Genomic DNA, 71,353 nt, shown 5'->3' with positions numbered 1-71,353 from the left:
TTCCAATTAACCACAAAAAAAAAAAAAGAAAGAAAAGAAAAAAGTGTAGCTGTGGCTCAATTGGTAGAGCACTAGCCTTGTGTACAAAAGCTTAGGGACAGCACCCAGGCCCTGAGTTCAAGCCCCAGGAACCAAAACAAAAACAAAAACAAAAAACACCATACCAGGATACTTACCCAACAGAAGCTTCTAGAAATTTTTACTGAGTCCTCAGATATAAGACAGATGATGTTGCATTCTTAGTGTACCTGAAGGAGAATGTTATGTTTGATCTTTTGTTCTGTTTGTTTGTATGTGCCAGTCCTAGAGATTAAACTCAGAGCCTAGCTGTTCTCCCAGAGCTTTTTTGCTCAAGGCTAGTACTCTACCACTTGGGCCCTAGCTCTACTTCTGACTTTTGGTGGTTGAAGACAAGAGTCTCACAGACTTCCTTGCCTAGGCTGGGTTTCAAACCCCCTAACCTCAGATCTTCCTGAGTAGCTAGGATAACAGGCGTGAGCCATCATCACCAACTTATCTGTTATTTTTTGAAAGTGAGAAGGTAAGAGCTAAGAGTAGAAGAGCAAGAGAGGAGACTCTGGGAAGGTGTAAAGAAAAACAAATAAAAGCAATACAAGTAAATTGAGAACAGGAAGCATGAGCTAGGCACTTAGGAAAGCAGACAAAGAGGAATCAATCACAGAAGTGAATAACATAAATCCTCCCCACCACGCCCCAACCCGGTTCCATCTGATTATGCCCTGTTCCTTTCTCTGCCTACATACTTCTGTCATTTAGAAAAAAATACACTGGACAGAAAAGCACAAGATGGCAAAGTAAAGTACTCCACGCCAGGCCATGGATTGCATGGCGATCTGGCAGTGAACCGAGGAAGTTCACGTCAAGTTTCCAAGTATGTTACAAAACTAACATACCCAATCTCAAGGCTGGGAAGGTGGCTCAGTGGTAGAGCGCTTGCCTTGCATGCCTGAGGCCCTGGGTTCAATTCCTCAGTACCACATAAGCAAACAGAAAAAAGCCAGAAGTGACACTGTGGCTCAAGTGGTAGAGCGCTAGCCTTGAGCTGAAGAGCTGAGGGACAGCGCCCAGGCCCAGAGTTCAGGCCCCACGATTGGACCCAAAAAACAAAACAAAACAAAAAAAAAAGCTAACATACCCAATCTCAAAGAATGTTCTTTTTTCTGAGATTATGAGTCTCCCTTATTTCATAGCAAAATGTCCTGTCTCTTATGAGCCAGCATTGATGTCAGATAACATTTTGTTTCTGTATTTTAATATTCTTGCTTGGCAGTCGAAAGTATTCTAAGCCTGTATCTGTTCCCCAATTTTTTCCCATTCTTTCCATTTTTCTACGAAGACACAAATCCTGGAAGTCCTATTTTATGCAATGTGCTATACTCACTCATTTCCTTTTGCATATCAATTTCAACTCCAGTGTGTTAGTTTAGAAGCGTGAGCTTCCAAGTCTGGTTTAAGATCTGGATTTGTACCAGGCTCTGTTGCTTTCCACCTGCATGACCTTGGATAAGGTACCTAAGCCCAGTTCTCCTCCAAACAGGAACATTTTACCTATTGAGGCAGGTGAAGGACTATATGAAAGAGTGCATAAAAGTCATTTTACATATCACTAAAGCCATTAGTATTGTTGTTATCACCATTGTTACCACCATGTTTCCAAATGTAATTCAATACTACATAGGCAGTGACAAATCTTGGCCTAGTCTTTGGCTTCCTCATTGGGCTGGCTCCTGTGATCTTCAAACTAGGACTGCATGGATATATATTTCCTACTTAACTCAAGAAAACATTAACAGCTGATCTTAATATTCCTGACAAAATTACATAATCTGACTCTAATCATGAGGGAACATCGGACAAAACCCAATTTGAGTGACATAAAAAATAACTGGCCTGAATTCTTTTAAAATGTCAAGGTCATGACAGTCAGACAGAAGCCAGAAAATAAGTATTCTAGGTGTATAATTCAAGACTGGACTCTGAATGGAAACCATCATTGCTATTTTTTTTCAATGGGGAAAGTCAGGCACCAGTGGCTCATGCCTATAATCCTAGCTACTCAGGAGGCTGAGATCTGAGGATCACGATTCAAAGCCAGCCAAGGCAGGAAAGTCTGTGAGACTCTTATCTCCAATAAACCACTAGAAAACCACAAGTGGCACTGTGGCTCAAGCAGTAGAGCGCTCGCCTTGAGCTGCAGAGCTGAGGGATAGCGCCCAAGCTCAGAGTTCAAGATCCATGACCGACCAAAAAAAAAAAGGGAGGGTGGGTTTGACAAGATATGAAGTCTGTAGGTTAGATAATAGCATCCTGAGAAAGTATTCTTAGAAACTATACACTAGGGCAGGGAAGGTGGCTCAGTGGTAGAGTGCTTGCCTTGCATGCCTGAGGCCCTAGGTTTGATTCCTCAGCAGAAAAGAGCTGGAAGTGGCACTGTGGCTCAAGTGGTAGAACACTAGCCTTGTACTGAAGAGCTGAGGGACAGCACCCAGGCCCAGAGTTCAGGTCCCACAACTGACAAAAAAAAAAAGGAAAGAAAGAAAAGAAAACTACACACTAAAGTATCTAGAGACAAAGGAGCATAATGCATGAATCTTGTCAAATGGTTCAGAAAAACAAAAAGTACAATCATTCCATGGTGTCCATAAGAATTGGTTCCAGGACACATCCCCCTACCCTGCCCTCCATACCGAATTCTAAATAAACTCCAGTTTTATGGCACAGTATTCATGTATAACCTACACACATCATCCTGTTTCCTTTAAATCATCTCTAGAGTGCTTAGAATACCTGATACTATGAAAATAGGATTCAAATAGTTGTTATACTGAGTGTTTAGGGGCTAGTGATAAGAAAATAATGGAAAATAGATTTTTTTAATCAGAAGTCAGTTAAATTCAAGGAATACAAAGAGCTGACAACAATCATTCTCTCCCCCTCCTTCTCTTCTCTCCTCTCTTCTCTCTCCTTTCTCTCTCTTCTCTTCTCTTCTCTCCCTCCCTTATCCCATCTTGTTTTGCTGAACATTTAGCTGAATTAGAGACCATGCAGTCTGGGATGCTGGGGCTCAGGTAGGACAGTGTACAGAATTTGACTGGGTAACTTTATGGGCTGTGTCACAGTAGTCCCTCTCCTCTATTTCTATGTACCTTGTAATGCCACGGAACCTGGCAACAACAAATATTTCCAGGCTCCAGTTAAGAGACTGGATATAGCTTAGGTCCTGACAATGAGATGCCCTCACTAGAGATTTGGACGGTGGACATGGGGTAAGAGCCTTCTTCCTTGCTAGGTTCTGCTAACAGGAAAGATGTTAGGGCTATCAGCATCCAATGTGTCTTCACAGGGGTTGGGAACTAGGTGTGTGCAGAGGTGGCCGGACTCCACAGTCCACAGCTTCCTATTGCTGACTCTCTGATCTCTAGGTCAGAGCCATGCCCCATGTCCTTGAAGTCATGGTACCAGTGAAAACCTTCACTACCCTTCCCCAGTGGGGCACTATCCTTCCCCTTGTGGGCCCGTACTGGGAAGCTCTAGAGATTACTCTTGAACTTCCAGCCTATAACTCATTGCTCTCAAATCTTCCAACAATTTCTTAAACACCTAGCCTCCAACACTAACCTACTTTCTTTTTTTCTTTTTCTTTTTTTTTTCCTGGTTCTGGGGCTTGAACTCAGGGTCTGGGCACTATCCCTGAGCTTTTGTGCTCAAGGCTGGTGCTCTCCCACTTTGAACTACAGCTCCATTTCCAGCTTTTTGTGATTAACTGAAAATAAGAGTCTTATAGAGTTCCCTGCCCAGGCTGGCTTCAAACCCCTATCCTTGGATCTCAGCCTCCTGAGAAGCTAGGATTACAGGTATGAACCACTAGGTGCCCAGCCATTAACCTACTTTCCATACCTGGAGTAGTTTCTGTTTCCAGAACTAAGCAAACATTGGCTGATTTTTCTGTGTTTTCCAGATTTGGAGAGCAGCTAGGCTACAGGAAGTTAAAGTGACAGGGTGCTTGAACAAAGCTCTCACTTAGCCAAATACAGCAGCTAGGATATTACTGAGCCTGATCTGTGAACACAAAGCCAACTGTATGCTTCCTCCATTAAATTGCACAGTCCTGAGGCAGAGACATACAACCTACCACAGGAAAGGGTACCTGACATTGGCCAGGCAGTTTCTTTCCAGGAAATCAAAGCAAATTTGCCTCATTTTCAGTTCATTTTAACTTCCTAGGCAAGCAGAGATTATTTCAGACAAAATGAATGAAGATGATGCTAACTTCACAAATTCGATAATAAGTAAGAGTTCAGAAAACACTCAGCAGGCAATTTAACCAATAACAGGGACTCAAATCCAAAGTACTCACAAAGTTCTGAAAAGAAGCAGAGAGTGGAGAGAATTAGTATTTATCCAACATGTACCACACACAAAGCTATTGGTCAGTTTTCATAACATCTGGTCTCCTGGCTGCAACTCAGGAGGCTGAGATCTGAAGAATCATGATTTGAGGCCAGCCTAGACAGAAAAGTTCAAGAGATTCCATCTCCTACAAAAAGCTGGTCTGGAGGCTTGGCTCATGTGGCAGAGAGCCAGCTATGAGCATCTAAGCCACTCAAAAGCGAGAGCCTGAGTTCAAGCCCCAACCAACCCTCAAAAAGGTAAATATTATTATCACCATTTCCTGGATGAGGAGGCCAAAGTACATGTGGGGTGAAATAACCAGTTAAGATTACATAAAGGCTAAATCTGCTTCTCCAGGTGGAGGAACTCCAATCGTAGCACTGGCTTTTTTAACACCAAAGTCAGTTCTTTTAACCACTTGCAAAATAACACAGGTCTCCCCAAGGTGAACGATTGCCAATATTTTTTCCACTCCCCAAAATAGTGTTTTCTAAGCTGAAGTAGACAACCATTGATTAAACTCAGCAGCCCTCATTAATCAGTTTCTTGAGTGAAAAAGAAAACAGCAGGTTCCAGCCTTTCTATTCTTAGCTCACTTAGCTAGAAAAAAAGAATTGGGAAGGGGAAAGGAAAGAAACTGCACTCAAGACTCAAAGATGACAGATTCAAATCTGTCTTGCTGTCTCTCTGGACAACTGCCCCAGAGTTCCCACCCACAGAGCCCTTTACCAGTTCCCCTGCCGCCAGAACTCCCATACCGCACGCCCGAGCCCAAGTAGGCCTCTCCTTCCCTGCAACCATTCATTCCTCTACAGTGTGTGAAGGCCCCTTAATTGCATGTTCCCATTTTTTTTTTCATCCTGAGGCTTGAACTCTGGGCCTGGGCTCGGTCCCTGAGCTTTTTGCTCAAGGCTAGTGTTCTACCATTTGAGCCACAGAGCCACTTCCAACTTTTACTGAGTAGTTTACTGGAGAGAAGTCTCACAGACTTTCTTGCTTAGGCTAGCTTCGAACCACAGTCCTCAGATCTCACCCTCCTCAGTAGCTAGGATTACTTACATAAGCCACCTGTGCCCGGTTTCATGTCACTATTATTAATGATGTGTTTTCCACCAGATGCTGGTGGCTCATGCCTATAATCCTAACTATTCAGGAGGCTGAGAGCTGAGGATTGAGGTTCAAAGCCATCCTGGGCAGGAAAGTCCATGAGACTCTTACCACCAATTAATAAAATAGATCTTATCTCAATTTTTTTTTAAATCTGGGAGAAAAGTTGCAGCTCAAGTAGTAGAACATTAGCCTTGAGCACAAAAGCTCAGGGATAGCACCCAAGCCCTGAGTTCAAGCCCCAGGACACACACACACACACACACACACACACACACACACATCACATATACACAAAATGTGTTTTCCCTCAATAGCTACAGGCTAAACTTCTCAAGTTAGTATGACGAATGGATCTGCTGTGCCAGTCCTCTTAACATCTCTCTTGACCCTTGTGTTCATATGTATTACACAGCCAAGGATCTGACACTTCCCCTGGAACCACACAGATGCCCAGTGATTCATGCATGACAGACACCCCAGTGTTTCCTTACAAAGCCAATTTTGGAACCTCTGGGAGTTATGGCCTTTCCCATTTTTCTGTGCTGCTGATAAATCCAGGAGAGTGATCAGGATAACAGTCAAACATCCATCATCTTGTGGGGTTTACAAGCAGCTGGCCTGACAGACACAGCCAATATAACTGCAAGCTGAGTTTAATCACGGTCTGTTGGTCTCAGCTTTCAAGAATATCGCTTTGATCCATCACTTTATTCCTTCTCTAAGCCAAATGGAAGGAAGCTTTCTGAATCTCACCTTCTAAATGCAGGGAGAAGAGAAAGAGGCATGCAGGGAACTTTCACTTAATTAGCAAAGGTAGCTAGAAGACACTTGAGTCTTACAAACACATAATCCTTGAAAGAAAACAATTTAAGCTAAAGTTGCACTAAGGCAGTTGTAAATGTGAGCAGATTCCGAAGCAAACAAATTCCATCTTGTTGAATCTCACTCATGTTTCCCAATAATGTTTTTCAAATATTTCCACATTTTCTGAGATGCTCCTTAGATGACCAGTAAAATTGGAGGGATGGAAGTGGTTGTTTTGTTTTTTAAGCTGGGCACTGGTGACTCATACTTGTAATCCTAGCTACTCAGGATGTTGAGATCTAAAGATCAAAGCTTGATGACAGCCTAGACAGAAATGTCTGTATGACTTCTTCCCAACTAACCACCAAAAACCTGGAAGTGGAGTTATGGCTCAAAAATTAGAGCACTAGCCTTCAGCAAAAAGAGCCAAGCAAGAATACAAAGTGTGAATTCTAGCCTCAATACTTGCATAAACATACAAACAAACAAAATCCAGTTTTTTTAATGATAATTAATGGCGATGTAAATTTGTGCTTTTTCTTAAAATGTTCATAATTTTCACTTCTGCAAAAATAAATGTCAGCTTCAGCATGCTCCCATGACAATTACACCTTTTGATTACGTGGCTTAGAAATGGCGAGCTACTGTCCCCTGGGTCTGATAAGACAAGACAGCCCTGACTATTTCATTTGTGTGTGGCAAGTGTTAGATCAGAAGTATCTAAATAGTTTGTACATGCACTCAGCTAGCAGAGAATGTTAAGTATGCTCCTTGTAAACTAGGTAACAGACACAAACATGTCTGTATGCATAAGGGTTCAACTATACAGAAGTTTATTTCTTACTCAAGTTCGTGCTCCTGCTAAGTGGGCAGCTTCTGTCCCACAGTGATGAAGACTCCTGCCAGCTCTGCCTCCAAGATCCCCAGGGGCCCATGTTTCCAGCATCAGAGCCAACAAAGGGTGATGAATGCAAAGGAGCTGATACTTCCCTTCATCTTCCTCCCCCGTGGGGAGGACTGGTCATACCACTTCCTGGAAAAGTTCTTTCTAGCTGGCCAGCAATTTACCAGCTAAGGATTGTATGTCCTGAGAATAAGGACAGCTTTTAGTAAGCAGCTACCTAAATGCTATATCTGCCATCCTTTCGAAGGAAGAAAAGAAAAACAAGTTTAAACAAAAGTTTTCTATGTTCTTCTTGTGGCCTGTTGAATCATCTAGGTTTTATCTAAATAGAATTCACCTGCTACACTTGCTCTTCTGGTCTGGAACCCAGTGTGGTGGTACCTACCTGTAATCACAGCATTTAAGAGGTGGAAGTATCAATGACCTTTCTGCATGCCAACAATGGGAAAAGCGTGGCTGAAATCTGGAAAGCAACTCCATTTGTAATAGCCCCACAAAAAATAAAATACCTAGGAACTAACTGAACCAAAGAAGTGAAGGACCCCTATAATGAAAACTTTAAAACCTGAAAAAGGAAATCAAAACAGAACTTAGAACATGGCAAAACTTCCCTTGCTCCTGGATTGGAAGATCAACATTGTATTTGAAGTTGGTATAATTTGTGGAGGGGAAGGGCAAAAACAAACCATTTAAATAGAGATACAGGTGGACCCATTGCAACAATTAGATGCATAATATACAAGACATTATGTCAAAAAACAAACTTCACAACTTTGGTGGGGGGGTGGAGGGGAAGGTAGAGGGAGGGGGGATGGGAAGGATGATGGGAAGGGGAAACAAAGGAGGAGGCAACAATGCTTGATAAGAAATGTACTCATCATCTTGCCCATGTAATTGTAACCTCTCTGTATGGTATTTTCACAATAAAAAAAAAAAAAGAAAGAAAAAAAAGAGGTAGAAGTAGGAGGCTCTGGTGTTCAAGGCCAGTCTAGACTATGAAGTAATAACCTATCTCAAAAAAAAAAAAAGTTTAAGCCAAGTACCGGTGGCTCACACCTATAATCCAATTGTGATTCAAAGTAAGCCAGGACAGGAAAGTCCTCCAGACTCTTATCTCCAATTAACCACCAAAAAGCTGAAGTAGAGCTGTGACTCAAGTGGTAGACACCAGCCTTGAGCTAAGAAGTTCAGGGATATAGCACCTAGGCCCTGAGCTCAAGCCTCAGAACCAGCACCCAGGAAAATCCAAGAGAAAAAAATGTCTAGAAACTCCTAGAAGTTAGGAAGTATTCTCCTAGAGGAGAAATTTGAGAAATCACGAAGGGAAGGTGACTCCGTGGTAGAGTGCTTGCATGAGGGCTCCATTCCTCAGAGCACATAAGCAGAAAAAGCCAGAAGTGGCGCTGTGGCTCAAGTGATAGAGCGCTAGCCTTGAGCTGAAGAGCTGAGGGACAGCGCCCAAGCCCAGAGTTCAGGCCCCAAGACTGACAAAAAAAAAAAAAAGAATATCATCCTAACTGGGAGAGAGCTCAAAAAGGGGTGATGTTGTCCAAAAAGAGAGCTGACATGTAATATAACCCCTCTGTACATCACCTTTACAAAAACAGTTAATGTTCTTAGATTATTAATAATAATAAAACAGTTTTTTTATCAATGCCTGTAAAGCCCAGTGGCTATTTCTTGAACAGCGCATAATATATGCCTAATTTTAAATGAGCTGAAAAATATATACTAAGCTATCTTTAGTTCCCTTTACTAGTTATCTCTACCATTTGCTCACTCAATGGTATCTTTTGTCATTAAAAACAAGGCTGGGAAGTTGGCTCAGTGGTAGAGTGCATGCCTGAGTCCCTGGGTTCGATTCCTCAGCACCACATAAGCAAAAAGAAAAAAGCCGGAAGTGGCGCTGTGGCTCAAGTGGTAGAGCGCTAGCCTTGAGCTGAAGAGCTGAGGGACAGTGCCCAGACCCAGAGTTCAGGCCCCATGACCGGACCCAAAAAAAATAAATAAAAACAAGGTACTTTGTTTTTCCCCTAAAGAGGAGGTAACAATGCTTGATAGGAAATGTACTCATTACCCTACTCATATAACTGTAACCCATCTGTACAGTATTTCTACAATAAAAGATATATATGAAAAAACAAAGTACTTACATTTTGTGAAGAAGAAAAGGGAGGGGCTGGGAAGGTGGCTCAGTGGTAGAGCGCTTGCCTTGCATGCATGAGGCCCTGGGTTCCATTCCTCAGCACCACATAAGCAGAAAAAGCCAGAAGTGGCGCTGTGGCTCAAGGGGTAGAGCGCTAGCCTTGAGCTGAAGAGCTGAGGGACAGCGCCCAGGCCCAGAGCTCAGGCCCCATGACTGGCAAAAAAAAAAAAGAAGAAGAAGAAGAAAAGGGAGGAAGAGGAAGAGGAGGAGAATAACAGGAGAAAAATACATTTTTTTCTGGTAAACGTTGCTCTAATGACCACCTACCACTATTATTGTTATTGTTATTGTTATTACTGTTACTATTTTCCTCTCTCAATTCAGGCAAATTCTTACTTTTTCATTTTGTAGCAAGAAAAAAAGAGAAAAAATACATATATATATATATATATACATATGTGTACATGTATGTATATAGACATATATGTCTATATATAAATAAGCATGTCTAGGCATAAATGTGTGTTTATGTATACATGTACATGTGTCTATAGATATATGCATAGGTGAATTTTATATATGTATATAAATACATATGTATGAATATACACTTTAGGTATCTTCATTTGTGCCCTAAGATTTATATCCACTATTCTCTCATGCAAGAATGTGCACAAGGATTTGCACTTTCCCATTCCTAAAATGCAATCGGTCTCTGCATTCCAACATGCTTCCTGGGGCAGGGAACAGAATGAAATGAGCAGCATGAAGGTAAGGCTGGTATTGCCTCAGAGAATGCACCTCTATGGACATATTAGCTGGCTTAGGCATTGTGCCACAAGACTGAGCGTTGTTCTGATTTTATTGTGACTATCCCAAACCATGTTCACCACACGCCCTTAAACAAGAGAGAGCCAGGTACAGGAGTTAAGCACACAGGTCCTACACCGTCTGGAATAAACACCAACCTCTGCCAGCATTGCCAGCTCTGTAATCCGGAGCACATTTCCTAATGTCTCTGCTTTCTCACTTGGGGATTATGTTATTCTTACTCTGTAGGGTTATTGTGAGGATTAAATATGATCACTTTAAAGTGCTTAGCACAGTGCCTGCCACATAGCAAATTCTCTATTAAATGCTGGCTGTTATTTCCAGCTTTTCTTAGAGTGGCACTTGGAAGATACTGAGTGAGTACACGGATGAATGCATAAACATCTGGTACCTAAAGAACAGAAAAATATGCACAAAAGGTGGAATTGGCCAGATTAGACTCCTGTGAGAGGTGCCATTCTGGGCTGAATTTTGCCACACTTGGTTTGTGTTACATGTTTATATTCGCACATACATGTGAATTCTTCTCCCTAAGGGAGGAGTGAGATACTATGAGTCATGGTCCCCTTGAGACCAGTAGCTGACATTGGCAAGGACTTCAGCCATGATCAGGAATCTGCTTTGGGGCTGTGCCAAATAATTGTCTTCTGGAAAAAGTTACCTTCTGTGGAAATCAGTCTTGTAAGGTTGGCCTCAAATAACATTCACAAAAATGAATTCCAGGAATCCTGGGGGAATCAACAAATTTGCAGCCCTTTCTTCTGGGATGTATTTAAAATAACCCTCAGCCAACAACTCAGCAGGAAAACCAGTTGGACAGCAGCCATTTGAAAACACTACAGTTACAAGAAATAGTATTGATAAGTCATTTTTCAAATGTTCTCAAGGAAAACTTCTCCAATAAATCATCATCATCATCATCATCATCTATGTTTACATTGTCTTCCTGCTGCAATTCTAAACCAGAATCGCACACATGTCATGTTTTCTCACATCTTTAGGCCTTTGTCTGCAATGCTCTCTCAGCCCAGCGTGCTCCACCCCTCCCATACCAACCTTTCATTACACAACCCCAGCAAGTCATGTGGTAGAACGCAAAGGTTAGTGGCTAGGTCAAAATCCTGGCTCTGCTTCTCAGGCTGAATGGCACTGGCTGAGTTATTCAATTTCTTTATGTACATTAGTACATTCCTATAATAATAATTATCAAACCAACCTTGTGGAGGGAGGATTTGGGATAACTAATAGGTAAATATGTGGAAAATATGCAGAATGAGTCTATTCTTGATATATAGTAGTCATTACACAATATGCATCATTATTCTTCTTCAAGCCCAGATACCAGCTTAAATCCTTGAAGTTTTTTCTCCCTCCCTTAGGTAGAACTACAGACCCTTCCCTCCAAGCTAGGCCATCAACTGGGCACTGTGCAAAAGTATGAGGATGACAAAGACAGTCATGCATGCTCCCCCTTGCAGATTTTACAACTGAGCCATAAACATGGTGAATGCATGGTGTGTGTGTGTGTGTGTGTGTGTGTGAGAGAGAGAGAGAGAGAGAGAGAGAGAGAGTGAGGTTCCTCTATGAATGTATTAGTTATGTGCTACTCAAGCTTTTCCAGTTTCCCCGGTAGCCAATGTTTCTCTTCCTCTTGGAAGCTATTGGGTGATGATTGATGCTGTGGAAATAAGACGCTGAGATATCACAGAGCCTGTACAATAACCACTGAAATCAAAACCCTTCTTTATCAGCCCTGATCACAGAGTGGATACACGCTACCCCTGACACAAAAGTGTGTTGGCCCAGGCCTTATCATCTATAGAGATGAACCTTAAAGTTTTCTTGAGCAGCTGTTAAGCTGCATCTCTTGGGACTTGGGACACATCAGAGCCCCCAGAGAGGAACTGTGATTGGTCCATCTGAGTCAATCAGCAAGTGGAGAAAGGCCTTTGGCAGGAATGTTATTCAAGGAGGTGCTGAAAATAGCAAGCCCAACAAAGGCCAAGGACCGCCCCCTTATGAAAGTGAGAAATGGCTGATGAAATCCAAAGTTTCCTGGCAGTGAAGCAAACATCCTGAGTGAGTTCTACTGAGACAGAAACCAGAGGAAGTTCCGAGAGCCATGGGAAGGAAGACATTGTCAAGCAGCAAGAAAGCACTAGATTTGGGATCCAAGAATCAAATGTAGCCATGCACCAGTGCCTCACACCTCTAATTCTAGCTACTCAAGAGGGTGAAGTCAGAGGATCATGAAGCCAGCCGCCCAGGCAGGAAAGTCTGTGAGACTCTAATCTACAAGTAACCACCAGATGACAGGAAGAAGAGCTGTGGCTCAAGTGAATAGAGTGCTTAGTCTTGAATGAAAAAGTTCATGGACCAAGTTTAGGCTCCATGATTTGACAGAAGGAGGAGGAGGAGGGGGGGGGGGAGGGGGAGGAGGGGGAGGGGGAGGAGGGGAGGAGGAGGAGAAGGAGAAGGAGGAGGAGGAGGAGGAGGAGGAGGAGGAGGAGGAGGAGGAGGAGGAGGAGGAAGAGGAAGAGGAAGAGGAAGAAGGAGAAGAAGGAGAAGGAGAAGAAGGAGAAGAAGGAGAAGAAGGAGAAGAAGGAGAAGAAGAAGAAGAAGAAGAAGAAGAAGAAGAAGAAGAAGAAGAAGAAGAAGAAGAAGAAGAAGAAGAAGAAGAAGAAGAAGAAGAAGAAGAAGAAGAAGAAGAAGCTGGCACTGAAGCATCTTGAGTTGTGATTGTTGTTGTTTTGTGTCTTTTCTGGTGAGGAAGGGGCAGAGATGTCTGGTTCTCTCTGGTGGCTCTTTCTCAGGGAACACAATGAAGTATTTCTGACATAGAAGATTCATTCAAGGGGCTGAAAATGTGGCTTAGTGGTAGAGTGCTAGTCTTGAGCAAAAGAAGCTCAAGGACAGTGCTCAGGCCCTGAGTCCAAGGCCCAGGACTGGCAAAAAATAAAAGATTCATTCAATCTATAACTTGGTTTTGTTTTAGACATTGCTCTTCATGGCCTATCTTCAGGCTTCTAGGATCCCCAACAGGCCCATGATCCACCTAGTGTTTTGTTTTGTTTTGCTAATGAAATTCCTTTTTATTTATGCAAAAAAAAATCAGTTTCTGTTGGAGCCAAAAACTGTAACTAATACATTTGATATTTCCTATTTCCCAGATGTGGAAAATGATGTTTTGAGAGATTAAATTGCTTAAGATCACAGACAGAACAAGGATTTGAAGCTGGACTGTCCCAGTCCAAAACCCACATTCCAAACTGGAAAGAGATAAGTGTATCATAAAACTGAGTCAAAGTTAATACTTTGTTTTTAAGTTAGAATAAGTTATAGAAGTATCCAGTATAATCTGTAGCTCTGAGAAATAAAGAACTGAAGCAGAGGCCATTACCCAATCTTCAAATTTGTAATTTGATGTGCCTTCTTAATACTTCTTGTCCTCATAATGCTGTCATAACTTGCCTTATGTATTATGAGACATTTTTAGTGTCTGAGTTTAAGAATATAATACACAGAAGAGATTACCATCGTTTCTTGCATCCCATGCCTTTCTTTAGTCACTTTCCATCCTACTGAAATGTATTCTCTAATTATTTATCAAGGATCTATTTTTTTAATTCAGCATAGTGGCAAACAGTCCAGAGGCTGAGACCGGCCGGGGCTACATAATGAGTTCCAACCAGAGCTATATAACAAGATCCCATCTCAAAAACAAAAACAGACTGTGGTATTTTTTTTCTTCATTTTCAGATGATAGTTTAATAACACATATATTTTTAGGTTAAAAATTATTTTGGGGGCTGGGAAGGTGGCTCAGTGGTAGAGCACTTGCCTTGCATGCCTGAGGCTCTGAGTTCGATTCCCCAGCACCATATAAGCAAAAAGAAAAAAAGCCGGAAGTGGCGCTGTGGCTCAAGTGGTAGAGCGCTAGCCTTGAGCTGAAGAGCTGAGGGACAGCACCCAGGCCCAGAGTTCAGGCCCCACAACCGGACCCAAAAAAATTTTTTTTTTGTCAACTCTTTTAAAATATTACTTTGTTGTTTTCTAGACACCACTGTGACTATAAGTTTAATATTAAACTACCTTCCCTAAATATGAAGTTAATCTGTTCATTCGCTGGTTGTTTTAGATATTTTTACTTTGAAAAACTGTAGTGTCTGCTTAATGCGATGTTTGTTCTTTTCTTTCTTTTTTTTTTTTTTTTTTTGGTCCGGTCGTGGGGCCTGAACTTTGGGCCTGGGCACTGTCCCTCAGCTCTTTAGCTCAAGGCTAGCAGTCTACTACTTGAGCCACAGCGCCACTTCCAGCTTTTTTCTTTTTGCTTATGTGGTGCTGAGGAATGGAACCCAGGGCCTCAGGCATGCAAGGCAAGCTGTCTACCACTGAGCCACCTTCCCAGCCCCTGTTCTTTTCTTTTCTTTACTTTTCTTTTTTAGGCCTGAGAGCTGAACTCAAACTCAGTGCCTAACGCTTTCACTCATTGGCTTGTGCTCTACCAGCTGAGCCATGCTTCTAACCCCAAGTTGGTTCTTTTCTTAAAATTCTTATTTTTCTCAGTTCTGGAAACTTTCAATCACATTCTCTTATGATACTGCCTCAATCTCTATGTAATAAACTAATAGCTACACTCCTGTGTCCATTTTTCTGTTTTGTTTTTTTTGGTTTGGGCTTTGGTTGTTGTCAGTCATGGGACCTGAACTCTGGGACTAGGCATTGTCCCTCAGCTCTTCTGCTCAAGGCAAGTGCTCTACCACTTGAGCCACAGCTCCTCTACCACTTGAGCCACAGCTCTACTTCCATTTTTCTGATAGTTTATTGGAAATAAGAGTCTCATGGACTTTTCTGCCCAGGCTGGCTTTGAACCATGATCTTGAGATCTCAGCCTCCTGAGTAGCTAGGATTACAGGCATAAGCCACCAGCACCCGGCTTCTGTTTTCTTTAAGAATGGAAATATCTGGGCTGAGAAGGTGGCTCAGTGATAGAGTGTTTGCCTTGCATGCATGAGGCCCTGGGTTCAATTCCTCATCACCATATAAGCAGAAAAAGCCAGAAGCAGCACTGTGGCTCAAGTGATAGATTGCTAGCCTTGAGCTGAAGAGTTGAGGGACAGAGCCCAGACCTAGAGTTCAGGCCCCAGGACCGACAAAAAAAAAATGGAAATATCTTTTTTTTTTCTGGAGAACATAGATGAAATCTCTTTTTGGCTTTGGATATAAGAAATTTTATGTGCCAAGCATCCTTGGCTCACACTTGTAATCCTACCCACTCAAGAGGCTGAGAGCTGAGGATCACAATTTAAAACTTGCCCAGGTAGGAAAGTTCCTGAGACTCTTATCTCCAATTAATAAAAAAAAAATTAAAAAGCCAGAAATGAAGTTGTGGCTCAAGTGGTAGAGCACTAGCTTTGAAGAAAAAAGAAGAAAGCTCAAAGAAAATGCCGAGGTCCTGAGTTCAAGCCCTGGTACTGGGGAAGGGAGGAGGAAGGAAGGAAGGAAGGAAGGAAGGAAGGAAGGAAGGAAGGAAGGAAGGAAGGAAGGAAGGAAAGAGGGAGAGAGGGAGGGAGGGAGGGAGGGAGGGAGGGAGGGAGGGAAGGAGGGAAGGAGAAAAGAAAAGAAAAGAAAAGAAGGGGAGGGAGGGAAGAAGAAAGAAAGGAAAGGAAGGAAGAAAGGTAGGAAGGGAAAGGAAAGGCTGGCCTCTGGTGGCTCACATCTATAATCCCAGCTACTCAGGAGGCTGAGATCTGAGGATTGCAGTTCAAAGCCTGGGGCAGGAATGTCTGTGAGACTCCTATCTCCAATTAACCACCAGAAGACTGGAAGTAGTGCTGTGGCTCAAGTGGTAGAGTACTAGTGTTGAGCAAAAGAACTTGGGGACAATACCCAGGCTTTGACCTCAAGTCCCACAACTGATAAAAATAAAAAAAAAAAATGGAAAGGAAAGGAATAAAGAAATATATGTGTATTCTGGGTAGTGTCTTTAAAATTCGTAACCTTTTCCTTCCTTGTAAACTTCCTCCTCCCTCACAGACAAGAGAGCTGGAGCTAACACAGCCTCCTGAGATCCTGATACAGAAACCACAAACTGAGTATAAGAGAACTACCCCATCAGACATTTGCACCGTTATATAGCAGAGAAATCCATTTCTACCTTGTTCAAATCTCTATATTTTGAGATACTCGTTCTTCTTAGCAACTTCTATTACTTCTAAACAGTTCTTTTCTCTCTACTCTCCCTGTTTTTCCTGTGTCATCCTTAATCTCCATGTGTGTGCCTGTATGTATGAGTCACAGGTAACCTTCCATTGTCTCCACTTCCAATTCATGTTAGTATTTTACTATAGCTTTATTTTATTTTTTTATTGTGAAAATACTGTACAGAGGGGTTACACTTAGATGGGCAAGATAATGAGTACATTTCTTATCAAGCATTGTAGACTCCTCCTTTGTTTCCCCTTCCCATCCCAATCTCCCCCTGCCCCCCACCCAACCCTCCTCCCCCCCCCACCAAAGTTGTAAAGTTCATTTTCGACATAAAGACTTGTACGTCTCATTGTTGCAACAGATCCACCTGTATCCCTATTGAAACGATTTGTTTTTTCCCTTCCCCTCCACAAATTATAACAACATCAAATACAGTGAAAGCAGGGGTTATATTGTTCTTTCTTATAATTTAATTGTTTCCTTCCTATGTCTAATATGCAGTTTTAAATGAGTTTCCCCCAGGGTGGAGAGAAGGCCTGACATAGAAAGGGGGATAGGAAGGGAGTCCAGGAGAAGGAATGAGAAAGGAATAAGAGCTGGTAATCAGGCAGTGAATGTGATCATAACATATGATATTTGTATATAAAATATCATAATAAAACATTATGTCGTACAATTAGTATATGTGCCAATTAAAATTACCATTACTTTTCATAGCTTTGTTCATTTTTTCCATGGGTATTATTTTGTGTAGTTATATTTTTGATATCTTAGGTGAACAATTGTAATGATAAAACTTGGACTACGTGAAAAAAATAAAATGAGGGCTGGGAAGGTGGCTCAGTGGTAGAGCGCTTGCCTTGCATGCCTGAGGCCCTGGGTTCGATTCCTCAGCACCACATAAGCAAACAGAAAAAAGCCGGAAGTGGCGCTATGGCTCAAGTGGTAGAGCACTAGCCATGAGCTGAAGAGCTGAGGGACAGCGCCCAGGCCCAGAGTTCAGGTCCCACGACCGGACCCCAAAAAATAAATTAATTAATTTAATAAAATAAAATGAAAGCTGGGCACAGTGACTCATGCCTGTAATCCTAGCTACTCAAGAGGCTGAGATCTGAGGATCATAGTTCAAAGCCAGCTCAGGCAAGAAAGTCCATGAGACTCTTATCTCTGGCTAACCAACCAAAAACTGAAAGTGTCTGTGGCTCAAGTGGTAGAGCACCTAGCCTTGAGCTGAAGAGCTGTGGGACAGCACCCAGACCCAGAGTTCAAGCCCCATGACGGACAAAAAAATTAATTATTCAATTAATTAAAATGAGCATTAGTGGCTCATTCCTGTAATCCTAGCTACTGAGGAGGATGAGATTTGAGGATTGCTGTTCAAAGCCAGCCTGAGAAGAAAACTCCATGAGACTCTTATATCCAATTAACTACCAAAAAGTCAGAAGTAGAAGTGTGGTTCAAGTGGTAGAGTACTAGCCTTGAACAAAAAAAACTCAGGGACAGAGCCCATGCCTGGAGCCCAAACCCCAGGACAGTACAAAAAAGTAAATAATTTTAAAATGTCAACTAAAAGAGGTTGAAATGTGTGTGTGTATATGTACCAGTCCTGGGTCTTGAACCTTGAACTCAGGACCTAGGTGGGATCCTTTAGCTTTTGTAGTACTCTACCACTTGAGCCACAGCTCCACTTCTGTTGTTTTTTGTTTTTTTGTTTTCTGGTGCTTACTTGGAGATAAGAAACTCATGAACTTTCCTGCACAGGCTGGCTTTGAACTTCATGCCTCAGATCTCAAGTCCTAAGTAGCTAGGATTACAGGCATTAGCCTCTGGCGCCTGGCTGAAATGTATATTTTAATACTTTAAATTAGTCAAAATCCAGGAAATAGAACACGGAGAAAGAAAACAATGTGGTTTTTGCGGGAATGCTTCAAAGAAAGGCCTCTTCTAGGACAGTTCCGTGGAGAGTTCTCACAACCAACGAAGTCTGTTTTGTTTTCACTTTAGACTTTAGATAAGGAAAATCCCCAGGACCAAAATTTCCAAAGTCCTCTCCACATAGTTTTAGGGTGACTCACACCCCACCCCCACCCCAATCCACCCCACCACCAAGAATCCCGCATCCTCCACATGGCTTCCAGGCCTGGCCTAACAAACTGAACATCTCAAACTCTGATCTTTGACCTCATCTCGCCATCAAGTGTTGCTTTCTCTTCTTCTGTTCTCTGCACTGAAGATAACAACTTGTTTGAGATAAACATGTAAAATACACCACAACTTTTGAAACTCTGCTTGGCACGTCTAGCTTCTTTATTGGTATTCAAACCATCTTAAAAATTGATCTATGCCCTAGACTCTCCGCTCCCTTGACACACTGTGCTGCTAAAAAGTCATTCCTTATCAGCCTGTGAGTTTGCGTCCCTCCCAAATAGCTCCTACAGGGATGTGAGTGCAGGAAAAGAAGGCAGGCGTTCTGCTAATGGGAATTATTTATAATTCATAAGAGAACTGAATAATGCCTCTGCTGACTGTCTTGGACTCTGAACTTCTTTGATGCATGTGGTCCTTGTTCTGGAGTTCTCTCTAAATCTACCCCCAGTTTAAGAGAACTCGCTGGCTTGACAGTTCACATCACTACCATCAAGTTCTCCAAACAAACTACATCAAAGCAACATTAGACCTTGTGCCAGATTACAAAGTAAACCATGCATCTGGGAAAATATATGGAGACTGCAGAGATCATTTTAAAAAGTCGGAGTCAGACATAACTTTACCACTTATACATGTCACCTATGAAGAAAACATATTTTTAACAAAAGTGGAATCAATATGCAGCAAATTTTAGAATCTGGTTTCTTGAGGTGTGTGTGTGTGTGTGTGTGTGTGTGTGTGTGTGTGTGTGTGTGTGTGTGTGTGTGTGTGTGTGTGTGTGTGTGTGTTGGTACCTGAGCTTGAACTCAGAGTTTCTTTGTTTGCTGGGTTTTTTTGCTCACAGCTGGCACTCTATCATCTAACCATGCCCCAATTCTGACATTTTGCTAGTTCATTGGAAATGGAACCCAGTGGACATTTCTGCCATAGCATCCTTGAGCCACAATCCTTCAAGTCTCAGCCTCACAAGAAGTGCGAATTAGAGCTGTGAGCCACCAGCACCTGGCTTTCTTTATTTATTTTGTCGGTTCTGGGGCTTAAACTCTGGGCCTGGACACTGTCCCTCAGCTGTTCAGATCAAGGCTAGCACTCTACCACTTGAGCCAAAGCACCACTTCCAGTTTTCTGAGTGCTTTATTGGAGATAAGAGTCTCATGAATTTTCCTGCCCGGGCTGGTTTTGAACTGTAATCCTCAGATCTAGCCTCTGAGTAGCTAGGATTACAGGCATGAGCCACTGGCACCCAGCTAAAATATTTTTTTTACTGATGCAAATATGCATCAATTTATCAGTTTGTGTTTAGAGCATTTGTATTGTCCCTCATTTTCTCATATTCTGTAACAATTATCATAATAAGAGAGTTATTCCTATAGTATCTATTAACTCGCTGCTTTGAAGAATGCAGAACACTTATTTCTATTTGCTTTCAGGAAGTATTACAAAAATAAACTAGTGATTAGAAGTAAAATATCATTTTCATTAATCTGTTGAGATTATTTTAGGATGAAGAGTGAGGTAAGGGAGGGTGTTTGATTGGGTACATTGAGTTATGGAAATGTCTCAAGGAAATCTCCCTCATACAATGCTAATAAAAAATACTTTTTAAAGTCTTTGTTATTTGAAAAGATTTACAGCATGGTTCCTTTAAAAGTGAGCTCTCCCAGTACATTTAAGAGTGCACTGAATTTAAAATATGATTTTAAGTTTCTGTGGAAATTTTCCATGGCCTAAGAAATATAGAATATAAAGTAGTTTTGTGTTTGATTTTCTTAGAGGAGAATGCCTCCTCTCAAAGGAGTCTTTCTGCATCTGAGGCTCTTTCTCCAGTCTGAGAAGAGCTACACAGAGCCCTTCCTCGGCTCTTAATCCTTCTTCTAGTTCTTATTCCATTTCCCATCATGCCCTGGGCAAACACGGCAGCACTGACATGATGAGAAGCCTTCCCTGGAGACTGCAGCCCACACCCATCCATCCCTTCACTGAACTCTATTATACTTATTGTCTGCACCACACAATTAGCACTTTATTATATACTGTCTTCTCTAATTGTCTGTACCACACAATTTAGCACTTTATTACATTCTGTCATATTCTGTAACTATGTCATGTATTTTTGTCCCATCTCTCACTTAGATTATAAGCACAGCGAGGTAAGGTCCCTGTCTGGTCCTGCTTTGCCATTTCCCATTGGACTAAACCGGGCTCAAGCTAGTAGACTGTTGATACACGCTGCCATTTTCTTGGTTGGTGGTGGGTGGAAGTGTTGAGAGATTGCTTGGTTAGCTTCCTGATGTGTTTGTGTGTGTGTGTGTGTGTGTGTGTATGTGTGTGTGTATGTTGGTCGTGGGGTTTGAACTCAGGGCCTGGACTGTCCCTGAGCTTTTTGCCTCAAGATTAGCTCTCTACCACGTGAGCCAGAGCTTCACTTCTGGCTTTTTGGTGGATAATTGGAAATAAGTCTCAGGGCTGGCTTCAAATGGTGATCCTCAGATCTCATCCTCCTGAGTAGCTAGGATTTCAGATATGAGCCACAGCATTTGGCCCTGATGAGTTTTCTGTTGTTATTTTGTTTTGTTTTGTCTTTGACAGCCCTGAGATTTGAACTCTGGGCCTGGGTGCTACCTCTGAGCTCCTTTTGCTCAAAGCTGGTACTCTACCACTTGAGCCACAGCATCACTTCCTATTTTTTCTGATTTAATTGGAAATAAGAGTGTCACAGACTTTCCTGCCTAGGCTGGCTTCAAACTGCGATCTTCAAATCTCAGACTCCAGAGTAGCCAGGATTACAGGCTTGAGCCACCTGCGCCCAGCTTCTGATGGGTTTTTAATAGGCTGAATTATCTAAACTTTGAGTGAGAAACAGATACAAGTACCGGGTCACCGAAAGAGGACCACAGTCTGTCATGTCACATCTGCTTTGATGCTCGCATATCATCCAGATGCTATCTGCTTATTCTGTAGCTATTTTTCTACTTAGGTACAGTGAGGAAAACAAAACTTGTTACCAGACCAGATTCCATTTCTTTTTTGTGTGTGTGTGTGTGCCAGTATTGGGCTTGAGCCACAGCCAGTGTGCTTTTTGCTGGTTAACTGGAAGTAAGAGAGTCACTGACTTTCCTGCCCAGACTGACTTCCTTGCAGCCTCAGATATCAGCTTTCTGAGTAGCTAGGATTAGAGATGTCAGTCATTGACACATGCCTAGACCAGATCTTTTTTTGCTATTGTTGTTGTGTGCAAGTCCTGAAACTTACACTCAGCATCCGGGTACTATCCTTCATCTTCTTTTGCTCAAGGCTAGCACTTTACCACCTGAGCCAGAGCTCCACTTCCAGCCTTTTTTGGTAGTTTAGAGGAGATAAGGTTGTCACAGACTTTCCTGCCTAGTCTGGCTTGAGATGATGACCCTCAGATCTCAACCTTCCTGAGTAGCTAGGATTATAGGCATGAGCCACCAACACCTGGCTCAGACCAGATCTTTTTTTTTTTTTTTTTGGTTGGTCGTGTGGCTTGAACTCTGGGCTTGGGCGCTGTCCCTGTGCTCTTCAGCTCAAGGTGAGCATTCTAGCACTTGAGCCACAGAGCCACTTCCGGTTTTCGAGTGGTTTATTGGAGATAAGAGTCTCACAGACTTTCCTGCCCAGGCTGGCTTTGCATTGTGATCCTCAGATCTCAGCCTCCTAAGTAGCTAGCATTACAGGTGTGAGCCACCAGCACCGGGCTGACCAGATCATTTTTCAAATCACCTGTTTCTCATCTGAAGATTCCCCATGATATCTTTCTCTAATTGTGGAGGCTCTGCCAAGAAGAGGAAAGAGATTCTGCTCTGGAATTAGAGAAACTTCACACCGCCTCTGTGGGCTGCAACTAATTTTTCAATCTCTACCCAGTCATTCCTGAAACTAACCTCTGATTCCTCCTGTCTGGAATTATTTCAGCAATTATGATTTTTGGAGAGATTGCCACTGAATGAATGTAATCCTGCTGTCATATTCTTACTTTTCCCAATTTCTGCTACTATCATTCTTTGAAGTAAGAGGTAAGTATTGTTATTCACAGAATAAATGTAATGAACACCTCTATTTGTCTCGTACATTCCTTGAACGGTGTCTGCCTGGATTATGATGCCTGCACTTGCTTCTCAGATGTGTGGAAAGCAATAAAGTCAGAGAGAGTTACCCCATTTCTCTTTCTAAGCTGAAGTCATTGACACTGAGAGATCTATCACAAGGGATCAGGTTCACTTCGAGGAAATAATAAGAGAGGAAACACCCAACATCCAATACTAACAAATCTCTGTCACCATCTGTCAGTTTTACCTCTGCTACAAACATGGAGTGAATAGAGCATTGAGTGAACAACATTTCTCTGAATTAGGGATGAGGCAACAATAACAAAAAAAAAAATGTTCTGTCCCTGTGTGTCACCTGCTTTCCCCTTCTGATCAATATGTTTCACCATACTGAATCCTCTCCTGCTTTTGTCCTTCCGTTTTCAATTGGTGGGAACACAATGGAAAGTAGGCAAGTAGTTATTTAACATGTGATTCTCTCAGAACAAGAAATGAAGTCTCCAAGCCGTGCTGCTGTTATTATCCTGTGTCTTTCTCACTCCTAGATAGCTTTGAATGGCTTCTTTAGACAGTAGATGACACCCTCTAGAAATCGCTTCTCAGCTGGGTCCTCGTATCTCAGGCTTATTAATCCTAGCTACTCAAGAGGCTGAGATCTGATTGTCTCAGTTTGAAGCCAGACTGGTCAGAAAAATCCAAGAGCTCTCTCTCTCTCTCTCTCTCTCTCTAACTCAGCAGCAAAAAAAAAGCTGAACTGAGAAGATAATATAATCATAATATTCAATGTATATCCTATGAAACTAAGACAACTGAGAAGAGGAGTTAGGTTGGGAGGAATGGGGAGGATGATGAATGGAGTGATATCAGTCAAGATGTATTGAATTCATAAACTGATGTGTTGAATGGTAACTTTTTAAACAAATACTTAGAGAAAATTGAAAAAATGAATGTTTTTAAAAGCTGAACTGAAGGTGTTGCTCAAGTAGAATAGCTTATTCAAGGCCCTAAGTTCAAGTCCTGGTACCACACATACATTGTGCACACATGCACACACGCACACATGCACACACACACACACACATACACGTTCTTTCCTGTATATATATTGCCTGAATTTCCCTTTGGTAAGGATGTAATGTTTTCTTTTGCTGTTTACTCTAATTAGTTATTATTTATAGAACCCAGTGACAATGGCTTATGCCTGTAATCCTAGCTACTCAGGAGGCTGAGATCCAAAGATTGTTGTTCAAGGCCAACCCAAGCAGGAAAATTCATGAGACTCATATCCAATTAACTGCCAAAAAAGCTGAAAATGGAGCTGTGGCTCAAGTGGTAAAGTACTAGTCTTGAGCAATAAAGCTCAGGGAAACCATTCAGACTCTGACCAAGCCCCAAGATCAGTACAAAAAAAATTTTTTTTTGTACTGAGGTTGTCTGTGTCACAGATATAAAAATGAACACCACCCAGATAAGAATTCACTCTCAAAAACCCACAAACCACCAGCAGCAAACCTACTGATTGACATTTCCCATATAGATGTATAAGAATGAGGAGAGGGCTGGGAAGGTGGCTCAGTGGTAGAGCGCTTGCCTTGCATGCTCAAGGCCGTGGGTTCGATTCCTCAGCACCACATAAGCAAAAAGAAAAAAAAAGCCAGAAGTGGTGCTGTGGCTCAAGTGATAGAGCACTAGCCTTGAGCTGAAGAGCTGAGGGACAGCGACCAAGCCCAGAGTTCAGGCCCCACGACTGGACCCAAAAACAAAACAAAAAAAAAGAATGAGGAGAATACGTGGGGCCAGGCTAGCAGCTTGGAGCTCAGTTGCAACCACCAAGATTCACTCTGCCTGATAAAAACTATGGAATGCAGGATGTGGTGGCTCATGTCTGTAACCCTAGCTACTCAGGAAGCTGAGAAGCTGTGGTTTGAAGCCAACCCAAACAGGAAAATCAGTGATTAATCATCAAAAAGCCAGAAGTGGAGCCGCATCTCAAGTGGTTGAGTGCCTGCTTTGAGCAAAAAAATTAATGATCAATACCCAGATGCTGAGTTCAAACCCCAGTGCCAGCACAACACATATACATTCTCTCTCTCCATCTCTCTCTCTCCCTCTCTCTTCCTCTCTCTCCCTCCCTCTCTCTCCCTCTCTCCCTCTCTCTCTCGTTCACTCGCGCTCTCTCTCCCTCTCTCCCTCTCTCTCTCCCTCTCTCTTCTTCCTCTCTCCCTCTCTCTCTCTCCCTCTCTCTCTCCCCCTCTCTCTCTCTTTCTCCCTCCCTCTCTCTCAGCAGTTGGCCTGGTAGCAGGTGCTAATTAATGTGAAGTAAAGGAAAGAGAGTTGCTGGAAAATGTATGGTGTTCTTGGGGTAGAAAAGGACCAATGGAAAGGGGGAAAGATGTTATGGGTAGAAAACTACCAATGGAAAGAGGAAAAGAAGTAATGTCTTCAACATTAGCTCTGTCCTTGCTGCACCGGAGCTGATGCTTGGGCCCTACAGAGACAATCTATAGGGCGAGAGGGAAGTTCTCAGAGAAACAGTGGACACAAATCAGCTACTCTGGAGTTCCAATGGGAAAATGTGGCACAAAAGAAAGGACCTTCTCTTGGTATATATACACAATGGAATTTTATACAGTCATTAGAATGAATGTTATGTCCTTTGTGGGGTAATGGATGCGCCTAGAACAAACATGTTAAATGAGGTAAGCCAAGCTCAGAACCTAACAACACGTATTTTCTCTCATATGCAGAAGATAGATCTAAAATACCCCGGGACCTGATAAATTATATAGGATTCAGGCCCTCACACTCAGTGAGACCAAAGGAGGATACTCTTAGGGGAGGAACACAAAGGTGCAATACCTATGTGCTCTGATCATATAAAATAATATATATTGAAAGGAACTCCAAGAAATGGAATGAAGAGGGTTTTTTTTTCCCCTTTGCTGTTTTGTTTTCTTTTTGTCTTATTTGCTTATCTGTCTTTACAAGGGTAATGAGGGAGACTCAGAAACGGAGGAATAGAGGGTGAACAAATGCAGCAGTAGTATTCACTAGACACCATGTTGAAAATGAACTATACAACTTGTGGGTGGGGATGGTTGGGAAAAACTGAGAGTGTCCAAATAGAAATGTACTCACTACCTGACTTATGTAATTGTAATTCCTCTGTATATTACCGTTATGATAATAATAATTATTATAAAGTTAAATTAATTCTAATACTGTAAAGCCCCCATCCCCCCAAAATGGAATTTCTCCCCTACAAGTTTAGGGACAGGGAACTATAGATGGCCTTGACCTAGGGAGAGGACCTGTGGCTAAAATGAGACACTGCCCCCTAGTGGCTTTGGAGCAGATGATGTAGCAAAGAATCCAAAGTGGAAGTGGAAGAACAGAACAGTGGCTAAGAGACACCTTGGAGAGACCGCCAAATCGTGTCCTACCCGCTAAAAGCAAGGAGGAGACTTGGGGCAGGGTTTGAACAGGCCAATGTGGAGTAGTACCACTGAGGTAGCAATTATTCCCACTGGTGCAGATGCTATGAGTAAACCTGAGATCACACAGGCTCTACCTCCGTAGCACTGGGAACACACACACACACACACACACACACACATAAAGTTGCTTATTTTCTGATCCCAAGATAAAGCCAAGCAAAGCCTGAATGGAATGGAGGTCTGGTAGAGGACAAGAGGCCCGAAATAAGTGACAAAAATAAAGAGTAACAAAAGGAAAACAAGAGCGCTTGCCTTGCATGCCTGAGGCCCTGGGTTCGATTCCTCAGCACCACATAAGCAAAAAGAAAAAAGCCAGAAGTGGTGCTGTGGCTCAAGTGGTAGAGCGCTAGCCTTGAGCTGAAGAGCTGAGGGACAGAGCCCAGGTCCAGAGTTCAGACCCACGACCGGATCCCCCCCCCCCCCAAAAAAAAGGAAAACAGCTCTGAGATTGAAGGCAGACTGATGGCAGGTAACTAGACATATCTCAAACCAGATTCTAAATAAAAAAGCATAATACATAAATATATAAATAAATAACACTTATCCTCTAAGCTGAACAAAATGCATTTCTACCCACATGAGCAAACCAACAAGAGGAAACATTTCAAACAGAACTAACAGGTGCACACTGCCTATTGACAACAGTGCTCCCACCCCTGTTATTATAACAGGTTAATACAGGTTGGTAAGCTGCCCCCACTTCAAGCCCTTAAAGTCCTCCCCCAACCTAGAGTTTCCATCTATAATGGCCAATGCATGGATATCAGGGATCAGAGAACCTGCAGGATCCTTCCATCCCTCAGATCAACACCCATCCCTATCTGTTAATGCTGATCCAGATGTTGGATATTTTGAACATCAGTGTTACCTTTCTAAAAATATCAATGCACATATAAGTATATTGCTACACATGTCCTGTTTCCTTTTAATATAAATGAGAGAACTAAATACTATCCTGCATTTTGCATTTTTACATATTTTAAATATATAACTTAAATATATGAATGTAATTATATATGTGTATATATGTATGTATGTATATACATATATATATATATGCAGTATTTATGTTTTTCCTTCCAAGATCACATAACTTTGGCTTTAGGTAAGACATTAGCCTGAGAAGTGAGCATAGTAATAAGAATTGAGCCTTTGCCAAGCACCAGTGGCTCATACCTGTAATCTTAGCTACACAAGAAGCTGAGATCTGGGCTGGGAAGGTGGCTCAGTGGTAGAGCGCTTGCCTTGCATGCATGAGGCCCTGGGTTCGATTCCTCAGCACCACATAAGCAAAAAGAAAAAAGCCGGAAGTGGCGCTGTGGCTCAAATGGTAGAGCGCTAGCCTTGAGCTGAAGAGCTGAGGGACAGCGGCCAGGCCCAGAGTTCAGGCCCCACAACTGGACCAAAAAAAAAACCAAAAAACAAAGAAGCTGAGATCTGAGGATGGAGATCAAAGCCAGCCTGGGCAGACAAATCTGAGAAACTCTTACCTCAAATTAAGATAACCAAAAGCTGGAAGTGAAGTTATGGTTGAAGTGGTAGAACACCAGCCATGAGTAAAAAAGCAAGAGCATGACACCCTAAGTTTAAGCCCAGTACAGATGCATGCATGTGTGTACACATGCACAAGCACACACACATATCAAATTTCATCCACCTCATGGAATTCTTAACGGGAATTTTTTTCTTTCATCAGAAGGTACATAAAATGAGGTTCTTCATGGGCTGTGGATGTGGCTTAGTGCTTGCCAAGCATGCATAAAGCCCTGGGTTCAATTCCTCAGTACCACATAAACAGAAAAGGCTGGAAGTAGCACTATGGCTCAAGTGGTAAAGTGCCAGCCTTGAGGAAAAGAAGCTCAGGGGCAGTGCCCAGGCCCTGAGTTCAAGCCCCAGGACTGACAAAAAAAAAAAAACAAAGCGGTTCTTCATAAAAGACCTAAAAATATATTTCTCACAGTTCTCTTTTCTCTACCTTAAATGCTAAAGCACAGAGGGTTTAGGGTTGTTTTGTTGTTGTTGTTTTTGTCTGTCTGTTTTTTGTTTGTTTGAAAAGTGTGCTAGGTCCCCTGGGCATGCTGCAGCAGGGTGAAAGGGTATGGAGAGCCGAGAGAGAGAGAGAGAGAGAGAGAGAGAGAGAGAGAGAGAGAGAGAGAGAGAGAGAGAGAGACCGACAGACAGACAGACTGAGACAGACAGAGATAGACACAGAGACTTAGGAACACAGAGAAGGGGGGGTCTCCCTGTGTGAGTCCAGCAGAGACCACTGTTTGCCCTCATGATCCCTCCTTTCCTCTGCCCTGCAGGAAGTCAAATGATAGGAGACTTCCTCACTACAAGAATTAAGACTCACCCTTGGTTGCTTTGGTTGCATGGGGTGTTTGATTTGTGAGAGAGAAAATGCTCATAAACTAAATTTGAACAGAACATTTAAGTGTGTGCTATTAGTTAAAAAGAGGAAATATGACATAATATCTCATCTTTATCTTCAAAACCCAAACGTCATACAGCAGTTAAAGTTTGGAGTTGTTTTGGTTTATGTTGTTTTTTTAAAAGTCCAAGATAGGGAAGAACGTTTTTAATTTTCCCCTCTTAATTTCTGTGTTTCTACACCTTTTTATGATTTGAATATTGAGGTAGTAATTGAAGATGAATGTTCACAATTGAAGGTGTACACTAATCTTTGGAAGAGGACAAGGAATAGCAGGAGGAAATATCATCTCATCTTTTCATTAATTCCTCATTCTTCCCAAAAACTTGCAGCCTGGAAGAGAAAAACCAATTTCTTCTGATAGACTTCCACCTAGCGGTGGGTTTCTGCCACACAGGATGGATAATATGAGCAGCTAATAAGCTTGAGGATGTTTTTCAAAGACAGGCTGATTACTCTTTGGGATCTCTGGAGATTCTCTGCCAGTACTGTCACAAGTAAGCTATAACTTACTGTGTGTGCCCCAGAGCCCTAATGTCCCTGCACACGTCAGATTACACTCACTGAAATCCTTCAGAAGCAAGCTTTGCCTCTGTAATTATCTGAATATTGTCAACGAAGCCCTGCTGAGAAGTTTAATATTATTTTTTAAAGTGGAGCAATTATTTAATTGTACAGAAAAGGAAAACATGTTATAAAACAAGCTACCTATAATTAGTGGGTTAGGAATAACCTTGCTTTTTAATAAATGGTGAAATTTTATTTTACTGGATACTTTAAATGATACAGTAGCATTGGGGGAAAAAAAGGCAGACAGGGAGAGAGAGCGAGGGAAGGGGTGGCATTGTTTTAAAAGCAATGTATTTACTACCTGACTTATGTAACTGTAACTCCTCTGTACATCACCTTAATAATAACAGTAAAAAAAAAAATTAAGGCCAGGCGCTGGTGGCTCACACCTGTAATCCTACCTACTCAGGAGGCTGAAATCTGAGGATCACCATTCAAAGCCAGCCTGGTCAGGAAAGCCTGTGAGACTCATCTCCAATAAACCATTAGAAAAATGGGAAGTGGTGCTGTGGTTCAAGCGGTAGAGTGCTCGCCTTGAGTTGAAGAGCGCAGGGACAGCGCCCAGGCCCAGAGTTCAGGCCCCAAAACCGACCCAAAAAAAAAATTTAACAGAAAAAAGAAAAAGGATATCTTCCTAAGCAAAGAGAAGGATGCTGCTGATGTGGTGACCTAGGAGGTGACTCTGATGACCTAAATGCACCTGCTGCATTCAATAAACTGCAAAATTTTTGTTAACTGGCAATATTGCTACTATAATGTTTTTCTTCTTAAGTTGTGACACCATCTCTTATGCATTATTTATTTTCAAAAATGACTATGCACCATCATTTAATTTGCAGGTGGTCTAAAAATAAATCATTCATAGCCCAGCACCTGTGGCCCATGCCTATAATCCTAAATATTCAGGATCTGAGACTTATGGTTCAAAGTTAGCCTAGGCAGAAAAGTGAGATTCTTATACCCAATTAACCATTAAAAAAGCCAGAAGTGGGGTTGTGGTTCAAATGATCAAGCACTAGGCTTAAGCAAAAAAGCTCAGGGACAGAATCCATGCAGTGTGTTCAAGCCTGAGGACCAACACAAACACACACAGAGAAAAAAATCCAGTCATATCCAATGTCAAAAACATAATAGTTAAGCCAGACATGGTGAAGCATGGTCATCTTACCACTCCATACACTCAAGTAAGAGGATCATGAGTGAGGCTAGCTTGGGCTACATAGTGAGAATTTCATCTCAAATAAAGGACCATAGGCTGGGAATGTGGCTTAGTGGTAGAGTGCTTCCCTAGCATGCATGAAGCCCTGGGTTCAAATCCTCAGCACCATATACACAGATAAAGCTAGAAGTGGTTCTGTGGCTCAAGTGGTAGAGTATTAACCTTGAGCAAAAGAAGCTCAGGAACAGTGCCCAGGCCCTGAGTTCAAGCCCCAGGACTGGCAAAAATAAATAAATAAATGACAACAGCAGCATTGGCCATGGAGTTTTGAAGCACAAAATAAATATGGAATAACATGTAGCCCAAATATGTGATAGATTTCTGCATGAAAACCTTAACAAAGAAACAGTGACAGGGGCTGGGAAGATGGCTCAGTGGTAGAGCTCTTGCCTTGCATGCATGAGGCCCTGGGTTCGATTCCTCAGCACCACATAAGCAAAAAGAAAAAAGCCAGAAGTGGCACTGTGGCTCAAGTGGTAGAGCGGTAGCCTTGAGCTGAAGAGCTGAGGGACAGCACCCAGGCACAGAGTTCAGGCCCCACAACCAGACCCAAAAAAAAGAAAAAAAAAAGAAACAGTGACAAGGATTTTCTGCAGTATAAGTCCTTCCATTTTCATGGGAGGAAAAAAGAAACGTTTCATTTATTTATTTATTTATTTTTACTGGTACTTGGGTTTGAACTCAGGCCTCAAACATGCTCACCTGGTGCTCTACTATGAACCATGCCTCCAGCTCTGATTTTTGCTGACTATTTTAAAGATGGAGTCAAAGACTCCATCTGTCCTAGAACTATTATCCTTCTGATCTCAGTCCCCTGGGTAATTAGTATTACAGGTGTGAACCACTGGCTCTAAATGTTTACCAGTGTGTGTGTGTGTGTGTGTGTGTGTGTGTGTGTGTGTGTGTGTGTGTGTGTGTGTGTGTGTGTGTGTTTGTGAATGCATGCATTCACTGGGGCTTGAACCCAGGGCCTGAGCATTGTCCCTGACCTTTTTTGCTCAAGGCTAACACTCTACCACTTGAGGCACAGCTCAAGTAAACAATGAACTGAAGTCTTTGGAGGTTGAAATTCCATTGGAAGATATGAAAGAATATATACTAGACAAAAATCAAATAAATGCAAACAATGTGGCTTAGTGGTAGAGTACTTGCCTAGTACTGGGTTCAGTTCCTCAGTAACACATGCAGGAAAAAAAATACCAGAGGTGGCGCTGTGGTAAAGCACTGGCCTTGAGCAAAAGGAGCTCAGGGACAGTGCCCAGGCCCTGGGTGAACAGCCCCAGGACTGACCCAAAAAAAAAAAAAATCTTCAGAGATCATAGTTGCCTTTAAACCCACGGAAGAACCATTATAGGAGAAAACCCTATGTATATAAACAACGTAGCAAAGCATTCCAATTTTCCTTTTCCTCTTCAAATACACAAAACACATTGGATGAAAGAACCCATTGGAAGAAAACACTATGAATTAAACAATGGTGAAAATCAGCTGAGTATCAGCCATCTCTTAAGAATTTTCACGTTTCCATAACATAAAATGATTCTTTCTTATTGATAACATGAGGGGTTTTTTTATGGTCGGCTCTATTTTTTATTTAAAACTTTTTTTTTTTTAAAAATACTGTACAGAGAGGTTCCAGTTACATGAGCAAGGTAATGAGTACATTTCCTATCAAGCATTGTTGCCTCCTCCTTTTGTTTTTCCCCTACCATCCCTTCCATCCCACCTCTACAACTATACTCCACACCCGCCCCTGACAAATTGTAAAGTTCATTTTTCAATAGTGTCTTGTACATCTCATTGTTACAATGGGTCAACCTGTACCCCTATTTAAGCATTTTGTTTTTTCCTGTCCTCTCCCCAAATTAGAGAAGTGTATATACAAGATGCAGGGCACTGATATCAAATACAGTGAAAACAGGTGTTATACTGAGGAACATAGAAAGAAACAAAAAAAATCACATGGTACATTATAAATACATTAGAAACAATAGTAAGAAAGAAAAAACCACTTGTGTCCCTATATTGGGGTTCATTTCGCTTAACATCATCTTATCTGCTCATATGTACATAGCTTTTGACCTTTTCTGCTTGTCCCAGACATATACTAGTTATTGCAAATAAGGGAAACCATGAGACCTATGTTTCTTTGGGCCTGGCTTACTTCACTTAATATAATTTTTTCCAAGTCTTTCCATTTCCTAACAAATGGGGTAATGTATGCTTTCTGATGGAGGCATAGAATTCCATTATATATAGAGAGATCTATAGGTATATAGATATCTATATATCTATAGAGAGGGGCATCTGGGTTGGTTCCATATCATAGCTATGGTAAATAATGCTCCAATAAAAATAGTTGTGCTGGTAGCTTTAGTATGGTCTTGTTTGTGATCATTTGGGTAAATGCCCAAAAGTGGGATTGCTGGGTCATAGGGGAGCTCTATGTGGAGTCTTCTGAGAAACCTCCATACTACTTTCCAAAGTGTTGAACAAGTTTACACTCCCACCAACAATGCAGTAGGGTTCCCTCCTGGCCACATCCCCTCCAGTATCTGTTGTTATTAGAGCTCTTGATTATAGCCATTCTAACTGGGGTGAGGCGGTATCTCAATGCTGTTTTTATTTACATTTTTTTATGGCTAGAGAGGTTGAGCATTTCTTCATACGTCTATTGGCCATTCTTCTTTCCTCTTCAGCAAAGTTTCTCTTTAAGTCTTTAGCTCACTTATTTATCAGGCAGTTGTTTCTTTGAAGATTTGTTGTTTGGGGATTTAATTTTTTGAGTTTCAGGTATATTTTAGATATGAGACCCTTGTCCATTGTATGGCTAGTGAAGATCTTCTCCCAATATGTGAGCTTTCTATTGATCTTGCTAGCTATGTCCTTTGCCATGCAGAAGCTCTGCAGCTTCATGCAATCCCATTTGTCCAAACTTATTTTGATTTGTTGTGTTTCTGGGTCTCTAATAAGAAAATGTGGGCCTGTGCCAAGGAGACCTAGGGTTTCTCCTATTCCATCCTGTAATGTTTTCAATGTGGCTGCTTTGACTCCAAGGTCTTTGATCCATTTGGGGTTGATTCTGGTGCAGGGTGATATATAAGGATCTAGCTTTAGTTTTCATGATGTTTTTTTTTTTTGTTTTTTGTTTTTTTGTTTTTTTTTTTTCCAATCATGGGGCCTGAACTCTGGGCCTGGGCACTGTCCCTCAGCTCTTCAGCTCAAGGCTAGCACTCTACCACTTGAGCCACAGCGCCACTTCTGGCTTTTTCTGCTTATGTGGTGCTTAGGAATCGAACCCAGGGCCTCATGCATGCAAGGTAAGCACTCTACCACTGAGCCACCTTCCCAGCCCTAGCTTTAGTTTTCTACAAGTAGCTAACCAATTTTGCCAGCACCATTTACTGAAGAAGCTGTCTTTCTTCCATTCTATTTTTTTTTAGCTCCTTTATAGAAGATTAGGTAGCTATAGGTCTGTGGGTTCATTTCTGGGTTTTCAGTTCCATTCCATTGGTCCTGAGGTCTGTTCTTGTACCAGTACCAAGCTGTTTTGATTATTATGGCTGTGTAGTAGAGTTTGAAATTTGATATTGATATGCCTCCAGCACTGTTCTTTCTGTTAAGGATCGTTTTTGCTATTCGGGGTCTTTTATTGTTCCATATGAATTTTTGGAGTGCTTCTTCTATTTCATTGAAGAATGAGGTTGGAATATTGATAGGTATCAGATTGAATTTGTAGATAGTCTTGGGAAGTATTATCATTTTCACTATGTTGATCCTTCCAATCCAGGAACATGAGAGGTTTTCCACTTACTAAATTCTGCTTTAATTTCCTTTTTCAGGTAATGTTTCCGTCATAGAGGTCCTTCACTTCTTTAGTTAATTCTTAGGTATTTTTTTCTTGTGGGGCTATTACAAATGAAGTTGCTTTCCTCATTTCAGCCGCTTTCTTCTCATTGTTGGCATACAGAAAAGCCATTGATTTTTGAGGGTTAATTTTATACCCTGCTACTTTGCCAAAGTTTCCAATCAGCTCAAGTAATTTGGGAGTGGAGTCCGTGGGATTCTTTAAATACAAGATCATGTCATCTGCAAAGAGGGAGAGTTTTACTTCAGCTTTCCCTATTTGGATCCCCTTTATGTTTCCTTCTTGTCTTATTGTTGTAGCTAGGCATTCTACTACTAAAGTGGAGAGAGTGGACATCCTTGTCTCGTTCCTGAGTTTAGAGGAAATGGCTTTAGTTCACCATTAAGTATAATGCTGGCTGTAGGTTTGTCATATTCAGGCTTTATTATATTAAGGAATGTTCCCTGGATTCCTAGTTTTTCCAGAACCTTCATCATAAAGGGATGTTGGATCTTGTCAAATGCTTTTTCTGCATCTATTGAGATAACCATGTGGTTCTTATTCTTGCTCTTGTTGATGTGATGAATTACATTAATTGATTTGCATATATTGAACCAGCCTTGTATCCCTGAAATGAATCGTGTTGGATCGTGGTGTATGATTTTTTTTGATGAATTGTTGAAGTCAATTGGCCAAAATTTTGTTGAGAAGTTTTGCATGGATGTTCATCAAAGAAATGGGCCTATAGTTCTCTTTCTTTGATGAGTTCCCGCCTAGTTTTGGAATGAGGGTTATGATGGCTTCATAGAAAGAATAACATGAGGGGGCTGGGAAGGTGGCTCTGTGGTAGAGCACTTGCCTTGCATGCATGAGGCCCTGGGTTCGATTCCTCAGCACCACATAAGCAGAAAAAAAGCCGGAAGTGGCACTGTGTCTCAAGTGGTAGAATGCTAATCTTGAGCTGAAGAGCTCAGGGATGGCCCCCAGACCCAGAATTCAGGCCCCACGGCCAACAAAAAAAAAAAAGAAAGAAAGAAAAAAAGAATAACATGAGTTATTTTTTAAAGCATGAACTATATAGGACTGTTTTATGAACTAAATGTTAAATAGCCCAGGTGATGTGAGCAAAGTAAGCGCTAAATACAATAATTATCATTACTAGCTAATATCTCTAGTGCAAAGTGCATGGAAGAAACTATTATGATGCATTTAAAAGCACTTAGCTTCAGGAGGCTGAGATCTGAGGATCACGGTTCAAAGCCAGCCCAGGCAAGAAAGTCCGTGAGACACTTAACCACCAATTAACCACCAGAAAACCAGAAGTAGTCCTGAGGCTCAAGTGGTAGAGCACTAGCCTTGAGCTAAAGAGTTGAGGGCCCAGAGTTCAAGCCCCATGACCAAAAAAAAAAAAGCAGTTAGCAAAGTAGAAAGACTTAGAAAAACTATTTTCTCTAATACCATAATAAAATCAGCCATCACCAGGCGCCGGTGGCTCATGCCTGTAATCCTAGCTATTCAGGAGGCTGAGATCTGAGGATCACAGTTCAAAGCCAGTCCAGGCAGGAAAGTCTGTAAGACTCTTATTTCCAATTAACCACCAGAAAACTGGAAGTGGCTCTGTGGCTCAACTGGTAGAGTGCTCACCTTGAGCTGAAGAGCTGAGGGACAATGCACAGGCCCAGAGGTACCACAACCGACAACAACAACAAAAAAAAAAAAGGTCAGGCTCCTGTGGTTCACGCCTGTAATCCTAACTACTCAGGAGGCTGAGATCTGAGGATCGCAGTTCAAAGCCAGCCCAGCCAGGAGAGACTGTGAGACTCCTATCTCCAATAAACCACCAGAAAACCGGAAGTGGTGCTGTAGCTCAAGTGGTAGAGCACTCGCCTTGAGCTGAAGAGCTGAGGGACAGCGCCCAGCCCCAGAGTTACAATGGGTCATCCTGTGTTATTATAAAGGTGCTATACAGAGGGGTTACAGTTAACATAAGTCAGGTAGAGTATGTTTCTTTTTGGACAATATCACTGTTAGATTATTTAGACTTCGCCAGAAAAACACGCAGACATCCAGGTACAGAGAACAAAGAAAGGTTTACTGCCCGGGAAGGGGCCCGACAAGACCTCTTCTCACAAGGGAGAAGTGAGAAGAAGCACCAGTTATTGTCTGATGACCTATATAACATAGTTGGTTTATGAGGGGCTAGAAGGGCTAAGAGGTGGAGACCCTGGTGTGGACATGCGGGCCAGGGGCTTCATCATGGCAGACTAGGATTTATGGCTGCTATCCAAATAGAAGATAAGGGGCCCTGCAGCTGCCCAGACCTGAAGGTCACTCTAAGGGACTCTTGCTACCTTTTATGGTGGTAGCTGCCCCCGAGGACTGCCATCCCATGGTAGAGGGGGCTGGAGGCTGATTATTTACTACATGGGCCTAGTGTTGCCTAGGAAGGGAACCTGCTAAGCTGTGGAGAGGGAAAGGAGCATGCTAAGGTATGGGAAAGGAGCTTATTATGCTAACAATCACCCCTTCCCTTGCTCTCTCCCAGTTTCAAAACTCTTGATTGTTCTCCAGAATATTCCAGGAAAGCTTCTGTGCCAGTAGCTTTATTAAATTGGCTCATCTGTGTGTCACAGGAAAGCCAGCCTGTGAAGCACCTGAGTAAGATAGTTAAGACCAGCGCAAAATTGTAACCTCTTTGTACAACTACTTAATAGGAATTTAAACAAACAAGAGACCAGAGGAAGCCAGGGTGAAGATAAGGCTGGACACGTCAGGGGCAGGGTGTTTGTCAGAACCCAGCCATCTGGAAGTTGTTCATCCTGAGCACTGTCTCTCAGCCTGAGCACTGTGTCTCAGCTCTTCAGCTCAAGGCAAGCGCTCTACCACTTGAGCCACAGTGCCACTTCCAGCTTTCTGTTAGTTAATTGGAGATAAGAGTCTCAGACTTTGCTGCCCCAGGCTAGCTTTGAACTGCGATCCTCAGATCTCAGCCATCTGGATAGTTAGTATGGGCCTGAGCCACTGGCACCTGGCTGTTCTTGACAGATTCATAAGGATAATGTTTTCTGGAGATCTCCCAGAGGCCTCTGTGTACTGTGGTTAGTTGGTTTGTGGGGAAGGAGGAGTGATACTGGGGGTTGAACTCAGGCCCCCACACTCTTCCTTAGCTGCCCCCACCCTAAACTAGTACTCTACCACTTGAGCCTCAGCTTCACTTCCGGCTTCTGTTTGGGGGGTGGTGTTTGGGGGGGGGTCAGGGTTGGGGGGAGGTTAATTTATGTTAAAAGTCTTATGGACTTTCCTACCGATGCTGGCTTCCATCCTTCATCCTTGAATCTCAGGACTGCTGGTACAGAGTTTGGGATACTGTCCAAAAACAGAATTTAAGGACACATTGAGGTAGAAACCAAGAAATTTTATTAGTAAAGAAGAGGGAAGGAAGGAAGGAAGAAAAGAAGGGAGGAAGGAAGGGAGGGAAAAGAAAAGAAAAAAGACAAAGGAAGGAAGGAAGGAAGGGAGGGAGGGAGGGAGGGAGGGAGAAGAAAAAAGACAAAGGAAGGAAGGAAGGAAGGAAGGAAAGAAGGAAGGAAGGAAGGACACAACCCATATGTGTGGCCGGTCTGACATTAAGTGTTCCAACATCACAGGGAGTGATGCAGTAAAAGTAGATTGAGAGTTGCTCAAATTCACCTTACAACACTTTTCTCCTTTGACACCCAGCACATTTGATTATTTGTGTGTGTGTGTGTGTGTGTGTGTGTGTGTGTGTCCTGGTCCTGGGGCTCGAACTCAGGGCCTGGGCAGTTAGCACCATCCCAGAGGACCACGCAGAGGCAGTCAGGCACAAGAGAAAGATTATTATAAGGTTTATTAGAGAGACCATATCTCCCCACCCCCCACCCCCAGAGGGAGCAATATGGCATCTGCCCCTATCCAGGTGGGTAGCTCTGGAGCTAATCGCAGGTAGGTCTGCATAGGAGAGAGGGGGTGGCCAGCTATAAAACAACTCTAGGGCAGGGAGAAGCTAAGGTCTGGGTGGAGCCAAAGACAGGAGGTGGGGATAAAGCTAACAGGCACAGCGATCTCCTTTTATCTTCCTTTTCTAGAATATTCTGGAAAACAATCAAGAGTTTTGAAACTGGGAGAGAGCAAGGGAAGGGGTGATTGTTAGCATAATAAGCTCCTTTCCCATAGCTTAGAATGCTCCTTCCCCTCTCCACAGCTTAGCAGGCTCCCTTCCTAGGCAACACCAGGCCCATGTAGTAAAGGCAGTAAATAATCAACCTCCAGCCCCCTTTACCATGGGATGGCAGTCCTCTGGGGCAGCTACCACCATAAAAAGTAGCAAGAGTCCCTTAGAGTGACCTTCAGGTCTGGGCAGCTGCAGGGCCCCTTATCTATTATATGGGCAGCACCATAATCCTAGTCTGCCATGATGACGCCCCTGGCCCGCATGTCCACACCAGGGTCTCCGCCTCCTAGCCCCTTCTAGCCCCTCCTAAACCTCAAGGATAGTGCTCTACCACTGGAGCCACAGCTCCACTTCCGGCTTTTTCTGTGGTTTAATTGGAGATGAGTTGGGCTGGTTAAGAACCACGGTCCTCAGATCTCAGCCTCCGGAGTAGCTCAGATTACGGGGCGTGAGCCACCGGCCGGCTCACTCAATTATTCTAGCAGTTACACTTTCATCAGTGGGGCCCGGAGGTCAATGTGGAGTCACGGATGTCTGGGTGTTCCTGCGGCACAGCAGTTTGTCCGTCCCCAGAAAAGTATTTAAAACGCATTTTGTGCGGAGAGGAGTCGTTTCCCCAAGTGTTTTTGTCTCCAGGTTGTCTTTTTTTAAGATCCTTTCTTACGTATTTACTAACTCCAGCCTGGGAGGGAGGCGGGAGGTGGGGTTTAAAGCAAAGACCTCACCGCTCCCGCCCATCCTGAGTCGGGATTGAATGGCTAGCGGCGGTTTCCCCTGTCCCACTTTCTCCGCTCCCGGGCGGGAGAAGCCAGCCGCGCCCTGCGCCCCGCCTGGGAAGAGGCCGGACGCGAGAGCCGCCCCGCGCGGGAGGCTCCGGGAACTACAGCCCCCAGGCGCCCCGCGCGGTGGCACCGGGCCCGCCCCGCGCCCCGAGGCCCCCAGCGATAAAGCGCCCTGGCCGGCGGCCGGGCGGGCGGACAGACAGCGGTGCGGCGCGGCGCGCAGTGCGGAGCGCAACGCGGCGTCGCCCCGGCCACCGAGCGGACCCCGGCGAGCGCAGCCCGCCGCGCGCGGGGCGGACCCACGGACGCGGACCCACAGCTGCCTGGCCTCCGGGCAGGTGGGGCTGGGGGGCGGACGCGGGGGTGGGCGAGGCGGAGGGAGGAGAGCGGTGGCCTCCCCGGCAGGTTCTCGGAGGAGTTGGTTGCATTTCTGCATTTTCCGTTGTGTTCTGTGTTTTCCGGTGCCTCGGCTTCTAGTTCTGCAAATCTCGGGCGTTGTCCCTGTGCGGACCCGCTCTGCCTTGTTCAGTAATCGCCTGCTACATTCAAGCTTTAGTGAACACTTCGCTCCTTTGCTTTTTTGTGCCTGCACTGAGCCCTAGGCTCTGGGCTTAGGGGCGCTGTGGGTTAACATTTCCCACTCCAAAGCTGGCACCCTACCACTTGACCACACCTCACTGGAGGCTTTTTGCTGTTTAATTGGAGATAAGAGGCTCTTGGACTTCTTGCCTCCAACTGACTTTCAAACCAGGATCCTCAGATCTCGGCCACAAGTTTCTGTTAAAACCGAGATTTTAAGGATCATTCTTTGATACAACTGTGATGTTTTTATCCCAATACTAAGGAATTTTATTTAGCGTATTGCTCTATGTAGTGCAAAAAATTTGAAGCTGGCCAGTCGCTACTGGCTCACACCTGTAATCCTAGCTAATCTGGAGGCTGAGATCTTAGGATCAGAGTTCAGAGCTAGCCCGGGCAAGCCTAGGCAGGAAAGTCAATCAGACTCCTTATCTCCAATTAACCACCAGAAAACCAGAAGTGGCACTGTGGCTCAAATGGTAGAGTGCTCACCTTGAGCTGAAGAGCTCAGAAACATTACCCAGGCCCTGAGTTCAAGCCCCATGACCGCCAAAAAAAAAAAAAAAAGAAGAAGCTGTACCTGTTCTTTTCCTTGAAGTCAAGGAAAGGAGCCAAAACTACTGTGCCTAAACTCTGACATGGAGCTATTTAAAGAATTTGATTTTATTGATATTAAGTTGTTACACTTTTGTAAGTTTGGTAATGAGCACATTCTTTTTGGACAAAGTCACCCCTTCTAACTGTTAAAGTCAGTTTTAGGCTGGGTGCCGTTGGCTCAAGCCTGTAATCTTAGCTATTCAGAAGGTTGACTGATAACTGTTCAAACTCAGCCAGGGTAGGAAAGTCAGACTGATCTCCAATTAACCACCAGAAAACTGGAAGTGGCACTGTGGCTCAAAGTAGCAGAGCACTAAGCTTGGGCTGAAAAGCTCAAGAACAACCCCCAGCCCCTGAGGTCAAGTCCCAAGACTGACAAAAAAAAAATCAGTTTAGAAGTTGTCTTGCCTGTAAGGATTGAAGTGAGAGGAGGCGGGGCACACGGACTAGCTGGCCAGATGTTGAAAGGTAACCAGGATTGTTATTGGACTGGAACACTGCAGGCATGGCATTGGGTAGACAAACTAGAGAGTTGGCAAAGACCAGATGAGAAATACTGATGTTCTGGATGATTCCTCTGGCTGCCTGTGGGGACAGAAGAGAGTAGAGACTATGATTCCCAGCCTCATCCTATTCTTCCACAGACCCCTTGTTTTGAAATTTTTTTAACTCCAACTGCATTTACTCATCATTCATTTCTCTCAACTAAAGATATATAGAACTGCCCGTCTAAAGCTTCTGCCCATCCTAAGAATGTCGTTGTTACAAGGTATGAAATAAATACAGCTAAAAGCACAAGAAAATAGAAGGCTGTGTGGCTAGAACAAACTGGCGGAGTTTGATTTAGGCAACAATGCCGACTCAAGCTGTGGGCTATCTTATCACTTGACCCTTCTTCCATACCCCGGCCACATGGACCTATGGTTGTGACCACTGGTCCAGATAAGAAGGGGCTAAGTCCAGAGAAGGGCAGCAAGAAAGAAGGAAGAATTTCTGAGAAAGAAGGTAGCAGAATTTGAAGCTGGGAAGGTGGCTCAGTGGTAGAGCGCTTGCCTTGCATGCCTGAGGCCCTGGGTTCGATTCCTCAGCACCACATAAGCAAAAAGAAAAAAGCCAGAAGTGATGCTGTGGCTCAAGTGGTAGAGTGCTAGCCTTGAGCTGAAGAGCTGAGGGACAGCGCCCAGGCCCAGAGTTCAGGCCCCACGATCGGACCCAAAAAGAAAAAGAAGGTAGCAGAATTTAAGCAACTAGTCCCTGGAGAGGAAAAAAGCGTTGAGGTTTGGGGTGAAGGTATCTGCACAGCGGAAGTGAGGGAAGATGATGCTGGTCAGGGACTTGTACCCATTGATAAGATCTTATGGAGAACACTGAATGTAGACTCACTTATGTGCCTGCCCCTGGTTTTAATCATGTTATAGGAATTCATACTTTTAATTATCTCAACAACCCTGTGAAATGTGATTGTCATTATGCTCATTTAAAGTACCTGAAGCCTGGTACCAGTGACTCATGACTGTAATCCTAGCTATTCAGAAGGTTGAATCTGAAGATTGAGGTTTGAAGCCAGCCTAGGCAGAAAAGTCTATGAGACACATTCTCTCTCTCTCTCTCTCTCTCTCTCTGAGTAAAATGTTAGACTGGAGATATGGCTCTACCTATAAGTAACAAAGAAACTGCTTACAGGACAAGATGATAGAATGACAGGAATCTTGAGTTAAAGTGCTATAGACATACCAGGTCAAGCTAGACAGCAGACATCATCATCAGTCTTGTGATGCTGAGACATTTTTTGGACTAGATGGGGCCTCCTAGGCTCAGAGGATAAGTAGCCTGTCCTGTAGTAAAGGTGTCACATGAAGCCTAAAGGTTAGCACTGTGTCTTAGGATTTCTTGTCATATTTCCCTGTGGGCCAGGTGATTGTTTATCTTCTAAACTTCCAACATGGTTGTTGCCTTCTACTTGATTAGGAAATGTTTGAAAAACCCTGATGTCCTATGGATTGTGACAGGCCTCCCTTCACAGCCCTTTATGCTGTAGCACTGCTACATGCAGGATTTGAATTTCATTTCAGGAGTAAGTCTTGCAGGGAACTCATTTCCAAGGAGCAGTATCAGGCTGGCTTACCACAAAAGCTGTAAATGTTTCTCAAGGGCTCTTCTGTATCTCTTGGGAGATACAGAAAAAAATAGAAGATAAGGAATTGTGAATTCCAAAAGTTTATTTATTAACAGTTGTAAGACAAGAGTAGATAAAACAAAATGGTTCAAGCCCGGCACTGGTGGCTCCTACCTGTAATTCTAGCTACTCAGGAGGCTGAGATCTGAGTTCAAAGTTCAAAGGCAAGCCAGGTAGGAATGTCCTTGAGACTCTTACCTCCAATTAACCAGCAAAATGTCTTACTGGCTATAATGGTAGAGCACTACCCAGGAGCAAAAAATCTAAGGTAAGCTGGGTGCAGGTGGCTCACTCCTGTTGTACTTACTAGCTACTAAGGAGGCTGAGATCTGAAGATTTTGGTTCAAAGCAAGAAACTCTCTGTGAGACTATTCTCCCCAATTAACCACCCCAAAACTGGAAGTGGCGCTGTGGCTCAAGAGTGTTAGCCTTGAGCACAGAAAACCTCAGGGACAGCATGCAGGCCCTGTGTTCAAACCACACACACACACACACAAAGCACAGGGAAAGTGGGCAGGTCCTGAGTTCAAGCCCAGTACTAGAGCACAAAAATAAAATAAGAAAGAAGACTGGCTCATAATTACGTATTTCAAAGCCAGGTAGGTATATGGTGTATGCCTGTATCCCAGCCCCTGGATGCTGAAGCAGAAGGATCATGAGTTTGAGGCCAGCCTGAGCTATATAATATGGGTCAGATTTCGCTCTAGTGGGCACTTTTAAATGTGTCTGTGGTGTCAGAAATATATGTGCCCTCTTGCCAATCTCCTATAGTCATCCTGTATTTCCTATAAACCCACTGTCTTGGATAATTGTCACAAAACTATCTGGTGACCATCTATTTTTCTTCCTTGATCGTTAGACATTTGTTGCATGGCTTAAAATTGTATTTGGCTTTTTGTGTCTCAAAATAAAATAAACGTATACGTACCAAAGACCGAGAATTAAACCAGGCAATCTGCCTTCACAAGGAGGTCAGCCAGGATGCTCTGAGGCATGCGTTCACTGCTTATGCCAGGTCTTCTACACCACTGTGGACAGATGGAGGGAGGCTGTGGCCACAAATGAGTGGGGGCAGGGTTGACCATGAATATCTGACTAGGAAATCATCATCCAGCCACAGTCTGGGTGACCTCATTCAGTCAGCCACAGAGTCATCACTTGTGAACTGAAAACCAGAAATCAGGCAGGTCTCTGTGCTCCAGACAGGGAAAAACAATGCCAAATAATACACTCCCCCATGTCCCTCTGTAGCCTGTGCTAGTGGGGAAGAGAGATAATATATAGTTAGCATGGTTTGCCTAGAAAAACTGGACCTATGTTTGCTAAGTGAATCTGAGAATAGTTACATAAAGTACAGTGGAACCTTAAGACCTTTAAGTTTGGGGTTGGAGGTATGGCTCAGTTGGTAGCATGCTAGCCAATGAGTGAAAGGTGCAGGTACTGATTTTGAGTGCTAGTCTTTTATTTTTTTTTTTGGGTGCGGTCGTGGAGCCTGAACTCTGGGCCTGGGCGCTGTCCCTCAGCTCTTCAGCTCAAGGCTAGCGTTCTACCACTTGAACCACAGCACCACGTCCAGCTTTTTTCTTTTTGCTTATGTGGTGCTGAGGAATCGAACCCAGGGCCTCAGGTATGCAAGGCAAGCATTGAGTGCTAGTTTTGGACTTCAAAAAAAAAAAATTAAGGAAAGACTAAGTGCTACTTTTAGGTGGGATTCTAGATTAAAAGAATGAAGACGGAGAAATAATGTCCTTTTATGACTGCATTTTAATTTAAATTATGGAAATTCCTCATATATTTCACTTCTCTGAGTAAGGTTAGAGTTGTGCTGTTATTGACCCCTATTCTTTGAGGTTTGGGATGGCCTCCCTCATGTAGATAACTAAAATAGAATGTCTTCCAAATGGGGCTGGGAAGGTGGCTCAGTGGTAGAGCGCTTGCCTTGCATGCATGATGCCCTGGGTTCAATTCCTCAGCACCACATAAGCAAAAAGAAAAAAGCCGGAAGTGGTGCTGTGGCTCAAGTGGTAGAGCGCTAGCCTTGAGCTGAAGAGCTGAGGGACAGCGCCCAGGCCCAGAGTTCAGGCCCCACAACCAGACCAAAAAAAAAAAAAAAAAGAATGTCTTCCAAATAGCATTTTTCCAGACTAGAATTATTTTCCCTTTCCTAATCCAAACATGTTTTCCCAGTAGAGTTGAGCTCTAAAATCTTACATTCTATCACTTGCACTGTGTGTTTATATTCTTGTAAGCATATTTTACAGTTCTAAGCTAGAGGTGGACTTTGCCCTGGGTTTGATCATTAATTGACATTCCTTTAAGAAAGAGGGGAATGATTTTGTGTGTTTTCCAGACTTTCCGCTGCGCAATGGCCTCCCCGAAGAAGAAACTGCAGGGTCTCGTTGCTGCCACAATCACACCAATGACTGAGAATGGGTAACTATCACGTGGGGCCATAAAGGGATCTGTTCTCATTCAACCAGAAAGGACAGAACTCTCTATAATTACAGTCCCTTAGGCTCTGGACCTGGTGGGGCAGGAAGGTACTCTTGCCAAGTGTTAGCTTGTTTGTATCTCATCTTGGTTCTATACCATCCCTGGACACACACACACACACACACACACGCACGCACGCACGCACGCACGCACGCACGCACGCACGCACGCACTCACCAGGGTCTGTCATGGGGCCTGAACTCTGGGCCTGAGTGCTGTCCCTCCTCAGCTCTTCTGCTCAAGGCTAGCGCTCTACCACTTGAGCCACAGCGCCACTTCCGGCTTTTTTTTTCTTTTTTGCTTATGTGGTGCTGAGGAATTGAACCCAGGGCCTCATGCATGGTAGGCAAGCGCTCTACCACTGAGCCAACTTCCCAGCCCCTGTCCCTCAGCTCTTTAGCTCAAGGCAAGCGCTCTACCACTTGAACCAAAGCGCCACTTCCAGTTTTCTGGTGGTTAATTAGAGATGAGTCACACAGAAGATAGATAACCTTTTCAAAGGCCTTGGTTTTTGGTATTCTCTTCCTCAATTTTTAAACATTAACCATATCCCTCTAAAGTAGATGAAATTTCTTTTCTTTTCTTTCTTTTTCCTTTTTTGTGGGTTGTGGGGCTTGAACTTGGGGCCTGGGCACTGTCCCTGAGCCTCTTTGTGATCAAGGCTGGCACTCTACCACTTGAGCCACAGTACCACTTCTAGTTTTTGGGTGATAATTGGAGATAAGAGTCTCATGGGGACTTTTCTACTTGAGCTGGCTTTGAATGACGGGTCCTCAGATCTCAGCCTCCTGAGTAGCTAGGATTATAGGCATGAGCCACCGGATCCTGGTGATAACATTTCTTATGGCTTTCAGCATTCTCATTAAGGGTGACCAGATCATAGTTCTTCCTTAGGTCAGCAGAGTCCAAGACTCTGGCTTCATCCTGATTATTTCTTTTTCTTTCTTTCTTTCTTTCTTTTTCTCTTTCTTTCTTTCTTTCTTTCTTTCTTTCTTTCTTTCTTTCTTTCTTTCTTTCTTTCTCTCTCTCTCTCTCTCTTTCTCTCTCTTTCTCTCTCTCTCTCTCTCTCTCTCTTTCTTTCTTTCTTTTTTTTGGTCGGTCATGGGGCCTGAACTCTGGGCCTGGGCACTGGTCCTCAAGCTCTTCAGCTCAAGGGTGCTCTACCACTTGAGCCACAGCACCACTTCCAGCTTTTTCTGTTTATGTGGCACTGAGGAATCAAACCCAGGGCCTCATGCATGCAAGGTAAACACTCTACCACGGAGCCACCTTCCCAGCCCCCATCCCAACTATTTCTAACTTGCTGAGGTTGCATTTTGACTACTCAGCTGGTTTGTAACAGTTTGGGGTTTTTTGTTGGTGGTGGTGCTGATAGTTATTTCACTTTTCCACAAGTTCTAGAAAAGACTGAAGTCAGCTGTTTCTCAATGCAACAACTACTTATTTGGCAGATAAAGCAGAAGACATGTGACTTCATGAGGCAGATTAACTTCCTGCTACAGAGTTAAAAACACTCCATCTGGTGGGTGCTGCTTTAACCTTTGAATAGAGACTCCCTCTGTGCCTGGAAGTGGCTTCTTAAAGCAGCCTAATTGCTCATCCACAACCCACTGAGAGTGTCAGTGTGTCCTTCCTCTGTATTGTGCTATTTTCCTGGAAGCCCAGGACTCTGCTTTTCTGCTTTGTTTCCATTTCTCGAAATCCTCTTGCCCTTATACCTTCATTTTGCTATTTTTTCTTTTTTCTTTTCTTTTTTTCTTTCCTCCAGTCCTGGGGCTTGAACTCAGGCCTGTCCCTGAGCCTCTTTTGCTCCAGGCTAGCACTCTTACCACTTGAGTCACAGCATAAGTGGAGTAATTATTTTTTTTTGGGGGGGGGGCTCCAGTCGTGGGGCCTGAACTCTGGGCCTGGGCACTGTCCCTCAGCTCTTCAGCTCAAGGCTAGCATTCTACCACTTGAGCCACAGCGCCACTTCCAACTTTTTTCTTTTTGCTTATGTGGTGCTGAAAAATTGAACCCAGGGACTCATGCATGCAAGGTAAGCGCTCTACCACTGAGCCACCTTCCCAACCCCTGGAGTAATTATTTATTATTTTTTTATTTTTTTTGAGTAATTATTTACTACCTAAACTACAGAAGAAAAATTCTCATCAGTTTGTTTGTTGTTGTTGTTTTGTGTGCCGTCCTGTGGTTCAGACCCAGAGCCTGGATGCTGTTCCTGAGCTTTTTGTTGTTGTTGTTGCTCAAAACTAGCACCCTATCACTTGAGCCACAGCTCCACTAATGACTGTTTGTTTGTTTTATTGGAGATAAGTGTCTCAAGGACTTTCCTGCCTGGGCTGGTTCAAACCACGATCCTCAGATTTCAGCCTCCTGAGTAGCTACAATTACAGGCATGTCCACCTATGCCCAACTTCATTAATTTTCTTTTTTTGGGAGTGGTAGGCGCTGGTCATAGGGCTCAAACTCAAGGTGTAGGCTCTGTCTCTGAGCTCTTTGGCTCAAGGCTGGTGTTCTACCACTTTGAGCCACGGTGCCACTTCTAGTTTTCTAATAGTTAATTGTAGATAACAGTCTCATGGACTTAATTGACCAGACTGGCTTTGAACTGTAATCCTCAGATCTCAGCCTTCTCCTGGCTCATCAAATTTTTTTTTTTTTTTGGATCTGGTCATGGGGCCTGAACTCTGGGCCTGGGCGCTGTCCCTCAGCTCTTCAGCTCAAGGCTAGCACTCTACCACTTGCCACAGCGCCACTTCCGGCTTTTTTCTTTTTGCTTATGTGGTGCTGAGGAATCGAACCCAGGGCTTCAGGCATGCAAGGCAAGCGCTCTACCACTGAGCCACCTTCCCAGCCCTCATCAAATTATTTTTTAACCACAATCTGAAGCTTATAGCAGCTAGATGTGAAACTGCATGGAGACTACAGATCTTCTGTCAGGGCATGAAAAAAGGCCCTTTTTCCCAAGTGGCTTTTCTGAGAGAAATCCCCATCACTGTTGCTGTCATTGCTTCCCTTTCTTGGTACATAACACAGAAGGAAAGTTCTTCTCTTTATTTGCAAAGACAAGCAATATAACTGGAATGGTAGGGCCAACATATCAGAAATCACATCAAAATCAGGTAGAAGTTATGTATGCTCATGGCAAAAATAACTACTTTGCTATTTCTGAACTTTTGAGCAGACAAGTATACAAGAAGAAACTGTCCCAGCCTAGGGGAGGTTGAAGATGGTTGGTTCTGGGAGCCTGGTCACTGGTCATAGTTAAAAAGACAACAAGCAAGGGCTGGGAACGTGGCTCAGTGGTAGAGTGCTTGCCTTGCATGTAAGAGGCCCTGGGTTCGATTCCTCAGCACCACATAAGCAGAAAAAGTTGGAAATGGCCCTGTAACTCAAGTGGTAGAGCTTGAGCTGAAGAGCTGAGGGCCAGCTCCCAGGCCCAGAGTTCAGGTCCCATGACCGACAAATAAAAAAATAAATAAATAGAAAACAAGCCATGAATTCTGATTCCCAAATGCCAGGTGCTTTCTGAGTGGAAAGAGGCTTGTTTGTATAGATTTCCATAGGGAAGCAATGACATGTGAGAGAGAAAACGCAATTTATTTCTTGCTGCATATTTGCTCAGAAGGAAAAGTGCCTTTTTGTTGTTGAGACTGAGTTTTGTTATGTTGTCCAATCTAGTCTCAAACTCCAAGGCTCAAGTACTCCTTCAAATAGCCTCCTGAGTATATCCAGGACTATAGGGATGTGCCATGGTACCTAGTGAGCTAAGAACAGTGAGTCATTTTCCTTTTCTAATATAGACATTGTATTGCTTGGGGCAAGTGTGCTAGCTTTTAGGATCTGTTTCTTCACCTGAAAAAAAAATAGAGATATAGTTCTCTCTTAGTTGTCTAGATTAAACTGGAACTTATAGATAAAAATGCCTGTAATACTAGCTACGAAGGAGGCTGAGATTTGATGATCACAGCTCGAAGCCAGCCCAGGCAAGAAAGTCCATGTGATGCTGATCTCCAATTAACCCCCAAAAAGCCAGAAACTGAGCTGTGGCTCTGTTTTTTGCTACCCTTGAGCAAAAATGCTTAGGAATAGTGCCTAGCACCTTGGCCCTGAATTCAGGCCCCAGGACTAGCCAACAAAAAAAAAAAAAAAAACAGTGAGAGGGAAGAGAAAAGGAAGGGCAGGAGTGTTGTCCTAATTATTCTTCCAGACCCAAGTGCTTGACAATTCCTTTCCACCTCAATACTTGGAATTTTTCAGCCCCTCCTCTAAACCTCCATGTGCCTAATTCATGTACACGCTATCAGTTAACACATAGTGAAACTTCATAACGTCATATAAAATGTGGTGTCAGCTGATAGGAAGACAGAGATGGGAGAGTAGTCACATGACCACTCCTTTGCCTTTCTGGCCTTTACTGAGGTCCCTTGCTCTGTCAAGTACAGCCAGGCAGTGTATGAGTGGGCATGAGCACCGTAAGAGAGCCTGCTCTGGTGGCAGGCTTACATCTTCACTGATGCATACCTTTTCCTGAGTGGCAGGCTCAGCTCCCTTTATAGCTTTCCCCTGAGCACACTGTGGAGTGTTTGTCACTGCGTTTTTTGCTTTCTTGCTTACCCTTTAATCTCCTAGTCAGCTGTTTTTTATTCTCTTCTTCCCTTTGATAAATACCCTTTGATATCTGTTTCTTAGATGTATCAGAGTTTTCATCTTATTTTTATTATTGTAGAAATTCAATAAGATGAAAAGCACATTAATAAGGCTAAAAATTAGGATTCTCTGTACAAATGGCAGCCTGGGTACTTTGTGTCCTAGACAATGTTACCATGGTTGCTGCCCGGTTTTCTTTTGGATTCTCACTCTCCTTTGCCCATCCTCCCCTGCTGCATTTTAACTCAAGACAGGCCACTAAATACATCTTGTAAGTCAGTTTTAGATTTTGAACTCAACGTGACCTTAAAGGACAGTGCTCTTAGCATCTACCTCAGGTATTAGATCCTGGCAAGGTTAGTGAGGTGCAGAAAGGCAGCTAGCACTGGATCTTACCAAAATGCAGATTGTGCCAGGATAGGACCATGGGTAGACTGGGATTATGCATATCTGACAGACTTGCCAGATACCCATGCTGCTCTTTTCAAAATGTTTGGCTCTCACTCTGAGAGACAGAGTGACAGCAAAGCTCCTTTCCAACTCTTAATCCTCTTCAGTTTAAAACTAGCAAATACAGATGGATTTAAGTCTTCATTTGTTGTCACAAATGTTAAGTGCTAAAAGTTGTTATAGTCTTAAGATTGAATTTTCCTAGCTGAATTTTCCACCAAGTTCAAGAATGTTAAGTTCTTGCCTGGTGCTAGTGGCTCCCACATGTCATCCTAGCTACTCAGGAGGCTGAGATCTGAGGATCACAATTCAAAGCCAGCCTGGGCAGGAAAGTCGATGAGACACTTATCTCCACTTAACCTCCAGAAAATGGGAAGTAGAGCTGTGGTTCAAAGTGGTGGAGAGCTAGCCTTGCGCAAAAGAGCTCAAGGATAGCTTCCAGGCCCTGAGTTCAAGTACCATGACTCACCCCCCCAAAAAAGTTCTCATTTCTCCAACCACACCTACCTATCTCTTTCCCAAAGAAAGAACATATATGACTAGCAAATTTCTTTTTAAAGCATTATTTGTAGTGAAGTTTAAATGTAAATGTAAAACCTCTTTTGAATAGTTTTCTTCTCATGTAAATGAGGCGCATGTGGCTGGGTTGTTCTGTTACCAAGATCAGAGGAACAAAAACACAAAACAAAAGCATTTTGGGGGGGCGGGGGGGAGGTCCGGTTGTGAGGCTGAACTCTGGGCTTGGGTGCTGTCCCTCAGATCTTCAGCTCAAGGCTAGCGCTCTACCACTTGAGCCACAGCGCCACTTCCGGCTTTTTTTCTTTTTGCTTATGTGGTGCTGAGGAATGGAAGCCAGGGCCTCAGGCATGCAAGGCAAGTGCTCTACCACTGAGCCACCTTCCCAGCCCAACAAAAGCATTTATTCAGAGCACCCTAGATCACAAAACAGATTTTTTTTTTCCGGTCATGGGGCCTGAACTCTGGGCCTGGACACTGTCCCTCAGCAATTTAGCTCAAGGCTAGTGCTCTACCACATGAGCCACACCTCCACTTCTGGCTCTTTCTGCTTATGTGGTGCTGAGGAATCAAACCTAGGGCCTCATGCATGCAAGGCAAGCACTCTATCACTGAGCCACCTTCCCAGCCCCACAAAGTGGATTTTTAATAACTATTAATAAGCATATAGCTGGTCACCAGTGGCTCATGTCTGTAATCTTAGCTATTCAGGAGGCTGAGACCTGAGGCTTATGGTTTAAAGACAGCTTGGACAGCAAAGCCTATGAGACTCTTCTTCTGGTCTGTCACAGGGCCTTGAACTCTCCGCTTGGGTGCTGTCCCTGCACTCTTCAGCTCAAGGCAAGCACTCTCCCACTTGAGCCTTAGCACCACTTCTGGTTTTCTGGTGGTTTATTGGAGATAAGAATCTCACGGACTTTCCTGCCTGGGCTGGCTTTGAACTTTAATCTCAGCCTCCTGAGTAGCTAGGATTACAGGTGTGAGCCACTAGTACCCGGGTATGAGACTCTTATCTCCAGTAAACCACCAAAAGGCTGAAAGCAGAGCTATGGCTCAAGTGATAAGAGCACTAGCCTTGAACAGTAAAAGCTCAGAGACAGCACCCAGGCCCTGAGTTCAAGCCTCACTATTTCCCCCACTCCCCACGAGAGAGAACACATCCTATAGGCCTGGGAATTGGTTGAATTAATGCTCTTTTTCATATCTTTTAGAGAAATCAACTTTTCTGTAATTGGCCAATACGTGGACTACCTTGTGAAAGAGCAGGGAGTGAAGAACGTTTTTGGTAAGTCATCTTGAGATTCCTCTGTCTCTAAGCACCATCTTTGAAAGGTAGATCTTACCTGCTTTCTGACCAGTGTATCATATTGCAGATCTCGATGGAGCCATGATAGGCTAACTAAAAGCTGTGCATTTATATATTTCCCAGTGTTAAATCAATCGTGCCCCTCCAAGGGATCATTTCATTTGGTGGTGTGCTGGTATTTTTTTCATCATTTACAGATGACAAATCTATGCCTCAGATACAGCCTTTTTGTTAGGTCACTTGACCAAGAAGTGTTGAATAACAGTGAAACCTTCTTATGTAACAACTCTCCTTAGCACTCTTCAGAATGGGCTCCAGTCTGTCCCCATCTGCGCTTTTTCAAATTGTGAATGAAAGAAATACTCTAAATGCAGAGCACAAGGAAATCATAGGGCAAGCATTTTGCCCATTCATTTCAAAAATGGTAAAAAAAAAAAAAATGAATTTTTTCTTAATTTAAAAATCAGGCCACATATAGTGGCACATGCTTATAACCCCTTCACTTGAGTAGTCACAAGGTCAAGACCAGCCTGTGCTATATAATCAAGTTCTAAACAGCTTGGGCTGTATATTAAGACTGTAGATCAAAAAACAAAATCAGATCTTGAGGATTTTAAGCCTAAGAACAATATCTACTAGTGGATGAACTAGCCTTTGTGTGGGATTAGGAACACGCTACTCCTTGAGTGGGTTTTTCTTCCAAGGAAACACAGCTGTGAACTCACTTAAATTATCTGGTGTTTCTGACTTCATGTTTTCTTCTGTAAACAAGAATGATTTCTGTTTTGCTGAATTGCTGTGGAGAGGGGGTTGGTGACTGACTGCTGGGTGCCTGACCTCTTCTGCTGACAGCTCAAACACCTCCCCTTCTCTGAGCCTACAAAAGTAAATGAGTGGTACAAAATAAAATCCTTCTCAGGCAGGGATTTAGGGCACTGCACCTCGAGAGAGTTGGAGTTGGAGAGCAAACACCATTGGCCAGTCCCACTGACTGACTGATTCTTGGTTTGAAACAGTGAATGGCACAACAGGAGAAGGCCTGTCCCTGAGCATGTCTGAACGTCGCCTGGTTGCAGAGGAGTGGGTGACGCAAGGGAGGAACAAGTGAGTGGCTCTGCAGAGATGAAATGCACTGTGTCATCAAGAGTGGGAAGATGAGCCAAGGCCCTGAGGCTCCCAGCACCGTGTAACGAAAAGGGGGAAGCCCATTTGCCACGCACCCCTGCTCCCATCTGGAAATGGGAAACCCTCTTATCCATGTACAGGATCCATTTCTTCAGGATTCTGGTACTAGGCTGACCCCTGAGATAAGTCTCTGCCCTCAGGCTGTTGTGCAAGTAATGGGGAATCAGATGTTGATGCCTGTTCTGATAAATGGGTAAACATGGAGAAAGTGATGATAGTTACTGATTTAGGTGGAAGCAAAAGATCTGAGGTAAGCCGGGCACCAGTGGTTCACACTTGTAATCCTAACTACTCAGGAGGCTAAGATCTGAGTATCTCAGTTCAAAGCCAGCCCAGGCAGGAAAATCCTTGAGACTCTTATCTACAATTAACCACCAGAAAACCAAAGTGGCGCTGTGGCTCAAGCCGTGGAGCACTCACCTTGAGCTGAAGAGTGCAGGGACAGCGCCCAAGCCCAGAGTCAAGCCCTACGACTGACAAAAAAAAATAATAATAAAAGATCCCCAAGAAGGCCTGGGTTTTACCTTGACAGTCTCTGTTTCAGGCCACAGGGGATTTACATTAGATTTGGCGGGGGGAGAAGAGGGGGTCAGTTGTGGGGCTTGAACTCTGGGCTTGGGCTTAGGCGCTGTTCCTGTGCTCTTCATCTCAAGGCAAGTGTTCTACTGCTTGAGCCACAGTGCCATTTCTGTTTTTTCTGGTGTTTAATTGGAGATAAGAGTCTCACGGACTTTTCTGCCCAGGCTGGCTTTGAACCAAGATCCTCAGATCTCAACCTCCTGAGTCGCTAGGATTACAGGCATGAGCCACCAGCGCCCGGCTCCTTAGGGATCTTTAAATGGCTTCCAAGCATGTTAAATACTCTAAAATCATATGCCAAGCCTGTCCCAAAGCATTTCCAAGTGATCCATCAGCTTTCAGTTAGTTTTTGGTCAGGTGTTCAGTCCAAACAGATTAAAAACCTGGGGCAATGTATGAAAAGAGGAGGCTAAGAATAAACATCTCAGCTTTCCCACTTCCTGCATAGTCAGCTCATTCTTTCACCTCTTCTCAATAAGAATCATCAGTCTCCTCTAGGTTCCCCGTGCCCCGCAGCTTTTAAAACCAATAGAAAATGTTTTAAAGGAAGGGTGAAGTCTTTGGCACCATAAAAATTGTAGAGAATTTCTGAACAGGAGTCTCTATAGTCTTTAGAGAAGATAACATATAATGAGATTATTCCACTCGTTTAAGACCCAGTCTTAAACTTCTTAAGCCTGTATGTCTCTTTCTCTCTTTCTCTGGTAGTACTGGGGTTGAAATCAGGACCTCTTGCTTGGTGCTATACTACTTGAGCCACACCTCCAGCCAGCCCTTTATTGTACTGTTTTGTTTTTGTTTTTTTGAGCTAGAAGCTTCTCCCTTTCTGCATATGCTCGCTTGGGCTACGTTCAGTTCCTTGTGCTTCCTCAAGTCACCAAGAGAATATAACAGATGTATGCTGCCCCACCCACCATTGGCTGAGATGGAGTCTTGAGAACTTCTTTTCCCCAAAACTGGCCTTGAACCATGATCCTACCATTGTTTCTGCTTCCCAAATAGCTAGGGCTATAGGCTTGAGCCACTGTGCCCAACTAAACTTCTCTCTCTCTCTTTCTCTCTCTTTGCCAGTCCTGCAGCTTGAACTCAGGATCTGGCACTGTCCCTGAGCTTCTATTACTCAAGACTAGCACTCTACCACTTGAGCCACAGCACCACTTCAGCTTTTTCTGTTTATGTGGTACTGAGTAATCAACCCCAGGGCTTCATGCGTGCTAGGCAAGCACTCTATAACTAAGCCACATTCCCAGCCTCCAGCTAAGCTTCTCTTAACTTATTCTTTCTACCTCAGTTTGTTGTGATTAAGTATGGGGGAGCAATCCTAAACCTATTATTACCTTCAAGAGGATAGAAAAGACCACTGTTTTTGCTAGACTAAGGTCTGGAGTATTTATACAGAATACCTCCTGGAAGCTGATCTCATGTTCCTTACACCTGCCTATTTGAACCTGCTAATGCCCTTTTGCTCACATTTCTAATATAATGAAGCTCTTGATTAGAAAAAAGTTCTATTTCTAAGCTTTCTGAGAGAAGTGTGTATAACTTTGGATAGGAGATTCTATTATTCTATTCTGATAGAATCCTGGCTGGGGAACAAAAATTCTCTTTCCACATAACCATTGAATGAATACATGACATTAAACGCACTGCCAGCTTATAATTCCCCAAGCACTTCTCTTCAGGTAGTCACAGTCAACAGCAGCAGCAAAATGGAGACGTTTCATAAAGTGAGAAGAAAGAGACAATTTAATTTTAATTTTCTAATTCAAGCCAGATATGTTTATGCATAATACCACTGTATCTTTTTAGTGTTTGCACTTACAATACAATGTCTTGATTTTTTTGTTATTTGTATATTAAATATTTTTATTTGGCAAAATATTATCATATTCTCTTTAATTGATTCATTTAAGATCAAAAATCACAGCAAAACTTAATAATCTTGAGATGAATAAGGCATCAGTTAACTGCTTAAACAAGCACAGACAAGGCTGGTGCTGCCTTCCAATGTCCTCTAAACTTTAGACAACTTACAATGCTTCTCTTTTGCAGGTTGGACCAGGTGGTGATTCACGTAGGGGCACTGAGCTTGAAGGAGTCACAAGAACTGGTATGTAGACCCATCTGAGAGCCATGACTCAGGGGACCTCCATTTTTCTGCTGAAATTAGTATTGTCATGGATATATTTGGTATGTAGGCAATGCTGACTAGAGGAGGTGTGGGACCTCAGGAAATCACCATTGACAAGCAGAAAGCAAAGTGGTGACCCCTGCAGATCAGGAGACCTTCCCCCAAGATGCAGCTGAGTTTGTAGATAAAGAGCAGAATTTGAGCCAACTTCTGTTTTCTTTCTGAGGTAGAAAGCAAAAGCGCTCTGCTGGACAGAAGGGATTGGAAGTAAGGGAAAGAAGTCATTGGTAATTGCTGCCTTAAAGCAGGGGAAGAAAGTTGAATTACAGCAGAATTGTTCGATGAAGCTACAAACCAATTGTTTTTTCTAGTTTTTTGTTTTTTTTTTTCCGCCAGTCATGGGGCCTGAACTCTGGGCCTGGGCACTGTCCCTCAGCTCTTCAGCTCAAGGCTAGCGCTCTACCACTGGAGCCACAGCGCCACTTCCAGCTTTTTTGCTTATGTGGTGCTGAGGAATCGAACCCAGGGCCTCATGCATGCAAGGCAAGCACTCTATCACTGAGCCACCTTCCCAGCCCCTGTTTTTTCTAGTTTTTAGTTAGAAATTTATCATCCCACCACTTGGCACCAAATTGGTAAACTTTCTCTAGATACACTGTACCTAGAACATAGGAGCAAGCACACAAATAATTAGATTACTCTAGGTTTAGGAATTGATTAGCAGGTTAGGTGGAGCAAAAGGCAAAGGCAGAAACAGTTAAAAGCCACTGGTTTTAAAGAAAAAATAAATGGGTACTGTAGTGTGGTCTTTCTTCTTCTACAGGCCCGACATGCTGCAGAAATAGGAGCCGATGGCATTGCTGTCATTGCACCTTTCTTTCTCAAGCCATGGAGCAAAGGTAAGAGCTGGCTCCAAGTGCACAGTGCCTCACACTGCCTGCTTCTTGCTTCCATTGAAAATATTGATGTTGGGGCTGGGAAGGTGGCTCAGTGGTAGAGCGTTTGCCTTGCATGCATGAGGCCCTGGGTTCGATTCCTCAGCACCACATAAGCAAAAAGAAAAAAAGCTGGAAGTGGTACTGTGGCTCAAGTGGTAGAGCTCTAGCCTTGAGCTGAAGAGCTGAGGGACAGCGCCCAGGCCCAGAGTTCAGGCCCCACGACCAGACTCCCCCCCAAAAAAAGAAAATATTAATGTTCAATTCATAAAGGACTAAGCTAGAGGCATGAAGGTTTTAAGACAGAGTGCATCCCTGGAATATTTGCTCTCCTAGATCCATAACAGAGATTGCATTAAATTAGCACTTCAATTCTTTTTGCCAGGTAATCTAACTGGATCATCTATGCAATTCAGATTGCCAGGTGCCTGTATTTGGGTCAGGTGTAGACTCCTGGTCTAATCAGTTACGTAGAGTTTCTGGGCCACATGTCAAAGGATGGAACTATGTTTCTTTAAAAAGAGAAATATATGATGATCATTTTGAAATTCCATGTCCTCTTTTTTTTTTTTTTCTTTTGTGCTAGTACTGGAGCTTGAACTCTGGAACTAAGCAATCTCCCTTAGCTTTTCTGCTCAAGGCTAGCAGTCTACCACTTGAGCCAAACCTCCACTTGTAGCTTTCTGTCTGTATACATAGTTAAAGCCTTTGCCAAGTGAATTTTTGCTTGAAATCATATTGCCTTCTGTTGATAGGAAATATTTAATGTAGGTAAGTGAAATATTGCTAATTTGGACATTTATAATGAAGACTTTAGCAATATTTTTCATATGGTTTTACAAATATTTTTCATGTGGTTTACAAACTTTTACATGAACAGTTTTTCTAAAATGCTTTTATTTTTTTGGTCAAGACCAGGACTCATACTCAGTACCTGATACTTTTGCACAGGCTAGTGCTCTACCAACTAAGCTCCAACCCTACTAAAACTTTTTTTTTCTTTTTTGTCCCGGGGCTTGAATTCAGAGTGTGGGCACTGTTTCTGAGCTTCTCATGCTCAACACTAGCGCTCTATCACTTGAGCCACAGTGCCACTTCTGGCCTTTTCTGAATAGTTTATTGGAGATGAGTCTCACAGACTTTCCTGCCCCAGCTGGCTTCAAACTGCAATCTTCAAATCTCAGCCTTCTGAGTAGGTAAGATGGCAGGCGTAGGGCTGGGAAGGTGGCTCAGCAGTAGAGTGCTTGCCTCACATGCATGAGGCCCTGGGTTCGATTCCTTAGCACCACATAAACATAAAAGGCTGGAAGTGGCACTGTGGCTCAAGTGGTGGAGCACTAGCCTTGAACTGAAGAGCTGAGGAACAGCGCCTAGGCCCAGCATTCAAGCCCCATGACTGACAAAAATAAATAAATAAATAAATAAAGATTGCAGGCATGAGCCTCTGGTGCCCAGCCTGCTAAAACTTTGTTTAAAAAGATCTTCAGGGATGGGAGTGTGGCTTGGTGTTAGAGTGTTTGCCTATCATGCATGAAACCCTAGGTTCAGTTCCTCAGTACCATGTAAACAGAAAAGGCTGGCAGTGGCATATGGCTCAAGAGGAAGAGTCCTAGCCTTGAGAGCCTTTTAGTGCATGATTTGTGTGTGTGTGTGTGTGTGTGTGTGTGTGTATATGTGTGTTTGTTGTTGTTGTTGTCATTGTTGTTGTTGGGATCAAACCCAGGACCTTGAGCAGACTAACTATGCACTTAACAATGACATATACCCCCACCAACAATTTTTAATAGTCTGCTACAGTAGGAAAATATTCACCTTATATAGATGTCTATAGCAAGAAAACCTCGTCTTCAAATGAAATGACTTTCAAAGACATTGTAGTGGCCATATGAGGGATGATAAGAGTGGTTACACTTTATTGGATGGTTTTCTTTTTTTAAGGAAAGCCACTATTTTATACACCTGGTCACACCATGACTTTTCCTTTTGTTCTTTCAGATGTCCTGGTTAATTTCCTAAAGGAGGTGGCTGCCAGTGCCCCTGAATTGCCATTTTATTACTATCATATTCCTGCCTTGACAGGGGTAAAGAGTAAGTGTTGCTTCTTCTAGTATTTGTTTCCAATTCTCATATTTCATATCTGTTTCACTAAGCAATCCCCACTCCATTTCACACTATCCCACAAACACACACCATGACAGACGCACACCATGACAGACGAGTTGGATTCTAGGCTCTTCTAGCAAACACCTGGCGTCCTTAGCTTCCATATGGGACTGCAAACCCCTTAGAAGCTGGGCTGTGTCTACTTTGCAGCTATGGAATTCTCAGTGTCTCTCACATAGGAAGTTACTGTGATCTCTTCTGACTCCTACATTCAGTAGGAGATATTTACAATTAGATGGCATTTCTTTCTTTCTTCCTTTATTTATTTATTGGTGATGCTAGGTAGCAAACCAAAAGCCTTATATATGCTAGACAAGTTCTCTGGCCCTAAGCTATATCCCCAGCCCAAGACTGTGCTTTATAAATTATCTGAGGAAAAAAAGGCTTTCTTACTGTCACATGTTTCATAAAACATTTCATCTCTGGTCACCAAAATCAAGATGTTGGATTGTGGTGGGGAAGGGATTTCTCTCTGCCAGCAACCAATTATATATTGGAAACTTGATTGTACAGTAATGCAACGCCATTGTGACACTATCTACCGGAAGACACCAGACCCGCCAGGTGAAGGCTTCAGTCCCCTGAGTCTGTACCCCTTCCACTGCTAGTCTCAAGTCCCGGCTTGGGACCTCCACTCTGACCAATGGCAAGTTGGGGTTTTCACAATCCCTTCCTCAGGTTTGATTAATTCACTAGAGCAGCTCATTGAACTCAGGGAAACACTTTACCGACTACTCCATTTTACTACCAAGTACACAGAAGAAGAGATGCATAGGTAGATGAGAAGGAATGTTGGGGCTTCCATGTTCTCTCTGGGTGTACCATGCGTTCAGCAACCAGAAACCTGAACCCTGTCCTTTAGAAGTTTTTTATTTTTATCTATTTGTCTATTTATTGTGCCAGTACTGAGACTTGAACTCAGAACCTAGGTACTATCCCTGAGATTTCTTCCTCAAAGCTAACACTCTGCCACTTGAGCCACAGTTCCAATTCCAGCCTTTTCTTTTTAATGCTTAATTGGAGATAAGAGTCTTACAGACTTTTTTGCTTGTGCTGGCTTTGAACCACAATTCTCAGATTTCAGCCTCCTAAATAGCTAGGATTACCAGTGTGGGCCACCAGTGCCTGGCTTAAGGGCTTGGATTTTGTTGTTGTTGTTGTTGTTGCTTCTTTTGTTTTTTGTTTTGTTTTTGGTCAGTCATTTGGCTTGAACTCAGAGCCTGGTTGCTTTCCCTGAGCTCTTTTGTTCAAGGCTAGTGCTTGCTCTACCAATTTGAGCCACAACTGCCCTTCAATTTTCTGGTGGTTAACTGGAAATAAGAGTCTCATGAACTTTTCTATCCAGGCTGGCTTTAAACTGCAAGTCTCAGATCTCAGCTTCCTGAGTAGCTAGGATTACAGGTGTGAGTTACTAGTGCCCGCCTCCTCTAGGGTTTTTGTGGGTTTGGGGTGGAGGAGAGTTGTTTTTGTTTTTATTATTTTTTTTTCTTTTTTTTTTTTTTTAAATTTAATTTAATTTTATTTGTGAACATACTGTACAGAGGAGTTACAGTTACATGGGCAGGATAATACGTACATTTCTTACCAAGCATTGCAGCCTCCTCCTTTGTTTATCCTTCACATCCCTTCCCAGCCTCCCCCCTCCCCCCCTTGTTTTTATTATTTTTGTTCGTTGTGGGGCTTGAACTCTGGGCCTGGACACTGTTCCTCATCTCTTCAGCTCAAGGTTAGCACTCTACCACTTGAGCTACAGCACCACTTCCAGTTTTCTGGTGATTTATTGGAGATAAGAGTCTCATGGAGAGCTGGGAAAGTGGCTCAGTGGTAGAATACTTGCCTTGCATGCATTAGGCTCTGGGTTCCATTCCTCAGCACCACATAAGCAGAACAAAATCCGAAAGTGGCGCTGTGGCTCAAGACGTAGAGTGCTAGCCTTTAGCTGAATTGCTGAGGGACAGCGTCAGCCCAGTGTTCAGGCTCCACAATCAGCAAAAAAAAAAAAAAAAAGGAGTTTCATGGATTTTCCTGCCCAGGCTGGCTTTGAATCTCGGTCCTCAGATCTCAGCCTCCTGAGTAGGTAGGATTATAGGCATGAGCTACCTGCTCCTGACTTCCTTCAGGGTTTAGAAAAACTTCATTGTATAGGCATCACAAATACCATCTAACATTTCCATTCCTCAAGGAATGGCAAGTTTAAGGTTATCATTTGACATGTACTTAGGGGCTACTACTGAAGGGCAGGAGATTATTCCATTGTCAGTCAATTCTGTTTGTTTGTTTGTTTTGGGGGTCCGGTTGTGGGGCCTGAACTCTGGGCCTGGGCGCTGTCCCTCAGCTCTTTAGCTCAAGGCTAGCACTCTACCACTTGAGCCACACCGCCACTTCCAGCTTTTTTCTTTTTGCTTATGTGGTGCTGAGGAATCGAGCCCAGGGCCTCAGGCATGCAAGGCAAGCGCTCTACCACTGAGCCACCTTCCCAGCCCCCTGGCAGTCAATTCTGGCAGACAGCGGCTATGGCAGCTCAGTGCTGATTCCAGGGTACATGTTTTCTGCTGCTGTGTGGGTTAATGAAGCATCCCGTTTTGAACAGTTCGTGCTGAGGAGTTGTTGGATGGGATTCAGGATAAGATCCCCACCTTCCAAGGGCTGAAATTCAGTGACACCGATCTCTTGGACTTCGGGCAGTGTGTTGATCAGAATCAGCAGCGACAGTTTGCTTTGCTCTTTGGGGTGGATGAGGTAAGTCACCCCATAGTGTTGTTCAGGTCTTTCCCTCCAGAGCAATTCATGGAGCTTTTTATATGATGGCATAAGAGTGAATGCTTTTTGTCTATTTCATATTAGCAACTGTTGAGTGGTCTGGTGATGGGAGCAACAGGAGCCGTGGGCAGGTAAGCATGACTCCTCTTTCCCAGGAAATACAAACTGAAATCTTCCATAAAGGCACCCAGTATATGTCTTGCATGTAGATCCTTTCTTCTAGAAGTGACCTGTTAGTCCTACATCCATTCAGTGGAAGAAAATTAAGTAGGACTTAGCAATGAACTATAAACTCAGTTGTTGTTATGTAGAAGTATCCATTGCAGGCATTGGTGAGACAGGTGAGCACGGTAAGTTGAGATATGCACAGAAGCTGTAACTCTACAGGACCTGCTCTTGGCTCTGCAGAGCCCTGTGATCTGTGTGTTAAGGATGGACCCATGCTGGCTTTGTCAGAAATTTGGCTACAATAACAGAAATCCATGCAAAGGGGGCTGGGAAGGTGGTTCAGTGGTAGAGCGCATGCCTTGCATGCCCAAGGCCCTGGGTTCGATTCCTCAGCACCACATAAGCAAAAAGAAAAAAGCCAGAAGTGGTGCTGTGGCTCAAGTGGTAGAGCGCTAGCCTTGAGCTGAAGAGCTGAGGGACAGCGCCCAGACCCAGAGTTCAGGCCCCATGACCAGACCCCAAAAAACAAACAAACAAAAGAAATCCATGCAAAGTAGCTTATGTAAAAGACAGTACATTATAAAATACCAGAAAATGGAGCCAAGTGCCAGTGGCTTGTGCCTTTAATCATAACTACTCAGAATGCTGAGCTCTGAGAACTGCAGTTCAAAGCCAGCCCAGATAGACAAGTACAAGACTTATTTCCAATTGACCACCAAAAAGCTGGAACTAGACAGCAGTTGTGAGTGAAAAAGCTTAGCAAGAAGCCAGGCACTGGTGGCTCACGCCTATAATCCTAGCTACTCAGGAGGTTGAGATCTGAGAATCACGTTTCAAAGCCAGCCAGGGCAGGGAAGTCTGTGAGACTTTTATCTTCAATAAATGACTCAGAAAAAGCCTGAAGTGGCACTGTAGCTCAAGTGGTAGAGCATTGAGCTTGAGTCCTTGAGCCCAAAGAGGCTCAGAGACAGTGCCCAGGCCCTGAGTTTTAGCCCCAGGACCAGCAAAAAAAAAAACTTAGGGACAGCTCAAGACCCGAAGTTGAAGCTACGGTACAGCACAAAATAAATAAAACAGCATAAAACCCAAGAGGAAGAATACAAACTGACTACATAGAGGATAAATGCCAGGACCAACAAAGGACCAGCCAAGGCAAGTCATCCTCCACCTGCTCTTCCAGGAACTCTCTGTCTCTGTCTCTGTCTTTCTCTTTCTCTCTTACTCTACCTCTTTCCCTCTCTCTTCTCTTTCCCTTTCCTGATCCTGGGGCTTGAACTCAGGATCTAGGCACTGTGCCTGAGCTTTTTTTTGTTCAAGGCTAGGGCTCTACCACTTGAACCACAGCTCCACTTTCAGTTTGTTTGTTTCTTAATTCGATTTCCTGCCCCAGCTGGGTCTGAACTGCAATCCTCAGATCATAGTCTCTTGAGTAGCTAGGATTACAAGCATGAAGGCTGTATATGTCCTTTGTGGTTTTTAGATAGCAGAAAGTTGTGTAAGGCTGGACCTTTCCCATTGAGTTATTGAACCTGTAATATTTACTGTTGTCTTGTAGTACCTATAACTACCTGGGAAAAAAGACAAACCAGATGTTGGAGGCTTTTGAAAGGAAGGACTTCTCTTCAGCACTGAACTATCAGGTAAACCTTGTCTTCTCTTCACATAAATCCAGCCTTTTTCCTTCCCACCTTGAGGGTCCTTCCTCCCCTCTTTCATCAGCATTCCTACCACATCTTCCTTCATTAATCTGCTTCTAGTTGCCTTTTCTTAGTGTTTCTTACTTTATCTTCTTTAGAATGGGACCTGTCCTCATTATCTGTGTCCCCTATGGGTTCCACACAGGAATGACTAGAAAGGATCTTAATTATCTACCTGTAGGGGCTGGGAAGGTGGCTCAGTGGTAGAGCGCTTGCCTTGCATGCATGAGGCCCTGGGTTCGATTCCTCTGCACCACATAAGCAAAAAGAAAAAAGCTGGAAGTGGCGCTGTGGCTCAAGGGGTAGAGCTCTAGCCTTGAGCTGAAGAGCTGAGGGACAGCGCCCAGGCCCAGAGTTCAGACCCCACAACCGGACCCAAAAAAAAATTATCTACTTGTAATCCTAGGTATGGGAGGCAGAGGTTAAGAGTATTGAAATCTGAGGCTGGCCTCAACAAAAAGAGTAAGACCTTATATGAAAAATAACCAAAGCATGGCCAGGTACTGGTGGCTCTTGCCTATAATTCTAGCTACTCAGGAGGCTGAGATCTGAGGATTGCGGTTCAAAGCCAGCCCGGGCAGGAAAAAAATCCGTGAGCTGCTTATCTCCAATAAACCACCAGAAAACCGGAAGTGGTGCTGTGGCTCAAGTGGTAGAATGCTAGCCTTGAGCTAAAGAGTTGAAAGACAGCGCCCAGGGGCTGGGAAGGTAGCTCAGCGGTAGAGTGCATGCCTTGCAAACATGAGGCCCTGGCTTCGATTCCTCAGCACCACATAAACAGAAAACGCCGGAAGTGGCACTGTGGCTCCAGTGGTAGAGCTCTAGCCTTGAGCTGAAGAGCTGAGGACAGCACCCAGACCCAGAGTTCTGAGTTCAATCCCTAGTACATAAAAAAAGAAAAGTAAAATGCAATTTTACTTTTGAGAGGTAGGACTCATTTTTTTACATCACCTTGTTCATGGGGGTCAATGCTTTATTGACTTGATACTTATGAATCAGAGGGGGGGGCGAGGAGTGGAACACAGGCCTCCAGACAGCTTTGTTACTGCACAACAGAGGCTCTATGCTAAGGGTAGCATAATGGAGCTGCTGGTTCTAGCTATGGGAGAGGCTTTGGACCCTCCAATGCCTTTGTACACCACAGCATCCTCTGAGTTCAGACCCTCACCACGCAAGATAGGGCAGTAACCCAGGTTCTTCGGCCCCTGCCAGTCTAAGAATAAAAAGGTGCCTAACCTTACTCCCTCCCCTTTTTGGGGGGATGCTAAGATAGATCAGGGAAAGGGGAGATGTCCTATTTATAGAGGTCCCTGAGTGCCGGCGCTGGTGGCTCAAGCCTGTAATCCTAGCTACTCAGGAGGCTGAGATCTGAAGATTGCAGTTCAAAGCTAGCCCGGGCAGGAAACTCCATGAGACTCTTATCTCCAATAAACCACTTGAAAACCGGAAGTGGCACTGTGGCTCTAGCGGTAGAGCACTTGCCTTGAGCTAAAGAGCTGAGGGACAGCGCCCAGGCCCAGAGTTCAAGCCCCACGTCCAACAACAACAACAAAAATAGAAGTCCTTGGGCATCCTGGATCCAAGTGGAGGAAAACAAAGTTAGGGACAGCAATAGGAGTCCCAGCAAAGAAGAGCTAAGGTTATTGCTTTCCCTCTATTTTCTATTTTGGCTGAGCAAAAAACCTGAGCATGTTTATTGTATTAGGCCCACAATAGCCGATGCAGACTGAGGTCATACGGTAAGGAGATGCGGGGTACAGCCAGGCTCCCCATGCAGGAATGCACCAGTATCTGGGAGTCATAAGGAGGAATAAATCCTTGTAGTCACAGGGCTATAGCCTTCATCGAAGAGAAGGGACAGGTCAGAGGTGGGTTCCAGAGTAACCTAGGTCACAAAGGGCAGAATAAAACAATGGCATCTTCAATTTACAATCCCAGCTCCTCTGGGCTTTTCTGGGCTTTTCTTTTTCCCCACTGCCCAGCAGCTCTAGTCAACAGCACCATCTCCTGGGAAGGCAGAGCACCAACTCTAGTAGCTTATCGCCTAGCGTGTAATGTAGTAGAAGCTCCAGGAAACACCACTGGCCAGAATGTGTTCAGGTTCCACATTAAAACTCTTTATGATTTTTGTTATTAAAGAAGTAAGTGCTCTGAAATCTTATCATATGAATTCATAGGTAATGTAAAAAAAAAAACCTAGTACAACAGTATCACTCAATTCTTTGAACATTTTTTGAGTCATATGCCAAAAATCATAGAATGTTTGATCTTTGATTTCAGCTTTCAACCCAAGGAGCAATGTTGAACGCAAATAATTGAGAACTGAGGGGTGGGGGGTTGTTTGTTGTTTGTTTGTTTTGCTGATCCTGGAGCTTGAAATCAGGGCCTGGGCTCTGTCCCTGAGCCTCTTAGTACTCATTACTAACACTTTACCATTTGAGTAACAGTGCCACTTCCAGCTTTTTCTGAGTAGTTTGTTGGCGATAAGTCTCCTGGATTGCCCCAGCTGGCTCAGCCTCCTGAGTAGTGAGGATTACAGGCGTGAGCCTGGCTTGATTTGTTTTCTTCTTTTCTTTTATTGTTATTATAGAGGTAGTATACAGAGAAGTTAGAGTTACATAAGTCTGGTAAAGAGTGCATTTCTTTTTGGACAGTGTTAGCCCTTCCCTTACTCCCAGTTTTTCCCTCTCATTCCCACCCACAAGTTGTATTGTTCATTTCAATGTCGTGTCTAGTGAGTACCACTGCTGCATTTGTGAGAACTCTGATTTTCAAGTGGACTTGCTATCCATTAATTAGAGGAATCATTCTTATCTATCTCTCCCTTTATCAATATAAACTGTGTGTGACGGAATCCAAGGTCTCACCCATGCTAGATGACCAAGTGAGCAAACATCCCCAGCCCTGTTTACCCCAGTTTGAAAGGCTAGCACTCTACTACTTGAGCCACAGCTTTTTTGGTAGGTAATTACAGATAAAAGCCTTTCCTGCCTAGGCTAGCTTCAAATCATGATCCTCAGATCTCAGCCTCTTGAATAGCTAGGATTACAGATGTGAGCCACCTGCTCCAAGCTTTACTTGATTGTTTTTCCCCATTCTAATAAACCTTCAGAAAACCAAGGTATTAACTGAAAATGTCTCATAGTTTTTTAATTTGACTGCTAAATTAGATAAACTGTTTTTTCAATTGGGTAAGATTGACTACAGATTTCTTAATTCCTTTCTAGTTTTGCATCCAGAGATTTATCAACTTTGTAATCAAACTAGGTAAGTGCCACATCTGATTCCTGCTTTGCTGATGGCCAGGTGTAAAGGAAATGGAATTCCAGCCTTTAGAGAAAGAAGTGTATTCAACAATAACATTTTTTGTGTGGGGGAGGGGTTAGAGGTGGTTGCTGTGGCTTGAACTCAGGGCCTGGGCACTAGCTCAAGCTCTTTGCTCAAGGATAAGACTCTACCACTTAAGCTACAGCTTCACTGCCACCTATTTGCTAGTTAATTGGAGATATATGAGTCTCATGGACTTTCCTGCCCAGGATGGCTTTGAATTTTGATCCTCAGTTCTCACCCACCTGAAAAGGTAGAATTACAAGCATGTGCCACTGGCACCCAGCAAGAACATCTCTAAGTGCTATGTTGCAGGCAGAGTTTCTCTCTCTCTCTCTCTCTCTCTCTCTCTCTCTCTCTCTCTCTTTCTTTCCTTTTTCTTTTTTTCTTTTTTTTTTTTTTTAATGTAGGTTTGGGGGCTTGCACTAAGGGCCTGGGTGCTGTCCCTGAGTTTTTGTGCTCAAGGCTAACACTTTACCACTTTGAACCACAGCTCCACTTCTGGTTTTCTGGTGGTTAATCAGAGATAGGAGTATCACAGACTTTCCTGCCCAAGCTGGCTTTGAACTGTGATCCTTAAATCTCAGCTTCCTAAGTAGCTAAAATTACAGGCGTGAGCCACCAGTGTCCAGCCCAGAGTTCTGTTTCTAATACTAACCCTAAGGGGCAACTGTATGACACGTAAGCTAGGCTGAAAGATCTTTACCAATCTTGTTTAAATCTCTGTCCTCCATTTTAGCTTTCAGCTTCCCCCCACAGCCACCCCCCATTCCCTGTTCTTTCTCCTTTTGTGTTAGCATTCCCTCCCTGGATTTGTTTCTGCTCATTGAAATTCTACCACTGAACTGTGATTTTGACCGAACTATTTCAAGGAAAATACTTTGAATATACATCTTACTAAATTGTGAATGACTGACAGCTCTCCCAAGAGTATGAAAGTTTATTAACACAAGTATTCTTAAGATAGATAGAGGTTTGGATAATATGACAGGAAATCTGGGGGGAAATACAGTGAATTAAGTAGAAAAACTTCTCCAGAATGTCCTATTCCACAATGAATGAGAAATTCTACCTATCATTCACTCTGTTTCTTTCTTTTTTTTTTTTTTGTGGGGGTCCGGTCGTGGGGCCTGAACTCTAGGCCTGGGCACTGTCCCTCAGCTCTTCAGATCAAGGCTAGCACTCTACCACTTGAGCACCACTTCCGGCTTTTTTCTTTTTGCTTATGTGGTGCTGAGGAATCGAACCCAGGGCCTCAAGCATGCAAGGCAAACGCTCTACCACTGAGCTACCTTCCCAGCCCCATTCACTCTGTTTCTACAACAGATAGGTCTTTGGGCCAAGTGAACCTGGGTCAAGTTTAGGAAAAGTTGCCAACTCCCATTAAAGGCCTTTCTGCCTCATCCTGAGTACTACTAAAGCATCTATCATGTTTCTTGCTCCTTATTCCAGCAGAACTCTAAACTAGCTCTCTCAATCCTTCCAGATAGTATTTCCATCTGTGAAAATCTCCTTAGATGTGAATCTTGTCATCTCTGCATTTCCCAGCTCTCATGCTGCCTTTTCCTCCTGTGCTTTGTACAGTAGATCCATGGTGACCACAGGTATATGTTTCCACAGAAAAAACTGAATGCTCAACATGGTTACACTTCAGGATTCTAAAATTTACTTTTAGGGGTGGGAAGTTGGCTCAGTGGTAGAGCGCTTGCCTTGCATGCTTGAAGCCCTGGGTTCGATTCCTCAGCACCACATAAGCAAAAAAAGAAAAAAGAAAGAAAGTAAAATTCACTTTTACCTATACCATATATAGAGAAGATGTGAGAATTCATACCTTGAAATTGCATGGAGTAGACTCAATGTCTGTCCTCAAAATTACTGCTCTATATATGAATACTGCTCACCAGAAACTAGATCTTATTTGATGTTTGTTTTTTATTTTTTATTTTTCTTTTTGCTGGTCCTGAGGCTTGAATTCTAGGCCTGGGCTCTGTCCCTGAGCTTCTCTTGCTCAAGGCTAGCTAGCACTCTACCCCTTGAGCCACATTACCACTTCCACTTTTTCTGAGTAGTTTATTGGAGATCAAAGTCTCACAGGACTTTCCTGCCTGGGCTGGCTTTGAACCTTGATCCTCAGCCTCCTGAGTAACTAGGATTACAGGCACAAGCCACCAGCGCCCAGCTTTCATGCTTTTTTATTTCAAATACCTAGATGCTTCATTCACTTTACCTCAAACACCTTCCAACATCAATTAAAGACATACAGCCTTTCAACAAACATAAAATTTTCGGGGCTGGGAAGGTGGCTCAGTGGTAGAGTGCTTGCCTTGCATGCCTGAAGCCCTGGGTTCAATTCCTCAGCACCACATAAGCAGAAAAAGCCCGAAGTGGTGCTATAGCTCAAGTAGTCGAGCACTAGCCTTAAGCTGAAGAGCTGAGGGATAGCGCCCAGGCTCAGAGTTCATGCCCATGACTGACAAAAAAAAAAATACTAAAATTTTCATAATATCAATTAAACACCTTACACACCGTTGGTAGGATTGCCATTAACTTTTATCTTGCTTTGGGGGCATATGACCTTTGTTGCCATATGACCTATTATTCTTTGAGATGTTTGCAGGGAAATAAAGTTTTCTCACTTGTTTTTCCTGTTTAGGATTTGGAGTGTCACAGACTAAAGCCATCATGAGTCTAGTCTCTGGAATTCCAATGGGCCCACCCCGGCTTCCACTGCAGAAGGCCACCAGGGAGTTCACTGATCATGCTGAAGCTAAACTGAAGAGCCTGGATTTCCTTTCGTTCACTGGTTTAAAGGATGGAAACTTGGAAGCTTGCAGCTAGTGTCTCTCTGTCCATGAACATGAGAATATTGAGGCCTAATTACTGTGGAAAGCATATTCTTTACTCAGGGACTTTTTAGATGAACTAAACCTCTTATCCGATGAAATCTCACATCAGTCAATAAGTTTTTAAATCTCTGTTTTGAGCCTAACATATTTTATATTGTGAATAGGAGGGGGAAATCTCTAAAAGGAGTCAGGAGCCCTAAGTCATTCATTTTACAAAATTTTGGAGAGAATTTTCAGTTTGTATGGCTAAAAGGGAATCCAGGAGAAAACTGTAATTAATTTAGTTTCATCTGCCTTTGGGAGCTCCCATTATCTTGATGACTAATTCTTATTATTTTAAAGTTCTCTAATTTTAAACTACTCTCACATAGTTTGGTTTTAATAGATATTCATTTGGCATCTAGGAACACTCTGAGCTGTTGCAGTTCGGCAAGCAGTTTAATACTAAATTCAAAATGGTCCAACTCTACATACCATCTCACTTGGCTCCTGAGCTGTCTTCATCACCACTGCACAGCTCTGCTTTCAGAATAAGTTTGTACTGTTTACCCTCCAATGACTGGGCCAGGTGAGAACTTGCTTCAGTTCCTCCAAAGGGACTTGTCGGGTGATGCTATGGTTCAGAGGTAGTTTGTTGCCCCAAGGATTCATCTGTGGAAAACTTAGTTCTCAGTGTGATGATACAGAAGATGATAGAGCCTTTAAGAGATGGGACCTGCTAAGAGGTGCTTAAGTCATGAGGACAGCCCTTCAGATGTACTGCTGCTCTCCTTCAGGAGTTTTCTAAGACTAAGTTGTTCAAACAGCTTGAGTTGACTCATCAGTTTTCACTGACTTTCTGACTGGGATGCGATCTCTCCACTCACCTATGTTCCTGCCACATGACACCATCCACTATGAAGTTTCACCGGAGCCCAGCAGAAAATGGTGCCATACCACTGAAGCTCTAGAACTATGAGCTAAATAAACCTCTTTTCTTTATAAAGGTACTTGGCCTTGGGTATTTTGTGATAGTGGTAAAACACTAAACTTAGACTAGGGTGAAGGTCACCGGTGGCTCATGCCTGTAATCCTAGCTACAAAGGAGGCTGAGATCCGAGGATAACAGTTCAAAGCCAGCCTGGGTAGGAAGGGCTGTAAAACTCTTATCTCCAACAAACCACCAGAAAACAAGAAGTAGGGCTGTGGCTCAAGTGGTAGACTGCTAGCCTTGAGCTGAAGAGCTAAGGGACAGGCCTAGAGTTCAAGCCCATAACTGACCAAAAAAATAAAAAAATTCTCTCAATGTGTTTCAGAGTCAGACCAGAAAAACATTTGAAGCCTAGCCAGGTGGCTGTAGCTCACACCTGAAATCCTAGCTACTCAGGAGGCTGGGATCTGAGGATCAAGTTTCAAAGCCAGCCCAGCCATAAAATTCCCTGAGACTCTTTTTTTTTTTTTTTTTGTCAGTTGGGGGCCTGAACTCTGGGACTGGGTACTGTCCCTCAGCTCTTCAGCTCAAGACTAGCACCCTACCACTTGAGCCACAGCACCACTTACAGCTTTTTCTGCTTATGTGGTGCTAAGGAATTGAAACCAGGGCCTCATGCATGCCAGACAACCATTCTACCACTGAGCCACC

The 71,353-nt window shown here is 43.4% G+C and overlaps 1 protein-coding gene across 3 annotated transcripts; it reads left to right on the top strand.

Annotated features, from left to right (window-relative positions):
• The first annotated feature begins 22,228 nt into the window (after positions 1-22,228).
• Npl (N-acetylneuraminate pyruvate lyase) lies at positions 22,229-70,721 on the top strand. 3 transcript variants are annotated; one of them, XM_042674342.1, is made up of 12 exons: positions 22,229-22,264; positions 44,877-44,959; positions 51,847-51,920; positions 52,958-53,045; positions 55,758-55,815; positions 56,660-56,735; positions 58,767-58,859; positions 61,525-61,673; positions 61,779-61,825; positions 63,418-63,502; positions 66,787-66,826; positions 69,540-70,721. In XM_042674342.1, the coding sequence occupies exons 2-12, from the start codon at positions 44,892-44,894 to the stop codon at positions 69,722-69,724; spliced, it is 963 nt and encodes a 320-aa protein (XP_042530276.1). In that variant the 5' UTR covers positions 22,229-22,264; positions 44,877-44,891; the 3' UTR covers positions 69,725-70,721. The 3 variants fall into 3 exon arrangements, with proteins under 3 accessions (XP_042530276.1, XP_042530277.1, XP_042530275.1); XM_042674343.1 differs by lacking the exon at positions 22,229-22,264 and adding an exon at positions 31,158-31,187; XM_042674341.1 differs by lacking the exon at positions 22,229-22,264 and adding an exon at positions 39,394-39,512.
• Positions 70,722-71,353: the final 632 nt, after the last annotated feature.

This window comes from Dipodomys spectabilis, unplaced genomic scaffold (genome assembly GCF_019054845.1).
Source record: "Dipodomys spectabilis isolate Male_0828 unplaced genomic scaffold, ASM1905484v1 ptg000019l, whole genome shotgun sequence".
NCBI classification, from domain to species: Eukaryota; Metazoa; Chordata; class Mammalia; order Rodentia; family Heteromyidae; genus Dipodomys; species Dipodomys spectabilis.
Note: the sequence above shows the minus strand (reverse complement) of the source record. Positions and strands in the feature narration are given on the sequence as shown.

Bases quoted from the DNA above. Each gene is read 5' to 3' on its own strand.
- Npl (XM_042674342.1), top strand. From the start codon at position 44,892: ATGGCCTCCCCGAAGAAGAAACTGCAGGGTCTCGTTGCTGCCACAATC. The intron at 55,816-56,659 runs GTATGTAGACCC...CTTCTTCTACAG, and splicing joins TGAAGGAGTCACAAGAACTG to GCCCGACATGCTGCAGAAAT. The intron at 58,860-61,524 runs GTAAGTGTTGCT...CGTTTTGAACAG, and splicing joins TGCCTTGACAGGGGTAAAGA to TTCGTGCTGAGGAGTTGTTG.